Raw genomic sequence first — 72,089 nt, 5'->3', positions numbered from 1 at the left:
TGTGCTTTCGGGGTCGGTTCGGGAAAGTTCCTCGGCTTCATGGTGTCAAATCGGGGAATCGAGATTAATCCCGATAAAATCAAGGCCATCGAAGACATCACCATGGTGGACAACGTAACAGCTGTACAATGGCTAACGGGACGAATCGCAGTCCTAGGCCGATTCATTTCGAGATCATCAGATCGAAGTCACAAATTTTTCTCCCTACTCAAAAAGAAGAACGAGTTTTCTTGGACCACGGAATGCCAACATGCATTGAAGGAACTGAAACAATATCTGTCAAGCCCACCACTACTTCACACTCCAAAAGTAGATGAAAAACTTTGCTTATACTTGGCAGTATCGAAAGTCGCAGTAAGCGGTGTCCTAGCTAGGGAAGAACAAGGTACGCTATTTCCCATTTATTATATAAGTCGAACCATAGGAGAAGCTGAAGCTAGATATCCATACCTAGAAAAATTGGCACTTGCACTGATAAGCGCCTCTAGAAAGTTACGACCGTACTTTCGATGTCACCCCATATGTGTATTAACAACTTACCCACTTCGTAATATTTTGCACAAGCTCGAACTATCAGGACGATTGGCCAAATGGGCCGTCGAACCCAGTGGGTACGATATCGAATATCAACCCCGTACGGCCATCAAGTCTAAAATTTTAGCAGACTTCGTGGTCGATTTCACGCCAGCCCTCGTACCCGAAGTAGAAAAAGAATTCCTGCTGAAATCGGGTACGTCCTCGGGGGTATGGACCCTTTTTACGGATGAGGCCTCGAACGTAAAAGGGTCCGGGTTGGGCATAGTTTTAAAGCCACCCACAGGTAACACTATTAGGCAATCTATTAAAACTACCAGGTTGACTAACAACAAGGCCGAGTATGAGGCCATGATTGCAGGTCTTGAGCTAGCTAAAATCTTGGGAGCAGTCATTGAAGCAAATTTTGACTCTTTGTTGGTGGTAAGTCGAGTAAACAAAACCTTCGAAGTTTGAGAAGATAGAATGCAGCGGTATTTGGACAAACTACATGTCACTTTGCACCATTTCAAACAATGGACTTTACAGCACGTTCCACGAGAGCAAAACCGTGAGGCTAATGCACTTGAGAATTTGGGATCATCGGTCGAGGAAGGTGAATTGAGCTCGGGGACTGTCGTTCAACTCTCGAGATCCGTGATCGAAGAAGGTCACGCCGAGATAAATTCTACAAGCTTAACCTGGGATTATAGAAATAAGTATATTGAATATTTAAAGGACGGAAAACTCCCATCGGACCCTAAAGATTCAAGAGCCCTACGGACTAAAGCTGCTCGATTCACGGTGGCTTCAGATGGAATGCTATATCGAAGTATATTCGATGGACTATTGGAAGTATGCTTGGGTCCGGGAGATACCGATTACATCCTACTCGAAGTGCACGAGGGCACTTGTGGGAATCACCCTGGCGCCGATACATTAGTCCGAAAAATAATCAGAGCAGGGTATTATTGGATCAATATGGGCAAATATGCGAAGGAATTTGTTCGAAAGTGTGACAAATGCCAAAGATTTGCGCCAATGATCATCAACCCGAAGAGCAACTTCACTCAGTCCTATCCCCATGGCCTTTCATTAAATGGGGAATGGATATCATCGGCCCTCTGCCATCGACCCCAGGTAAAGCCAAATTCATTTTATTTATGACTGACTATTTCTCTAAATGGGTTGGAGCGCAGGCGTACGAGAAAATAAGAGAGAGAGAAGTTATAGACTTTATCTGGGATCATATCGTATGCTGATTCGGGATACCCGCCGAAATAGTATGTGACAATGGGAAATAATTCGTTGGCAGCAAAGTGACGAAATTCTTCGAAGATCACAAAATAAGAAGGATATTATCAACACCGTACCACCCCAGTGGGAACGGACAGGCCGAATCAACGAACAAAACTATCATTCTAAGCCTAAAGAAGAGGCTAAACGACGCTAAAGGAAAGTGGAGAGAAATCCTGCCCGAAGTCCTTTGGGCATATCGAACGACGTCAAAATCTAGTACGGGGGCGACCCCATTATCCTTAGTATATGGGTCCGAAGCATTGATACCAGTCGAAGTCGGCGAACCTAGTACCAGATTTCGATACATGACGGAAGAATCAAATAACGAGGCTATGAACATTAGCCTCGAATTATCAGACGAAAGACGAGAAGCTGCTCTCATCTAATTGGCCGCCCAAAAGCAGCGAATCGAAAGATATTATAATCGAAGAACCAAGCTCCGCCATTTCAAGCCCGGGGACTTAGTACTAAGTAAGGTCACCATCAATACCCGAAATTCGAACGAAGAAAAACTAGGACCAAATTGGGAAGGACCATATCAGGTTCTCGAGAACGTCTAAAAGGGATCATACATGCTCGACATTATAAACGATAAACAACTATCAAGCAATTGGAATGTGTCACATATAAAACGACACTACTGCTAAGGTACGACCCTTCCACACTCATTTACTGTGATGACCCAAAATGTCATCTTTAAATTTAATAAGTAATTATGTGTTCTAAGACCTCGAAAAGTACCATTTATCATTCCTCGACTTGCGTGCGCAGCCCGTATAATTTTCCAGAATGTTTCATGTGAAAAATGGATTAAAATGTGAAATAGAGCCTTAAAATTCAACTGAGTTGACTTTGGTCAACATTTTGAGCAAATGGACCCGGATCAGTATTTTGACAGTTTCGGTAGCTCCGTATCGTAATTTGGGACTTGGGCGTATGCCCGAAATTTAATTTGGAGGTCCCTAGCTCAAGTTATGACCATTTAATGGAAACTAGTAATTTAAAGGCTAAAGATTTCCAAGTTTGACCACGAGGTTGACTTTTCGATATCGGAGCCGGAATCCGATTCTGAAAATTTGAACAGCTCCGTTATGTCATTTATGACTTGCGTGCCAAATTTGAAGTCATTCCGGATTCATTTAATGTGTTTTGGCATGAGATTTGCAAATTGAAAGTTTAAAACTCAAAGTTCAAATCGGGGTGTGAATAGTAATTTTAGTTGTTTGACGTGATTTTAAATCCCGAGTCAGTCCGTATTATGTTATGGGACTTGTTGGTATATTCGGACGGGATCCCGGGTACCCCGAGTGTGATTCGAATCGAAATCGGAACAAGAATTGGACTTAGGCAAAATCTGAAATTTTGGGTTCTGGTGTAATCGCACCTGCGGAATTTTGACCGCAGGTGCGAGCTTGCAGAAGCGAGCCTTCCATCGCAGATGCGAGACTGGGCTGGCCTGGGGTCTTCGCACGTGCAGCCTTTTTGCGCAGAAGCGGATGTCGCAGGTGCGACAAGAGTGTCCGCAGATGCAGAACTTTACCTGGCAGCCTGGCATCGCAGATGCGAGCTTTGTCTCGCAAATGCGAGTCCGCAAATGCGGAACTTTTGTCCGCAGATGCAAAAATGACTGGGCAGAGCTCATAAATTCGGAAGTCGCCATTTTTACTCATTTTTGAGTTTCAAGTCTCGGATTTAGGCGATTTTCAGGGGAATTTTCACGACTTTGAATTGGGTAAGTGTTCTTTAACCAAAAGTGATTATATTTCACAAATCCATGTCTATATTCATCATTTATTTTGGATTTAGATGGAAGAAATTGGAATTTTTGTAAAACTTTCCAAAAACGAAAAATTAAGATTTGAAGTTCCATTTGATATCGGAATTGGACAAATTTTGTATGGTTGAACTCGTAATAGAACGGGTGTTCGGATTTAGCGAGAGTTTCCGGGATTTGAGACGTGGGTCCCACTGTCGAATATTTTAATGAATTTCGGATTTTTATCCGAAAAATATGTAAATTCATATGGAATTAATTCCTATGATTAGTATTGAATATGTTGAATTGTTTGTGAATACATTTGAAGCTTTCGGAGGCAAATTTAAAAGGAAAAGCTGTGGTTGAATAATTGATTGGAATTTGCAAAGCGAGGTAAGTGTCGGGGTTAACCTTGACTTGAGGGAATAGAATCCTTAAATTATTTGTTATGTAAATTACATGTGAACGACGTATAGGCGAGGTGACGAGTGTCTATACGTCGTCAAATTAATTGTTTGCCTGCTTACTTGAAAAATCATAAATTATTTTTAATCAAAAATTATTTATTATAATAATTGTTTCTCTCTTATTCTTTGTCAAATATTAATTCTTGAATTCTTGCATTAATTGTTACATGCTATTTGAATTTTGTGTTTTAATTGTTATTTGACATTTAGCATATTAAATATTAAACTGCCTCTTTTCTCCCTGATTTCTATAATAATTTGCTATTTGTCATTGTTTGTTTCATAATTAAATCATAATTATTGTATACTTGTTGTCTTATAATTTTATATTAATTGTTGCATTTATTGGAGAAATTTCTTTTATAAGAATTGATTGAAATAGATATATTGGAGGATCGGGTTGCATGCCGCAACAGACTTATTAAAAGTTAATATTGGAGGATCGGGTTGCACGCCGCAACAGACTTATTAAAAGTTAATATTGGAGGATTGAGTTGCACACCGCAACAGACTTATTAAAAGTTAATATTGGAGGATCGGGTTGCATGTCACTACTTCGTCGAGGTTAGGCTCAGCACTTACCAGTACATGGGGTCGGTTGTACTGATACTACACTCTGCACTTCTTGTGCAGAATTCAGAGTTGGTTCCAGCGGCGTGCCATAGACTTGCTCGGATTTTATCTATTCGAAGGAGACTTGAGGTATAACTGCATGGCGTCCGCAGTTCTGAAGTCCCCGTCTATTTTACTTTAGCTGTGTGTGTATTTCCAGACAGCTTTATTTTATTAAGACTTTTATTTATATTTATTCTAGAAGCTCGTGCACTTGTGATACAAATTCTGGGATGGTATTTAGACACCGTTAGTTTATGGATTATTTCACCATATTTCAAACTTTGCTTCCGCTTTGTTTCCTTGATTATTAATAATTTAAAAATTGGTTAATATTATTCTAACGTTGGCTTGCCTAGCAAGTGAAATGTTAGGCACCATCACGGTATGAAGGAGGAAATTTCGGGGCGTGACAGTTGGTATCAAAGCACTAGGTTACATAGGTCTCACGAGTCACGAGCAAGCTTAATAGAGTCTGAAGGATCGGTACGGAGACGTTTGTACTTATCTCTCAGAGGCTATGAAGTTTAGGAACAATATCACTTCTTTCTTATTCTGTCGTGCGATTTTATTCTATCATCAATGATTGAACCGTTCTACTCTTATTCTCTCGCAGATGGTGAGAACACGTAATACCTCTACCGATGGACAGGGACCAGAACCCCCGGTGGCAACTATGGCCAGGGGTAGAGGTCGAGGCCGAGGTCGTGCTAGAGGCCGAGGTAGAGCCCAGTCTAGAGCTCGAGCAGCTGCACCTGTTGTAGAACCTCAGGTAGACCTTCAGGAGGAGGTCCCAGTTCAGAATGTACCAGTTGGACCAGTTCCGGTCCCGGAAGGATTCATAGCCACTCCAGTTCTTTAGGATGCTCTAGTCCGATTGGTGAGTCTTATGGAGGGTGTGGCCCAGAATGGTACATTTCCAGTGGCACTAGCCGTCTCACAAGCTGTGGGAGGAGCACAAACTCCCACTACTCCTGCTCCGGAGCAGATGGCTCCCTAGACTCAGGCTCCAGCAGCCCCGCCAGTTGGGGTAGTTCAGCCAGTTGTTGCGGCACAGACCAGTGATAGGCCCTCCATGTCTTTTGAGGCCTTATTAAGACTGGATAAGTTTACCAAGCTCTTTCTAGTTCACTTCAGTAGTACACCTTCTGAGGACCCACATGATTATCTTGAACGCTGCCATGAGATACTGCGGAACATGGGTATAGTTGAGACTAATGGGGTTGATTTTGCTGTGTTTCAGATGACGGGTTCCGCCAAGAGGTGGTGGAGAGATTATACATTGACCCGACCAGTCGGATCACCTGCACTTACCTGGAAGCAGTTCTCTCAGCTATTTCTGGAGAAGTTCCTCCCTATCACACTGAGAGAGGAATTCCGCAAGCAATTTGAGCGTTTACACTAGGGCAGTATGATTATTACTCAGTATGAGTCCCGTTTTGTGGATTTGGCCCATCATGCTCTCCTTTTACTACCTACTGAGGGATAGAGAGTGAGGAGGTTTATTGAGGGACTCACTCACCATATCAGGCTTCAAATGGCCAAAGAGATCGGTAGTGAAATTTCTTTTCAAGCGGATGCTAATGTCGCCAGGAGGATCGAGATGGTTCTTGCACAGGAGAGAGGGCAGAGGTCTGATAAGAGGCCTCGTCAGTTCGGTGGTTTTAGTGGTGTCTCGTCTGGAGGCAGGGTAATTTTGGTAGGGGTCATCCTCCCAGACCGTTTCATTCAGCACTTCATGTATCTCCCGGTGTTTCAGGGAGTCACGGTCCTATTATGCCTTACTCTAGACAGCCAGTATTCAGTGCACATTGAGCTCCTATCAGTGCAGCACTACTCCAGAGTTACTACAGTGGTTATCCGGCCCATCTGGGTCAGCTTCAGCATCCACGACATCAGGATGGGCGTTATGAGTGTGGGAACATTGGTCACATCAGGAGGTATTGCCCTAGATTGGCGAGTAACAGATCTCGGCAAGATTCTCGTGCCATAATACCGACACCGGTTGCTTCACCGCCTGCTCAGCCAGCTAAAGGTAGGGGTCAGGCAACTAGAGGTGGAGATTAGACCGTTAGAGGTGGAGGTCAGCCAGTTAGAGGTCGTCCCAGGGACGCAGTTCAGAGTGGTGGGGCCCAGCCCCGATTTTATGCTTTTCCAGCTAGGCCTGAGGCCGAGTCATCTCATGCTGTGATCACATGTATTATTCCAGTTTGCCATAGAGATGCTTCAGTTCTATTTGATCCAGGATCTACTTATTCCTATGTGTCCTCCTATTTTGCTTCATATTTGGTTGTGCCTTGTGATTTTCTGAGTGCTTCTGTATGTGTATCTACACCGGTGGGAGACTCTGTTGTGGTAGATCATGTCTATCGTTCGTGGGTGGTTACTATTGGTAATCATGGGATTAGTGTGGATCTTCTACTTCTTGATATGGTAGATTTTGATATCATCTTGGGTATGGATTGGCTGTCCCCTTATCATGCTATAGTGGATTATCATGCCAAGACAGTGACCCTAGCTATGCCGGGGTTACCTCGGTTAGAGTGGAAAGGAACTCCCGGTCATTGTGCCAGTAGGGTTATTTCTTATTTGAAAGCTCGGCATATGGTAGAGAAAGGGTGTCTAGCCTATTTGGCTTATATTCGCGATCCTAGTGCGGATGTTCCTTCTATTGACTCAGTACCAGTTGTTCGTGAATTTCCAGAAGTATTTCATGCAGATCTGCCGGGGATGCCACCCGACAGAGATATTGATTTCTGTATTGATTTGGCTCTGGGCACTCAGCCCATTTCTATTCCACCGTACCGTATGGCCCCACCGGAGTTGAAAGAATTGAAAGAGCAGTTACAAGATTTGCTTGATCAGGGATTCATTAGACCCAGTGTCTCGCCCTGGGGTGCACCAGTATTATTTGTAAAGAAGAAAGATGGCTCTATGCGGATGTGTATAGACTATCGGCAGTTGAACAAGGCCACTATCAAAAACAAATATCTGCTGCCAAGAATTGACGACTTATTTGATTAGCTTCAGGGTGCCAAGATATTTTCGAATATCGATTTGAGGTCTGGTTACCATCAGTTGAATATTAGGGCATCTGATGTCCCTAAATAGCTTTTCGAACTCGGTATGGGCATTATGAATTCCTAGTGATGTCATTTGGGTTGACAAATGCCCCAGCAGCATTTATGGATTTGATAAATTGGATGTTCAAGCCTTATCTGGACTCTTTTGTGGTTATATTCATTGATGATATCTTAATTTACTCCAGCAGTAGAGAGGAGCATGAGCAACACCTTCGAAGTGTACTTCACACTTTGAAGAATAATCAGTTATATGCCAAGTTTTCAAAATGTGAGTTTTGGTTAGACTCAGTTGCCTTTTTGGGGCATGTTGTATCGGCAGAAGGCATAAAGGTGGATCCCAAGAAGATTGAGGCTGTTCAAAATTGGCCTAGACCTACTTCAGTTACAGAGATCCGGAGTTTCCTGGGTTTAACAGGTTATTATCGTCGGTTCGTGGAAGGTTTTTCATCTATAGCAAGCCCATTGACCAGATTGACCCTGAAAGGTGTCCCATTCAGATGGTCAGACGAGTGTGAGTTGAGCTTTCAGAAGCTCAAGACCGCTTTGACTACGGCGCCAGTGTTGGTATTACCCACAGGTTCAGGATCGTATATGGTATATTGTGACGCATCTCACATTAGGCTTGGTGCAGTATTAATGCAAGATGGCAATGTAATTGCATATGCGTCGCGGCAGTTGAAAGTTCACGAGAAGAATTATCCTGTTCATGATTTAGAATTGGCAGCCATTGTTCATGCGCTAAAGATTTGGAGGTATTACCTCTACGGTGTCTCGTGTGAGGTATTTACTGATCATCGCCGCCTTCAGTATCTGTTCAAATAAAAAGATCTTAATTTGAGGCAGAAGAGATGGTTGGAGTTGTTGAAAGACTAAGATACCACCATTTTGTATCACCCCGGAAAGGCCAATGTGGTGGCCTATGCTTTGAGTAGAAAGACTGTGAGTATGGGCAGTCTTACGTATATTCCGGTTGGTGAGAAGCCACTAGCTACAGATGTTCAGACTTTGGCTAATCAGTTCGTGAGGTTAGATGTTTCAGAACCCAGTCGGGTTCTAGCTTGCACAGTCGCCCGGTCTTCTTTATATGAGCGCATCAAAGAGAGGCAGTATGATGATCCTCATTTACTTCTCCTTAACAACACATCGCGACACGGTGATGCCAAGCAGGTTAATGTAGGGGAATATGGAGTTCTACGAATGCAGGGCTGTATTTGTGTGCCTAATGTGGATGGGCTTCGTGAATTAATTCTTGAATAGGCACACAGTTCTAGGTATTCTATTCATCCAGGTACCGCCAAAATGTATCAAGATTTGCGGCAACATTATTTGTGGAGGAGAATGAAAAAGGATATAGTTGCATATGTAGCTCGGTGTCTAAATTGTCTGCAAGTTAAGTACGAGCATCAGAGACCTGGTGGTTTGCTTCAGAAGTTAGAAATTCCTAAGTGGAAGTGGGAGCATATCACTATGGATTTTGTTGTTGGGCTCCCACGGACTCAAAGAAGATTTGACGCAGTTTAGGTCATTGTGGACAGGTTGACCAAGTCAGCACATTTCATTCCACTGGCAGTTACCTATTCTTCAGAGAGGTTAGCTGAAATTTACATTCATGAGATTGTCCGCTTTCACGGTGTGCCCGTGCCTATTATTTCAGATCAAGGTACGCAGTTTACCTCATATTTTTGGAGGGCTGTACAGCATGAGTTAGGTAGGCGGGTGGAGTTGAGTACGACATTCCATCCACAGACAGATGGATAGTCAAAGCGCACTATTCAGATATTGGAAAATATGCTCCGCGCTTGTGTTATAGACTTTGGAGTTTCTTGGGATCATTTCTTGCCACTTGCGGAGTTTGCTTATAATAATAACTACCACTCGAGCATTCAGATGGCTCCATTTGAGGCATTATACAGAAGGCGATGCCGATCGTCAGTTGGTTGGTTTGAACCGGGAGAGGCTTAGTTGTTAGGTACCGATTTGGTACAGGATGCCTTGGATAAGGTCAAAATTATTCAAGTTCGACTTCGCACAGCTCAGTTTAGACAAACGAGTTATGCCGACCGTAAAGTTCGTGATATTACATTCATGGTTGGAGAAAGAATATTGCTCCGAGTTTCACTTATGAAAGGTGTAATGAGGTTCGGAAAGAAGGGCAAGTTGAGCCCTAGGTATATCGGACCCTTTGAAATTCTTGAAAGGGTAGGGGAAGTAGCCTACAGGCTTGCATTACCACCTATTTTATCAGCAATTCATCCGGTGTTCCATGTGTCTATGCTCCAAAAATATCATGGTGATCCGTCCCATGTGTTATATTTCAGCTCAGTCCAATTGGATAAAGATTTGACTTACGAGGAGGAGCCGGTGGCTATTCTAGGCCGGCAGGTCTGACAGTTGAGGTCTAAGAGTTATCCTTCAGTTCAGGTGCAATGGAGAGGTCAGCCGGTAGAGGCATCTACTTGGGAGTCCGAGTCGGACATGCGGAGTAAATATCCACACCTTTTCTCTAGCTCAGGTACTTTTTCTAACTCCGTTCGAGGACGAACGTTGTTTTAGAGGTGGAGAATGTGATGACCCAAAATGTTATCTTTAAATTTAATAAGTAATTCTGTGTTCTAAGACCTCGAAAAGCACCATTTATCATTTCTCGACTTGCGTGCGCAGTCCGTATAATTTTTCGGAAAGTTTCATGTGAAAAATGGATTAAAATGTGAAATAGAGCCTTAAAACTCAATTGAGTTGACTTTGATCAACATTTTAAGCAAACGGACCGGGATCAGTGTTTTGACAGTTCCAGTAGCTCCGTATCGTGATTTGGGACTTAGGCGTATGCCCGAAATTTAATTTGGAGGTCCCTAGCTCAAGTTATGACCATTTAATGAAAACTAGTAATTTAAAGGCTTAAGATTTCCAAGTTTCACCCCGAGGTTAACTTTTTGATATCGAAGCCGGAATTCGATTATGGAAATTTGAACAGCTCCGTTATATCATTTATGACTTGCGTGCAAAATTTGAAGTCATTCCGGATTCATTTAATATATTTTGGCACGAGATTTGAAAATTGAAAGTTTAAAACTCAAAGTTTGAATCGGGGTGTGAATTGTAATTTCAGTGTTATTTGACGTGGTTTTAGACCCCGAGTCAGTCCGTATTATGTTACGGGACTTGTTGGTATATTCGGACGGGGTCCCGAGTACCCCGAGTGTGATTTGAATTGAAATCGGAACAAGAATTGGACTTAGGCAAAATATGAAATTTTGGGTTCTCTTGTAATCGCACCTGCAGATTTTTGACCGCAGGTGCGAGCTCGTAGAAGCGAGCCTTCCATCGCAGATGCGAGACTGGGCTGGCCTGGGGTCTTCGCAGGTGCGGCCATTTTGCGCAGAAGCGGATGTCGCAGGTGCGACAGGAGTGTCCGCAGATGCAGAACTTTACCTAGCAGCCTGGCATCGCTAATGCGAGCTTTGTCTCGCAAATGCGAGTCCGCAAATGCGGAACTTTTGTCCGCAGATGCCAAAATGACTGGACAGAGCCCATAAATTTGGAAGTCGCAATTTTTACTCATTTTTGAGTTTCAAGTCTCGGATTTGGGCGATTTCAAGGGGGATTTTCACGACTTTGAATTGGGTAAGTGTTCTTTAACCAAAAGTGATTATATTTCACAAATCCATGTCTATATTCATCATTTATTTAGGATTTAGATGGAAGAAATTGAAATTTTTGTAAAACTTTCCAAAAACGAAAAATTAAGATTTGAAGGTCCATTTGATATCGGAATTGGACAAATTTTGTATAGTTGAACTCGTATCGGAACGGGTGTTCGAATTTAGCGAGTTTTTCCGGGATTTGAGACGTGGGCCCCACTGTCGAATATTTTAATGAATTTCGGATTTTTATCCGGAAAATGTGTAAATTCATATGGAATTAATTCCTATGATTAGTATTGAATATATTGAATTGTTTGTGAATAGATTTGAAGCTTTCGGAGGCAAATTTTAAAGTAAAAGTTGTGGTTGAATAATTGATTGGAATTTGCAAAGCGAGGTAAGTGTCGGGGTTAACCTTGACTTGATGAAATAGAACCCTTAAATTATTTGTTATGTGAATTGCATGTGAACGACGCATAGGCGAGGTGACGAGTGTCTATACGCCGTCAAATTAATTGTTTGCCTGATTACTTGAAAAATCATAAATTGTTTTAATCATAAATTATTTATTATAATAATTATTTCTCTCTTATTCTTTGTCAAATATTAATTTTTGAATTCTTGCATTAATTGTTACATGCTATTTGAATTATGTGTTTTAATTGTTATTTGACATTTAACATATTAAATATTAAACTGCCTATTTTCTCCCTGATTTCTATAATACTTTGCTATTTGTCATTGTTTGTTTTCTTAATTAAATCATAATTGTTGTATACTTGTTGTCTTATAATTTTATATTAATTATTGCATTTATTGGCAAAATTTCTTCTATGCGAATTGATTGAAATGGATATATTGAAGGACCGGGTTGCACGCCGCAACAGACTTATTAAAAGTTAATATTGGAGATCGGGTTGCACGCCCAACAGACTTATTAAAAGTTAATATTGGAGGATCGGGTTGCACGCCGCAACAGACTTATTAAAAGTCAATATTGGGGGATCGGATTGCACGCCGCAATAGACTTATTGAAAAGTCAATATTGGGGGATCGGGTTGCACACCGCAACAGACTTATTAAAAGTCAATATTGGGGGATCGGATTGCACGCCGCAATAGACTTATTTAAAAGTCTATATATATACTTGATTGAAATAAATATATGACAGACTTGATTAAAAGGAAAATATTGAGAGAGCGGGTTGCACGCTGCAACAGAATTGAATGTGGATATATTGTGAGAGCGGGTTGCTCGCTGCAATAGAATTGGTTGAAATAATAATGGATTATGACTGCTGGGTTGGCTTCAATTATTATAAATGAGTTATCTGATTTATTTCTATTATTTGTGGTTGTTATTAATATTGCGTACAGGTTAATGTAAGTGAACCGCCTTAGCCTCGTCACTACTTCGTCGAGGTTAGGCTCAGCACTTACCAGTACATGGGGTCGGTTGTATTGATACTACACTCTGCACTTCTTGTGCAGAATTCGGAGCTGGTCTCATCGGCGTGCCATAGACTTGCTCGGATTTCAGCTATTCGAAGGAGACTTGAGGTATAACTGCATGGCGTCCGCAGTTCTGAAGTCCCCGTCTATTTTACTTTAGCTATGTGTGTATTTTCAGACAACTTTATTTTATTCAGACCTTTATTTGTATTTATTCTAGAAGCTCGTGCACTTGTGATACCAATTCTGGGATGGTATTTAGACACTGTTATTTTATGGATTATTTCACCATATTTTAAACTTTGCTTCCGCTTTGTTTTCTTGATTATTAATAATTTAAAAATTTGTTAATATTATTTTAACGTTGGCTTGCCTAGCTAGTGAAATGTTAGGCGCCATCACGGTCCGAAGTAGGAAATTTCGGGGCGTGACATTTACATTTCAAAACTGACCCGTGCAGAAGTCCGAGCAAGAGATAAGATGGATCCTTCGCCATAGATCTTAAAGCACGCGTTGCACTCTTTTTTTCTTAGACCAGTTTTATCCCAATTGGGTTTTTCGACAGGGTTTTTAACGAGGCAACAAAGATATGCTGCACTTACAACAGTATCCGAGGCCTCTTTACAATCGACCTCGAATACTGGGGGGGGGGGGGGGAGGTATTAGCCTTCAAATATATCAAGTTCTGATGCAAGAAAGTTATTTCGCAACAACGGGGTTCCTATAGGAAACGTTGTAAGAGCCAAATGATCAAAACGAACCATGCTCATGTAGTTGGCCCGAACCCAGGCGCGAAACATGAACACATGTATAGTGACTTGCAAAGAAAGTTTTCCTCTTTACCGACATCTTATATCCAAGAAAGATTCCTCTATTTGGAGATTTATTACACAAACAGAGTTAAGATAAATTCGACTGCTAAGCCCACATGCTACTTTATTTCGAGTTCGAGGAAGCATTCACTCGACCATTACGCCTACATGCTACATTACTTCGGGTTTGAATCATTCACTCGACTACTAAGCCTACAGGCTACTTTCATTTCGAGTTCGAGCAAGCACTCACTCGACCATTATACCTACGAGCCACTTTATCCCGAGTTCAAATCATTCACTCGACTACTAAGCCCACATGCTACTTTATTTCTAGTTCGAGCAAGCACTCACTTGACCATTACGCCTACGGGCTACATCACTTCGAGTTCGAATTATTCACTCGACTACTAAGCCCACGGGCTACTTTATTTCGAGTTCGAGAAAGCACTCACTCGACCATTACGCCTACGGGCTACATTACTTCGAGTTCGAATCATTCACTCGACTACTAAGCCTACGGGCTACTTTCATTTCGAGTTCGAGCAAGTACCCACTCGACCATTACCTACGGGCTACATCACTTCGAGTTCGAATCATTCACTCGACTACTAAGCCCACAGGCTACTTTATTTCGAGTTCGAGCAAGCACTCACTGGACCATTACGCCTACGGGCTACATTACTTCAAGTTCGAATCATTCACTCGACTACTAAGCCTACGGGATACTTTCATTTTGAGTTCGAGCAAGCACTCACTCGACCATTATGCCTACGGGCTATATTACTTCGGGTTCGAATCATTCACTCGACTACTAAGCCCACGGGCTATTTTATTTCGAGTTCGAGCAAGCACTCACTCGATCATTATGCCTACGGGCTACATTACTTCGAGTTCGAATCATTCACTCGACTACTAAGCCTGCGGGCTACTTTCATTTCGCGTTCGAGCAAGCACTCACTCGACCATTACGCCTACAGGCTACATTACTTCGAGCTCAAATCATTGACTCGACTTATAAGCCTAAGGACTACATCACTTCAAATCTGAATAAGCACTCACTCGATTATAGACTAAGCTTCCTGCTCATCCTCAGGAGCGGTTTCTTCTCTATCGGAATCCCCCCCGTTCTCGGATCCGCTCTTGCTACCATCATCATCATCGCCATCAGAAGCCAAGGCTTCAGCTTTAGCTTCGAGCTCTTTAGCCTTTTTTATCTCTTCAGCAATGTCGAAACCTCGAGCGTGTATCTCCTCGAGGGTCTCCCTCCGAGACCGACACTTAGCAAGTTCAGCAACCCAATGTGCTCGAGTGTCGGCAGTATCCGCCGCCTCTCGTGCCTCTATCTGAGCAGCCTCGGCATCAGCCCGATACACGGCAATGGACTTGTCCGCCATGACTTTCGACCACTCAACCTCCGCCTTGGCTTCAGCAAGCCGTGTTGCAAGCTCCTCGATCCTCTTAGCCTGAGCCGAACCCTTTTGCTTGACGCTTCGAAACTGAACATCGGCCGATAATAATTTGGCCAAGATGGCTTCTTTTTCCGCAGCCAGGCGGTCGATAGTCTCCTTCCACCGATTACATTCAGCCTTGATTTGATCGACTTCTTCCCGAAGTAACCCGATATTTTCAACCTTTTGCTGCAGCTGAGATAACGAAGGGTTAACTTCCACAGTTGAGTCAAACCCATACTCTAACAGAACGAGGCTCACCTGCTTATCTAGTTCGGCCTCTTCTTCACGAGCCTTAGCCAAATCTGCTTGAAGGTCCTTTATAGCCTCGTCCTTTTGGCTGCAAAGAAGCCGCATGGCATCTCTCTCCCCCGAGACCTTATGAAGCTCGACCTCACACTGGCTGAGGTCGACTCGAAACCTACTAATGGCCTACACAGTAGGGAAAGAACACAAGTCAAGTTTGGAAAAGAACGAAGAAACCAAGCACAGTAAAATCATTACCCGAGAAATGAAACGTTGGGCCTCTTCTAGGAGAAGAGAAGCGTCACCAATGTCGGAGGCATCATCGACTCCAGTAAAGCAATCCCGAAAAGGGTCCCCTACACTAGAGCCTCCGCCCATATCGGGGGTCTTCAATTCTCGAGCTTCCTTTAATGCCTCCTCAGAAAAGGTTGGAAGAGAAGGCAAATAACCCACTGTCATAGTCCCAATCGAATCGCTCGGGACGCTCTGATCGAGACTCGGGGTACCGGAACCGACCCTGACCAGTACATCCGCCATCGGCTTAGAAGCTTTGGCAACCTCGATAGCTTTCACAGATCGGATCACCAAAGCCGAGGCATCATCTTTTTCTTCTTCTTCTTCTCTCAGTCATTGGACCGAGTCCATCGAAAGAGCGATGGCCTTCCTCCTCACCCTTCGAGTTTTGGGCTTGGGGTCCTCTGACCGAGAGACAGCTTTTCGCTTCTTATCTTTCCCCGGTTCCGGGACCGGGGACTTGGTTCCTTTTTCACCACTCGAAGGCCTCAAAACGGCATCCTTGGTTATACCTGCATGAAAGGAAATCGATAACGAATGGAGCATAAAAAATATTTCGAAGAACACGAGAAGTAACCCTTACCATGATTCTTGGCCTCCCATATACCTTTTTCCAAATCACGCCAAGCGCGTTCGGCATAAGAGGAAGTCGAGGCTAACTTCCGAACCCAATCCTCGAGGTCGGGGTGGCATCCAAGGGGCAGCTGTATATCGGAGAAAGACATCAGATAAAATAAAAAAAAAATGTACGAAAAGCAACGACTTATGAGAACCACTTACGGTCAAAATTTCATTTCTCGGGGAACGACATCTTCTCTTCCGGAATGAGGTCACGAGTCCTCACCCGGATATAACGGCCCATCCAACCCCGATCCTTATCTTCGTCGATTCTCGACATCAAAGCCTTCGATGCTCGACGATGAAGCCTGATTAGTCCTAGAAAAATTTGAGGCCGATACAATCATATGAGGTGATTCAGAGAAAAATCCAGCCCCCCGGCCTTGTTAGAGAAGAAGCGAAGTAAAGTTACTATACGCCATAGAGAGGGATGAATTTGACTAGGGTGACCTGATATCTTTTGCAAAAATCAATGATCACCGGGTCGACGGGACCCAACGTGAAGGGGTAAGTGTAAACACTTAAAACCCCCTCCACATGGGTGATGACACTCTCTTCGGGGGATGGAATTTGCAACACAACCTCGGAACCCCAGTTGCAGTTTTTCCTCACAGCCTCGAGATGACCCTCCGTTATCGAGCACATGTACATCGACACATGTTCACATCGACCCGGAACAGATGAAGGATTCTCAACCTTAAAATCGATCTTCAGAGTACACGGGCCGGGAACATACTCACGGGTAGGCGGCTCCACCTGCGCCTTGTCGCCGGACGACAGTGAAGAAGAAGCTTTCTCTTTCTAAGGTACAATTTTCGAAGTTTTGGCCATTGATATGAGAGAAAGAAAGGCAAAGGAAGATGAAAAGTTGATGACACCAAACACTGGTGTAGATGGCTCTGCAAGCGGCGAAATATAGAGAAAGGGTAAGAAAATTTGGAAGAATGAAGACGTAAAAGTGGTAAATGTTAGATGGAGGGGTTATTTATAGGCTTGCATCGTGACGGTTCAATATCAGAGGTGGCCGACCACTGTCTAACATGCATTAAATACCTTGAAAGACTAAATCGATGGGACATCTATCACATACGTCATGATCGAGCCTTGTGAAAATGTCAGCTTATAACCCGATCGAACCGTCGAAAATCATATCGATTCTCACCACATCCTTCCTGAGAAACGAGGGGACTATCTGTATACGACCGAAATAGATTTCGGCCTTCCTACGTTCGATCGAGTTCGAATGGTAAGCAACCGGAGTGGGATATGGGATGAGTTTCGAAGACAATACAAACGAGCCTCGAGTCCGAAGGCTGATCGAGGAGTCGGCTCGATACTTTTATCGAGCCCGTGACCAAATCGATCCGCAAGGCATTGCTTCGAGGTCGGAAATGCGCTACGCCCACCCCAAAAGTCGAACTCAAGCCAAAACCGATGGCTCGACCCAATAACGAGTTCGAGCCAGTATCGAGCTCACAGACAAAAGCCGTTACAACTGCACTAAGGGAGAGAATCTTGGCGGGAATCGAGGAAGAGACAATTCATCATGGGTCCTTCACTATATGCTCTATTTTATTATAAATAAAGTAGGACCCCTCTATTATAAAAGGGAAAAAATCCTTGTAAGCAGAAGGAGATACCGAATACACTGTAACAAAAGATCATTTCTCATATTGAAAGATATCTCCTGGTGCTTGTTTTACTTTATCTTATTCAGTCTTTTTGCTCACTATTCCCATTCTCATAGTCAAGAATACACATATTTCTATCTCTCTATATGATTTGTATTAAAGGGTATCACATATCCTTAGAACCATATACAAATTTAACGTTATCTGATTTATCGGGTAAACAAAGGAGAAGAAGTATTTCAATAGTCGGAATTCTAAGAAATAAACCAAATAAAGAAATAAAAACAAAGAAAAAGTACTTAATCAAAACGAAAGATGGACAAGGAAAGAAGTGTTTTTTTCTCAAAAGTGTTTCTTTCAAAAGTACTTTTGGTGAGAAGCAGTTTGTGTTTGGCTAATTTATTTGAAAAGCACTTCTAAGCAATAATTAGTGTTTGGCCAAGCTTTTAAAAACTGTTTCTAAGTGTATTTTTCTCAAAAGTGCTTTTGGAGAGAAACTACTTTTTTATGTTTCTCCAAAACTGCTTATGCTTCTATTCAAAAGCACTTTTTTCTCTTTAAAAGCTTGGCCAAACACTACAATTTTGAAAAAAAAAAATAGTTATTTTTTTGAATAAAAAGTGCTTTTGGCTTGGAGAAGTTTGGCCGAACAAGCTATAAAATCCTTGACCTCACTTGGTGCACCCTTTAACCATTACACCATATGACTCTTTGAGTTTGGGTGCACACACATATATTTATAGTTTTATATTATTTTAAAGTAATATAATATTATTATACATGATTTAGAGAAGAGAGTATGGGTACACGCGAAAGTTTGAAACTTGGGAAAATAACACTTTTAGTCCCTGTATTATACCTATATTCTTCTTTTAGTCCTTGTGTTATCCATCTTACCACTACTAACCTTCAATTATATCATGTGAGTAGTTTTGATCCTTCAACTAACAGACCTAAAAAATTTTAACGGAGAGTTCACTGCTAAAAAGGGCAATTCAGGTATTTAGAACATTATTGTTTGGAGAAATAAAAACTTCAAGAAAAATCAAACTCTTGTCCTGGACATCACGCACCCTAGTTGAACCCTAGTTCTACAATATTTGGACGCTTAGCATCAAGGGTGTGGCCTAGTGGTCAATGAAGTGGGTGAAAACCATGAGGTCTCAGGTTCAAATTCCAGCGGAGGCAAATACTAGGTGATTTCTTCTCATCTATCCAAGTCTTGGTGGATAGAATTACCCGATACACGTTGCTGGTGGGAGGTGACAGGTATCCCGAAGGTGCGCGCAAATTGGCCCGGACACCACGGTTATCAAAAAATAAATAAATTTGGACGCTTCTTCATTACAAAGAAGTCCTTGATCTATTTGATCCGGAAGCGACGATGGAATTGCGTTCTAAAAGTGGGTTACAATCCACCCCATCATGTGAGTATTCTTTGAGTTAATTAGTTAAAGATTTCATGGGACAATCAAAGCAAAGTATCACAGCATACATACTGAAATACTTGGAATTATTGGCTTGATGATGTGCAAATTATGAACTTAGTTTCAAACACTTTAAGGAACTGTATGCTAACACAAAATGGTATTCAATTTCTATTAGAAATTGAAAAAGTTTCACTAAAACATCTTTGATGCATTGCCAAAAACACCACATATATTCAATGCTCTCAATTGTATCTTAGAATCTGCACATGTCCAGTTTATCTTGAATAATTCGACCTCGATTGCTGCCACTTTCTTTTCAATTCCTCTACCCAAATTGTTTCTCCTTATTATGTTTGTGTGAATGAACAGATTACTGATTTCCAGTTTCTCCTCCTTATTATCAGTGCTCTCTTTTTTAAATGGTCGTTGTGTACAAATGACCATTTCCCTATCTGTCTCTGCAATTTTTTGAGTTGTCTCCTTACCAAACTCATGGTATCTTCATAATTTCCTTCTGGTCCTCTTCTTTTCCATTTTCTGCTAAATTAAAGGGAGATGGAAAATGAGTTTTCCCTAGAGACGTGAACAATAAACTGAAGGTAAATAGAAAGTCTTTAGAAATTTCTTTATTGAAACTACTACTAATCAGAATAATGACATCAAATTATAGGAATTTATTTAATATAAAAAAAGACATGCATGGTGCCTACCAGGTGAACTAATAGATTCTCATTTTCTAAAATTTACATTTACTTTATTTTAATGAAACCAATATATTTCTTTTTAAAATCTCTTTGCAGATGAAGGTGAAGATCATGATATGTACACAATTAAGCTGCACTATATGGTTTGGTGGATATTTGAGCCTGAGATGGATTATGTTGGTGGACAAATAGATTATTATGACTACTGTAAGAGAGATAAAAACTCTATTATCCAGATGAGACAATGTACGAAGAAGTTGCATGTTGATGATAGAAAAGTAAAATTTTTGTTCAAGTTTGGACCTCATTTCGAGACAAGTATAAGATTGTTAAAAAATAATTCAGATATATATAACCTTGTATGCGAAATACCTGTGAATAGAGAGGTTGAGATATTTGTTGAGCGCACAAATGAGGACCAATGGAGCTATGATGTGACTGATTTAGAGGGCAACTTCATGACGAAGAAGGCTTCGTAGATGTGAATATAGTAGAGGGAGATAACGATAGTGATGCTACAAGTGAAGATTGTGAGTCATTCCATGACTCTGACTATCCTGAAGAAGAAGATGACATGATTTTAGATAAAACCAATAATTCTATTACAGAGTTAGCTAGTGTCAAAGGATAAAACAAAGATAAACAGATTTGTGGAACTGGGAAATATATTGAGTCTGGGTTTGTCTCAAATATGCTAGCAGAGTTTCCTAGTCAGACTCAAGAAGAAGATTGTGTTCTATCAGACAATGAATTAATGAGTTTGCATGGAGATTCATATAATGATAACCCTAAAAGATCCATTGTTTTGAATCCAAGCAAGGACTTAGAGGATATGAGAGGATGTTTTAGATTAGAATAACAGCACTATAATCAACACATTCTTAAAATTGAAAGGCTAGTTAACTTGTTTACGAAAACCATAATACACAGAGAAGTTATTTGAATTTCCATCGAAATTATGTATCACAAATTGGGATAGAGAGTATGAAGAAGTAGCTCAATGTCATACAATGACTGCAATCATAATTTGGTCTGTTGAGCACTTTAACACCAAGTTTATTGCTTACTGCCATAAGGACCATTGAGAGGGTACCTTTACAAGCACCAGAGTAAAGGTATAACTAAAATGAAGAACAATAAGAGAAGTAAAAGTGCAACTCAAGTAGAATTGAATGTAGTGAATTATTCACATATTTACCAAATCATAAACTTTGGGGAAACCGACAGGGTGAAGTAGACTTAAGTTGGAAGTAGATGTAACTATATATTTTTTCATAAAAACATACTACTGTAAGCCATAAACTTTTGATTCTTCATAATCAAAAAGGACAAATATTCTCAATCAAATAACAGAATAGCTGCCTGTCAATTTGGCAGCATGACGTTTTGTGCCCTGAGCGTATGCCAATCACATAGCTTGAATGGCGAAAAGTCGCCTCTAGTTCGGATATGTGCTATTCAAGTTTGCCAGTCCTCTAATTAAAACAAGGTCGCTCCCAACCAGTTATCAAACCTAGATATCCAGTCATTTCAGATGAACTGCATAGTGTAGCTAGTGCCCCCAATGTTCTTGTTTACATATGACCTATAAGAATGTAAATTCACCAGTTATATGTACCCTCTGAAAATAAGGAAGTCAATAATACTAGATGATGTCACATACACCACAAGAGAAGAGGAAACAAAAGACTTACGGAAAATTAATGACAATGATACAAGATGTTAACACAGAGCAGAAGAAGAGATATGCAACGAAATGCAAGTACCTCATCTGTTATTAGTGGCTACACCAACGAGAACATGAAATTGGGATTCCAAATTATCAGAAACAATAGACAAATATTTTTCCAAGACACGTGATGAGAAAGCAGTACACAAAGAAAGAATCAACAAATATTTCCTTTTTCTTTTTCTATTGTTTCAGAAGTTCAACCTGGATTTGTCATAGGGCTGCACCAAGATTTGTATAGCTAGTTCAACCTGGATATGTCATGGTCACATTCAATTTTATTAACTATTGATATAGACTTATGTTTTCTATCAAACTAACTTTTCAACCATCACAGTAATGTTTTCTCCTACTACTAGTAATATAATACATGAGTTGAATGTACATATTTAAACTCTGCACCCAATCAAACGTGTGTCAAATAAAATACGAACGGAGGGAGTACATGTTTCTAGGGCATTCTGCCTTTCGCTAAGTTGTAAAGTTTAAGGAGCCGACAATGATAAGATTCATGCTCATTTACAAGTAAATAAGATTCATACCTTGGCTCTACAATATTCTGCATTGATTAAATTTTACCAAATCACTCATGGGAACAAACCCTGCCCGCCCTTAACTTAATCTAATAGTATGTTGGTATTATTACGCCCATACTCAAGTAAATGCAAACACAAAATTAAAAGGTAAAATCATGCAAGACCAAGTGATGTAAGATCAAAAGAGTAAACTGTAGATATAAATCAAGAGTGACCATAAGGATGTTCTTTGTCGTTGGGAACCCTTGCAGCTTTAAACGACATCATTGCCACTCCACTCAGAACCTGCAAAGACCAGAACCGAACATTAGACATTAATGTTTACAAAGTTGATTCAACATCACTATAACCTCCAGGGGAAGATGCAAGTGTTAGGTAGCAGGTCCATCCGAACCCACTAGATTCAACTCGACTTCTAAATACACACACAGTTACACAGTTAATATTTTGTTTAAAATAGCAGGTCTCTCCAGCTACTGCTTCTGTATCTTACTTTCACGGCTAGCACTACTTTCATTTCTAATCTTCATTAATCAAGCCATACCCCTATTTTCTAACGAATTTCAGTCTTGTTCCAAAATTTTATTCTAGAAATCATTAGAATCTAAAGTTCTAAAAAACATGAGAAAGCCAAGAAAGAGGAAAATATATCTAGGTAGCAGCTTAGATTTTGCAAACTAAATGATGTTGAGACCAAGAGAGTAGTGCATTCAGCCTATTAAAGGGGATGGCCACACCCAACCCAGCTCAAAATTGTGAAAAATCGAGAAGAGAAACATACGCGGAATCACGAGTACACTATGAAATCTTCGCAAGAACCAGGTGGATTTTGTTCCAATGTAGCTCAGATGAGCTCGCGCTCGTCGGACAGAGAGAGAGAGAGAGAGCATGTAGATATAGAAATAGAAAAAGTAGCACATTTGGTAGGCATAAGATCTTAGCTCGGATGAGTTTTGTTCTTCAAAGAGAGAGAAAGATAGAGATAGAGAGATGAAGGGAGAGAGAGAGACGCGCTAGTAGAGGCTAGAAGCAAACCAAAAGTGTAACACCAGATTTATCCAGTAGAGTGGGCGTTTGTACAAAAGAATTGTAAAATTGGAAATTTTTTTTAAAGTGAAAATGATATTTAAAATTTGGATTTGTGTTTGGATATGGATATAATTTTGGATTGTTTTTGAAGTTTTGTGAGTGATTTGAGTGAAAATTTTGAAAATCAGCTTTTTGGAGTTTTTTAAATTTTCGAAATTTTTTAAAATGCATATTTATGAACAAACGCTGATTTCGAAAAAAGTACACCCTCCGTTTCAATTTATGTGAACCCATTTGACTGGACACGGAATTTAAGTAAAAAGAGAAGACTTTTGAACTTGTGGTGTAAAATGAAGTACATATATTTTATGCGGCTATAAATTATTACATAAAGGTAAATTGTTTCCAAATAAAGAAAGATGTCATTCTTTTTGGCACAGATTAAAAAGGAAATAAGTTCACATAAATTGAAACGGAGGGAGTAATATTTTTTTTTAAAAACAAGGAAAAATCGGTTCAAAGTGATCTACGTCAAATTTTTTTTAGGTCTGTTAGTTGAACAATCAAAACCACTCACATTATATAATTGAAGGTCAGTAGTGGTAAGTTGGATAATACAAGGACTAAAAGCAGAATATAGATATAACACAGGGACTAAAAGTACTATTTTCCCTTGAAACTTCAAACCTACGATTTCAACTTCAAGTTGATTTTTGAGACAACTAAAACATAGATATAACACAGGGACTAAAAGTGCTATTTTCCCTTGAAACTTCAAACCCACGATTTCAACTTCAAGTTAAATTTTAAGAACTTTATAAATTTCGGCTATTAATTAAATTTAAAAATGATCCTAAAGTGCACTTCGCCTGATACGGGAAAGAACCCGATATCCGACCCGACCCGCTCCCTATATGACTGGCAGTTGGAACAAAGCAAAGGCAACCAAAGTGAAGTCAATACCAAGAACATAAAAACCCACAAAAAACTCGTCGATCGCGAATTTCCCCCCTCGAAATCGATCAAAAAACGCTATGATCCCTAACGGAGTTGAAGATGAAGAGAAATTTCTAGCAGCTGGAATCGCCGGCCTTCAACAGAATGCTTTCTACATGCATCGCGCTCTTGTAATTTTCACAAAACCTCCCCAAATTTCTTCATAGCTTTATGTACATATGAAATTACAATTTTATTTGGTTTACATAAGCCCTAATTTTGAGTTTTTTACGGTTAACGAATTGTAGGATTCGAATAATTTGAAAGATGCACTCAAATATTCAGCTCAGATGCTATCGGAGCTCCGAACTTCAAGGCTTTCCCCTCACAAATACTACGAGCTATGTGTGTACTTTTCACTGATCTGATCTTAATTATTGATTTATTAATAAATTGAAACTTAATTTCAAAATTTAATGTTGTAGCTCTTTAACCTCAGTATTAAAACTGTGTCGCTGTTGTTTGCTTGTTTTTTAAATAACTTCAAATGCACGTTGCTGTTATGCTGAAATTTTAAATTCCAGCATTTGATTAGAAGCTCCTTAATCTCATTATTAGAACATTGTTGTGTCTTTTCTTTTCCTTGTTTTTTTTTAAATTTTAATTTCTTTTAAAATTTTGAATGCGCATTGCTTTGTTAGATATGCGGGCATTTGATGAATTGAGAAAGCTAGAAATTTTCTTTAAGGAGGAGACGAAGCGGGGTTGCTCGATTGTTGAGTTGTATGAACTCGTTCAGCATGCTGGCAACATTTTGCCTAGACTGTAAGTTGTAGTGATGATCCAGCTGTATCTTCTTCTTTTGCTCGATTTCTTAAAAGCTTTATCTTGTAGTTCTTCAGCAACTGATCTTATGTTTGCGAATTGGCTTAAAGGTTGTACTGTGTAACTATTTCATATGTCTCCAAAGAGAGGTACTTTTGGCTTAGATTGTCAGAAATAATGTTTTGTAGGAAAGTCATGTGATTAAAGACTCAAATGAATCATATAGAAAACGCTATCAATGATGGCCGAACAGTCAGGAGGAGAATACTATACTCCTTGGGTTAGAACGTTAGAAACCTACACCCAAGAAAGCATGACCGAAACAGTAGAGAAAATCAGAGATGGGTTTAGCGAGAATAAGTTTTTAGCTTACATGTAACTTTGATGAAAGCAGTTACAAGTTTAGGTAGAAAGAGCAGCTAGTGTCAGAGAGACACATGAAGCGAAGTATTTGAGTCTCGTTCTGTTTGGCCTTTGCTGTGTTTCTTTTAAGTTCTGTTGCCATGCTAATCTTACTGTTACCCTTCGCTCAAACTGCTTACATACATCTCTCTACCTTTCTTTAGCATAGGTTGGATGTACCTTTACAACTCACATGGACACAAGTGTTGCTGCTTTAACAGTTTGGTTACTGGGAATCAAGCTAGAGCAGTATTTTGGATAGCGTGCGGCGGCAAATAGCGACGAGGGTCCGCTTCACTGAGGCGAGAGGCGTGCAGCGAAGCGCTCGCCTTTTTGATGTGAAGCGACAATTTATACAAAAACATAAAATATTATATATATTAATAAATATATCAATTCAAAAGTTAAACTCAACAGATAGTCATAGTAGATTCATAAACTAAAGTCTAAAGTGTAAAACACGCAACATCTATTCTTCTTCAAGATTTTCAAATTCTAGAACTTCATGAATGTTAGCATTATATTGGCTATCATCTTCTTCATCCTCGGAGTCTTCATCATTTAGGGACCGGCTTGAACTTGCTACTCCTTTTCCCTTGTAATTTGAACTTGAAGAACTCCCTCTAAGACCATAGATATTCTCCTCAACACCAGCCGCCATAGAAACAGTACCCCAATCAAGATCATCTCCTACATATACTTGTTCTTCTTCATGATTTTGTGGGGCTCCAGTTAACCATTCATTTGCCTCGTCAATGTTATCCAACAAAATTGGATCAATGGTATCGCGAGCTTCATAACGTCGCCTCAATGTTCTATTGTATTTAATATACACTAGATCATTGAGACGCGATAACTCAAGCCTATTCCTTTTCTTGGAGTGAATCTGCGCATAAATTGTTTAGATTAATTAATAGATACTAATAATAATACAATATAGAATATTTTAATATAATAAGTCTGTTTCTTACATGCTCAAATACGCTCCAATTTCTCTCGCATCCGGATGCACTACAAGTTAGGCTTAGTATTTTGATGGCAAACTTTTGCAAGTTTGGAGTTTGATGTCCAAATTGCATCCACCATTCAACTATAGAAAAATATTTTAAAAGTTAATAAGTATAAATCAAATAAATTAAATTAAAGCTATAAGGATATCTATATTAAAGTTAGTTACCTGGCGACCTTATTTCTCTGGCTCTAATGGCCGCCTGTAAACTAAAAAGGCCATCTGCTTGTGAGTACCTACCAAACTCCTCCCCTATTTGATCTACCATCGCTGAATCAGGGACCAACTTCTCAAGACATTGATGGTATCCAACCCAAACCTCTGAATCCAAAGTGTCATCTCTAGTGTTCTTGTAAAATAATCCTGGGTTCAGAAGATGGCCTGCTGCATGCAAAGGTCGATGGAGTTGATTCGACCACCTGCTATCAATAATCTCAAAAACTTTCTCATATTTCCTAACATCTCCCTTAAATGACGCTTCAATAGTCTCTTTGGCTCTATCCATAGCTTCATAAAGATAGCCCATTGGTGGTTTTCTCTCCCCATCCACCATACGAAGCACCCTAATCAAAGGACCACCAACTTTAAGAGCCCGAACAACGTCATTCCAGAATGATGGAGAAATAAGAACTTTGGCAACTTCTTTCCCCGCAGCTTCCTTTGCATATCTATTATCTTTCCATTCATTTGAAAGAACTAGCTTTCTCAAGTTTTTCTTTTGCAAGTAAAAACTATGCAAAGTTAAGAAAGCCGTTGCAAATCTAGTCTTGGCCGGTCTCACCAAATTTCTTTCATTTGTGAATTTCCTCATCAAATTCAACAACAACGGCTTCTGACTGATGTAAGAATATATCTTGACGGCCTTAGTGAAAACTATAAAAGTAACAATAACAATTTTATAGTTAATACTTAATAGGACATAAGTATAAAACTATAAATAAAGTTAAAGCTTTAAAGATAACTATATTAAAGTTACCTGAAGCATATGGGTTTTCCTTGAATATGTCACCAAACATCAAGTTGATATAATGGGCAGCACATGGAGTCCAATAAATGTGTGGATACATAGCTTCCATCATCTTACCCGCACTAACATTCTCACTAGCATTATCGGTAACAACCTGTACAACATTTTCCTTTCCAATTTTATCAATAGTCTTTCTAAACAAGTTGTACATTTTGCTTCCATCCGTAGAAGAGTTGCTAGCATCGTAAGATTCAAGAAAAACACTCCCTTTTGGAGAGTTCACCAACACATTTATGATCATTTTCCCATTCCGCGCTGTCCATTTATCCATCATAATGGAACATCCAAACTTGTTCCATTCCACTTTATGCTCCTCAATAATTTTGTCTATCTTCTTCACCTCTTTTTTCAGATGAGTTACTCTAACTTCATGATAGCTAGGAGGCTTCATTCCTGGGCCATATTGTCCTACGGCCTCAATGAATTTATCAAAAGTTTTGTAGTTAACACAGTTGAAAGGAAGCCCTGCATCGTACATCCATGCTGCAAAGGCACTTACGGCGCGATCCCTCAAAATCTTCTTGGCTTCTAAACCTGAACTAGAATCATCTTTTCCCTTTTCTTGTTGTTTTGCCGAGAAATAAAGATTGAGAGGACCTTTTGTCACAGTACGTGTCGTGGATGACCCACTAGAACTATTAGAAGATATCTTTTGAGTTTTTTGGAGGGGAGGTCCCATTTGATCATCTTAATCCATTTCATCATCTTCATCAATTAGATTCACCGATGCTTCAAAATTCATTTGAGTTTTTGTCACATTTTTCTTATCAACAAATGCTTTTACTTCCTCCCTAACCTCGGGCGGACAAAGAGGACATTGTACTACATTTTTAAATCCACCTATCAAATGTTGCTTGTGACGAGTTATTCCACCATGATATGTTTTTTCACAAAATACACATTTAATTGCGGATCTTGATGAGCCTTTTATAGCATAATTCCAAGCTATATCATTTCGTTTATTACTATCGGATGACGCCATTTCAATGCTGTTTTATAGAAAAAAAATTATCACGTCAGTATGCAATTAATTCTATTCTATAAGACTATAAGTTTATAATTGAAAAAACATAGCAAAAAAAAAACAGAGCCTAAAAAGAGACTACTGCTACTGCCTCTGCTGTCGAAAAACAAACCCAAAAAAAAAATAAGAGAAGAAGAAAGAGGAAGGGAAGAAAGAGGAAGGGAAGAAAGAAAGAAAGAGCCCCTGCTCTGCTCTGCTCTGCCTCTGCTCGAAAAACAGAGCACCAAAAATAAGACAAGAAGAAGAAGAAGAAGAAGAAGAAGAAGAAGAAGAAGAAGAAGAAGGAAGAAAGAAAGAAAGAAGAAGGAGTTGATCGCTGAACTGAAGAAAGAAGAAGAAGAAAAAGAAAAAGAAAAATCGAAGTGTTGACTGTCGAAGTCGAAGTCGAAGAAGAAGAGAAGAAGAAGAAGAAGAAGAAAGGAGAAGAAGGAGATCGCTGAACTGAAGAAAGAAGAAAGAAGAAGAAAAAGAAAAAGAAAAAAGAAGATGACAGCAATGGTCGAATCCAAGTGTCGACTGTCGAAGTCGAAGAAGAAGAAGAAGAAGAAGAAGAAGAAGAAAGGAGAAGAAAGTAACATACCTGGTTTACTGTGCTGATGTTTGATTATGGAGAAGATGAATCCCAAGCCCTAATCTTTGAAGTTGCTTAGTTGTATTCGCTGAAGGAGAAGAAGTTAAAACCCAAGCCCTAATATTTGTATTTTACACTGTCGCTGCCTTTTTCTTCTTTTTCTCTAAATAGCGTCGCTACGCTACGCCTCTCGCCTCGCAGCGCCTCTCGCTACACAGGCAGAGGCGTACGCTTTTTCAGAATCGCACCGCAACAGCCCAAAATAGCGCTACTGCCTCGCGCCGCGTCGCCACACGCTATTAGCGACGTAGCGCTCGCTATTTACAACATGGAGCTAGAGTTTGCATACAGTTTATTAAAACTGGAAAATAAACTGGAATCAAGCTAGAGTTTGCATACAGTTTATTTGTGTCTCGTTCTGTTTGGCCTTTGCTGTGTTTCTTTTAAGTTCCGTTGCCATGCTAATCTTACTGTTGTCCTTCGCTCAAAATGCTTACATACATCTCTCTACCTTTCTTTAGCATAGGTTGGATGTACCTTTACAACTCACATGGACACCAGTGTTGCTGCTTTAACAGTTTGGTTACTGGGAATCAAGCTAGAGTTTGCATACATTTTATTAAAACTGGAAAAATTTCCAATAAGTTATTTGAATATTTTGGGAGAGGACTGCTGTTTGGGGTAGTTAACAGTAGCCTTTCAGATTAGCAATAAATTTTTGGACTGGTTTTTGCTTAAGCAAACTGTAAGAGTAGATGGATATTTTTCCTTGTTTTTTTCTTTCTTTATGGTAAATGGAAATTATGCTCCTTTTTTAATCGGTTAGAATGGGTAGGTGGGAGAGGAGGTCAGGTAGTTAGAAGGATAGCTGAACAAAATCAGACGCAATTTCTTATGTGAAGGAACTAGGAAGCTAAAAAGTAGCATTTGATAAAGTAGGATAAAGTCATGTTATGCAAGGAAAGGGGAAGTTTAGGTGTCAGGGATCTTGGCCTCCACAATAAAAGCTTGCTCTTTCCTCAGTCAGATTCTCTGTCCTGGTTAATGGTAGCCCGTGTGGTTTCTTTGGCAGCTCCAGGGGTCTCAGGCAAGGTGACCCTCTATCCCGCATGCTATTCATTCTAGTGATGGATGCTCTGAGCAAAATGGTGGATCGTGCGGCGGGTGGAGGCTTCTTGAGAGGATTCTCAGCTCCGATCGGGATGCTCAGTGCCCGAAGAGTCTCTCATTTGCTTTTTGCGGACGACACCCTGATTTTCTGTGATGCCGATATGGACCAGTTGACCTGCCTGAGGCAGGTCCTGCAGTGGTTCTAGATAGTATCGGGACTCAAAATCAACCTCGGCAAGTGTGAGATTTTCCCGGTGGGTGAGGTCGCTAACATTGATGCTTTGTCTCATGTTCTCAGATGTAAGTTGGGCTCTCTTCCCACTACTTACCTTGGTCTACCACTGGGCGCTTTGCATAAGGATACTACGGTTTGGAATCCAGTCATTGAAAGGGTTGAAAAAAGATTAGCAGGCTGGCCGAAACGGTACTTGTCAAAAGGCGGTAAGGAAGTGCTTATCAAAAGCACTTTGTTGAGTATCCCTACCTACTACTTGTCCCTGTTGAAAGCTCTTGTGAGCATCACAGAAAAATTGGAACGGCTTCAAAGGATTTTTCTTTGGGATGCGGCAGATGGAACTAGAAAGTTTCATCTAGTGAATTGGCAGACAGTCACTTCCCCAAAGAAGTGAGGTGGACTTGGCAGGGTATTCAACAGAGCTTTGCTGGGGAAATGGCTGTGGAGATTCGAGGTAGAAGAGCATGCTCTATGGAGGGAGGTCATAGTAGAAAAGTACGATTCCACGGGAGGGGGTTGGAGGAGCAAGGCAATCACAACACCGTTCGGGTGTGGCATGTGGAGGAGCATCATGAAGAACTGCGAAGCTTTCTATGGCAACATCACTTACAGGGTGAGAGATGGAAGGAGAATCAGCTTTTGGAATCACAGGTGGTGTGGAGAGGATACCTTGAGGGTCTCTTTTCCCCACGTCTTCAAAGTTTCAAACTAGAAGAAATGGATGGTCCAACAGATTCGCAAGGAGCATGAAGGGGGTAGTATGAGACCTCTCTTTTAGAAGGAACATGCAAGATTGGGAGATTGCAGAGCTCCAAAATTTGCTGGCACTACTATACGGGCAAGACAGGCCCCATCCATCTTGCGATTCTTGGAGATGGAGGTTGCATGGCGATGGTTTGTTCACCGTAAAGTCCTTTTACTAGAGTATGTTGGTGAGAGAGGAGGCTACTTTTCCATACTCCTCGATCTGGATTTCTAAGGCGCCCACGAAGGTGTGCTTTTTTGCATGGCTAGCGGCGAGGGGAGTGATCTTGACAGCTAAAAATCTGCGACAGAGAGGAGTTACACTTGTTAGTTGGTTTTACATTGTGTAAAAGCTCAGGGGAAAAAGTTGATCATCTTTTGTTGCATTGCCCTGTGTCCTCGGGTTTGTGGAGGGCAATCCTGAATCTTTTTGGTGTTCAATGGGTGATGTCAAACACTGTAAAGGAAATGCTATATAGCTGGGCCGGTTTCCGTAGAAGAAGCAAGCAAAAGGCGTGGAAGTTCGCTCCGTTAGCTCTCATGTGGACAGTTTGGGGAGAGAGAAATAAGAGAGTTTTTAAGGGGATTGAGTGTCCTTTTTCACATCTTAAGAATAGTCTTTTATCTTTGATCGCTTTTTGGTGCACCCATATAGCCCCTACTTGTGTAGAAGATTAGGCGTCTTTTGTAGAGAATCATGTTCTAATGTAAATTCTCTTACTTTTTGGTATACTTCTTGTATACGGGAGTTTTTTCTCCCTTTTGATTAATACAATTTTCTTTATAAAAAAAAAATAAAAGCTTGCTCTTTAAGTGGTTGTGAAGATGGAATAATACTGGGAAGGAACTATGTAAAGAGTTAAAGGTTAAATACAGACTACAGAAGTATATTGCTCCCTCTTGTGCCAATTTATGTGATGCTCTTTCCTTTTTAGTCAGTCCCAAAAAGAATGACACATTTCTTTATTTAGTAATAACTTAACTCTAAACTCCCCATTTTACCCTTAATGAGATGATTTATAGCCACAATTTTTTTGGCTTGTTTTAAACCATAAGTTTTGAAAATCTTTCTTTCTTTCTTAAACTCCGTGCTAAGTCAAACACCATCACATAAATTGGAATGGAAGGAGTAATAGTTGGTGGGATGAGTTCCAAGAGCATACCAGACTAAAAATTGGAGATGGAGGAAGAATTAATTTCTGGCAAGAGAAATGGTTTAGAGAGGATATTTCAGCTGCCTTATTCTCGGAGCTGTATAGTATGGTGCTGAACGGAAACTGTGTCATTGCTGATTGTTGGGACGGCATGCCTGGTCTTCTCAGGAGATATTTTTTAACGGTTGGGAGTTGTAGAGTTTCAACAAGCTACTGGAAATTACTGAGAGCATATTACCGATAAGCTTCCAGAATGATTTCTTCTGTTGGGGGATGGGCAAGAGTGATGGTATTTTCAGTAAAGTCGAGCTATCAGTTAATGGTTAAGAACAGGGCTGAAAACAGTGCAGATTGGTCATGGAAATTGCTGTGGAAAACTAAAGCCCCAACCGAAGTTGCTTGTTTCGTTTGGGTAGCAGCACCTGAGGTTTTCTTTAAACAGGAAGAGTTACAGAAAATAAGCTTTAATTTATGTTGGTGCTATTTATGCGGAGGGTGGTGAATCAATGAATCACTTACAGCTAAGCAAATACGTATGGTGCATGTTCCTCAATTTTTATGGTGTTCAATGGGTCATGCAATGCAAGCAAATGTAAGACTAGTTCTGTATAGCTGGCAGAGACAAAAAGTGGGAAAGGAGAAAAAAGGGAAGACCTGGAAGACCACTCATTTATGCATAATGTGGAATATTTGGCTTGAGAGAAACAGAAGATGCTTCGAGGGGAAGGAAGAGAACATCCTGCTTTTGAAAAATAGATGTATACAAAGTCTAAGGTGCTTCACTTCTTTTGAGCTGAGGGTCTTTGGGAAACAACCTCTCTACCTTCGTTAGGTAGGGGTAAGGTCTGCGTACACTTCACCCTCCCCAGACCCCACTTGTGGGATTTCACTGGGCTTGTTGTTGCTGTTGTTGTTGTAAAGTCTAAGGTGCAATGCTGATTTTGCTATTAATATTGATGCAATGCTGGAGTCTTGGATTCCTTACAGCTTCAGAGGATTCCTTTTCCAGAAATTTTTTGTACTTTATTCTTTAATAAAATTTTACCTTTATTGATCAAAAGAAAAGATTTTCACTAGTACTAATTTCGTTCAAGATCATGATTAAAGGTGGAATGGTTATAATCCTGCTTCGCTGCATTGTTTCCTTTCTTCTTTAGTTGTTTAACCTATGTCAAAGAGGATGCGCTCATTTTATCATCTGGTTGCTTTTAAGCCAGTCTTAAATCTTGTTTTCTATTATTTGCTCATCAGGATTTCTACAGTTCATACCTTGATTTTTGTTTCTCAGGTATCTCCTATGCACAGTGGGGTCTGTGTACATCAAATCCAAGGAGGCGCCTGCCAAGGATATTCTTAAAGATCTGGTTGAAATGTGCCGTGGTATACAACATCCTTTGCGTGGGCTCTTCCTGAGGAGTTATCTTTCTCAAGTCAGCAAGGATAAATTACCTGATATAGGTTCTGAGTATGAAGGGTAAGGATGTTACTCAACTCCACAATGGTTTACCATCAATTTAGTTACAAGAATCATGTGTCAATTTCCAGTTTTATGGATTTCGTTTACAATGTTCTAGCAGCGAGGTATAAGTGCTTGAGAGAGAAAAATACTATGCTGAAGTGTCAACCTGAAGACACAAACACTGACATGACCAAGCTAATTGGCAGTGCCTGCAGTGTAACCGTGTGTTAAGTTGAAATTATTTGAATAAAGATGCTAATAAAAAACGTTGTTCATGGTAACCGGTTGTTGTTGTCTTATTGCCAAATTGATTAATTGAAGATTTCCTCAACTATGTTAACATAGTATGATCTTAACTCAGAAGAAAGAAAAATGAAAAAGAAAATAAACTATCTTACCTTCATTTTAAGCTTCTTTTATACTATGTAATTTCACCTGTATTATGAATATTGTTGTTGGATGCACTAATGTCTTGTTCCCTCCCACAGGGATGCTGAAACTGTTGTGGATGCTGTAGAGTTTGTTCTCCAAAATTTCACGGAAATGAACAAACTCTGGGTTAGAATGCAACATCAGGTTGGTTGAAACATCTGTGGATGCTATAACATGCTCTCATGCTTTGACATGCATAGTACCACAATGCTTGCATGTCATGAAGGTAAATGTAAATCATGAGGGCAGAATTCGTGGTCATGCAGGTGTTTTAATGCTTGTGAATGATTCATACTCTTTGCTGATCATGAGTTGAGGCTAGCATCGGGCTTTCTCATCTGCAGGGACCTGCTCGTGAAAAGGAGAAACGAGAAAAAGAAAGGAGCGAGCTTCGTGATCTCGTATGAGCTGTTACTTCATCATGTTTACTGGCACCCAAATAAGCAATGGAAGTGCACACTCATGCGAGGATTTTCCTTTTTGCTTTTACTTTTGGTAGGTTGGGAAGAACCTGCATGTTCTCAGTCAAATAGAAGGAATCGACCTGGAGATGTACAAAGAGACCGTGCTTCCAAGAATTTTAGAGCAGGTGATTGGTCTAGGAATGTAGTGGCCTTTCAATAACTTTCACAGTTTGTTTAAGCCATAATGTGAACTATTTACTGACTCAAAATGCGTACCTCATGGTTGTGTTTAGGTTGTCAATTGTAAAGATGAGATTGCACAGGGATATTTGATGGATTGCATAATTCAAGTCTTCCCTGATGAATATCACTTACAAACTCTTGAAACATTATTGGGTGCTTGTCCCCAGCTTCAGGTGTGTTATTTTTTTGTTTCGTATCACAAGCTTTTCGTTAAATAGACCAGAAGTGTAGAAGGAAAAATGTCATGCCTGGTAGGATCCGAGGAGTGTGGGATTGGTTTACTATCCGCAACAATGTAATGTATTATGTTGGCTATATCAGATGAAAGATTTGTTGTGAAAGTTTATAAAGTGTATTGTTTGTTTACAGCGTTTCCATCTTATACTGAAGTTCATTATCTTTTCTTATTGGCTTCTGATAAAATCTTTGATAATTTTGTCACCATTAATAAAGTCACACTGGTGACATAAATTTGTGTCGTCATTTTCCTTGAACTGTCTGTGACAGTTCTAAGTATCCGCCATTAATTGCTTAACCTCTATTAGAATTTAAACTTCTAAACACCATTTCCTATGTCATTATTTCAGCCATCTGTTGATATCAAGATGGTGCTTGCTCGGCTGATGGAAAGGCTCTCAAACTATGCTGCTTTAAGTACAGATGTAAGTAATACATTATAAACTTTCTGGAATCGGATTTTTTACATGTAGTGTCTAAATGATTCCTTACTGCAGGTCTTACCAGAGTTTTTCCAAGTGGAAGCTTTTGCAAAACTAAATAATGCCATAGGGAAGGTAAACGAGATAACTACCCTTGACTAAAATGCAATTCTTGTTTATGAAGGTGTGGAGTACTTAAAGAAAATATTCCCAGGTGTGGATTTTCTACCTCCAACATGTGAATATTAAGTGGAACTCACTGAACTTTAAAAGCTAGAATCAATTATTTGACTAATTCAAAAATTAATAAGCCAAGAAATAGAAATTGACCATAGATCTGTGGATGTCACTGGAAAGTTAATTCATGGAGACCGTGCTCGTCACAACTGTAGAGTGGTAATCTTTTGATTTATGCATGCATAGATTCTGATTTTCTTCCAAGTTTTGCCTCCCCAAACTTATGCTCTTTCCATGAAGAGGCCACCAAACCTTCCGTGACATTCTTTCAACTTATTTCCTGTTTTCTGACTGGAGGGATTATGCATACATTTTTTTTCCAATATCAATGGTGGCTTTGACTTTTCAAGTAGTTCGGATATCATGCCCGTCTCTCTGTTGTGCAGGTGATAGAAGCACAAGAAGACATGCCTATTGCTGGAGTTGTGACTTTATATTCATCTCTTCTAACTTTTACTCTTCATGTCCACCCTGATCGTCTTGATTATGTGGATCAGATCTTGGTAGGTCAACTCTTATTCTTTCCCTTTTTCTTTTTATCTATATATATTAAAATACTTTTGATAAGGTTGTTTATGTCATTTATGTTCTGTATTCCAGAATGAAGATTGCATGTGAAACAATTTAACCAAAAAAAAAGGGAAGAAACTAATAGAAACGACATAAGGTTGACTAGAAGCTGTATGCATTTAGATAACTTGCTTGCCTGCCTTGTGCATATGAAACCTGTAACTTACTAATGACCACTCTATTATTCTCTTCAGGGTGCATGTGTTAAGAAACTTTCTGGTAAAGGAAAGCTCAAAGACAGTAAAGCAACAAAACAGACTGTGGCCCTTTTAAGTGCTCCACTGGAGAAGTATAAGGATATTGATACTGCATTAAAGCTGTCAAATTATCCTCATGTTATGGAGTACCTTGATGATGCAACTAGTAAAGAGATGGCTAATGTTTTAGTTCAAACTATTTTAAAAAGTAAGACTTGCATCTCGACAGCTGAAAAGGTTAGTTCCTTTTAATTTAGTTCTTTAAATTTTTCTTTATGTGTAATAATATAGCCTCTTTATTACTTCAAAATTAATGGTCTGTCAGGTAGAGGCACTTTTTGAACTAATGAAAGGACTTATCAGAGATTTGGATGAGAATATTCATGATGAGGTGAGCGGGGACTTCTCTGCTTATGCAATTAGTTTCCTCATATCTCTCCACCTTCTTTTTGCTGTGTTCTTAGCGGTTAGGCTTTCTGAAGGTTATTTTGCTTAAATCAGTATGCAATTAGGCCTAAGTTTCTTTAACCTCCCATTTTCAGCTTGACGAAGAAGATTTCAAGGAAGAGCAGAACTCTGTTGCACGGCTTATTCAAATGCTTCACAATGACGACCCTGAAGAGATGCTGAAGGTAACGAGTGTAGAGTGATACCTGTTTCTAGATTCTTTGCATATTCCTCTGAATGATAGCCTCTCTACTTGTTATAGCTGGAAAAGTTTGTCATATCATGTACTTCTTATAGTTTGGGATTGAGTGTGATCAACTGTGTTTTTTGAATCAAAATTTTTGTGGTGCATGTACTCTATTTCATTTTGGTCAGCTTCCTTAACAGCTATTATATGATTAATGAGATGGCACAACAAAGATGCCTAGAACTTTTTGCTTAGATCAGTACCACTAATATGTCTAAGAGTATTTTTGCTCTGATCAGTACCACAAAGATGTCTAGAATTATTTTTCTCTGTTCCAAAGTTGAATGCCCTGGTTTCATTGGCATGACGTTGATTGAGAAAACTTTTTTCTTTTGTTGTTTTGGGGACTATGTAAACGTAGGTTTCATATATCTTTCCAATTTCCAAAATTTTGAATAATTAAACAGTAATTTACAAATGAAAAACATAGTGTCTTCTTCAGGACAATGGCTGATCCCTTTTTGGGACATCACAAAGTATAACCAGGACACTGCATTTGGGATAAAGTACCTTTTGTTGTGTCTGTTTCATCTCTTCTTTCTATGACATGCTCTCTCCAATATATATACCCAACTCGTGCTCACCCGCTACCAACAAGAGCATAACAAAAAAAAACTAGATTTGCAATATGTATGCTCAGATCTAGGACTTGAAGTGCCACCAAGCGGTAGAGAAATTAACACAACCATGGAGATAGAGGGAAAAGAACTAAGACTCAAACAGATTAGAAACAAATGGAACTGCCAAAGAAAGGAGTTTATAAAGACAAAACTGCTTTGAAGTGGGACCACATAGAGCAGTTGTTTTATGGGGAGATGGTCTCTCAAAATATCTCCTTGCTCTTTGTAGTTAATAAGGGAAATATGAAAAAAGAAATTGGGAATGATGTCAGTTAAATGAAGCAGTAGCTGTAGAGATTGATATGACATGATTGACGTACCAATATAGAATAAAAATTCCAGGATAAATTAAATCATATAAGCTTTACCGTTTGTAAATTCAATTCAAGATTGACATAAAAATTCTCGTTAAATTGAGAATGAAGTTTTCATTCCTCTAGCAAGTAAAAAAGTGTGATGTTCTTATTTTCTTTGATAAGTTTGTTAGTGCGAAATAAAATGCTTCAATCCAGTGTTACATATATATGTACCATAAGGTTTATTCTGGCTATAGCTGTTGGTTTCTTGCTTTTCAGATTTTTTACTAATTTGCTGATTTGCAGATAATTTCTACTGTGAAGAAGCATATTCTGACAGGAGGACCGAAGAGGCTTCCCTTTACTGCCCCTCCCCTTATTTTCAATTCTCTTAAGGTATGAATTCACCACTCAAGGACTACAAGAGGGGTGAAGTGATGAATGTCCCATGCTTTTTATTCTTCAAAAGAAATGATTTAAGTTACGGAAGTTTTGAATGTGCATTTTAAGATGATCCTTTCCCGATGCAACTGCTTGTTCAAAGGTTTAAATAACAGAAAAAGGAAATCAACCCCCTTCCCCTTTTCTCAGGGAGAGAGTTTCCAGTGTCGTACAGAACTGAATTCTCTGTTGAGCTACTGATGTTGTAAATTTCCTTCTTTTCCAGTTGGTTAGGCGACTGCAGAACCAAGATGAAAATGCTCCAGAGGAAGAGGCATCTGCTATGCCTAAGAAAATTTTTCAGATTTTAAATCAGGTAATATAGCTGAATGGGGTTGTATGAGCTATTTGGTCAATGTGTTACATTGCATTTCAAGCTCTCAACTAAAGCTATTATGATTCTCAGTCAAAAGACCAAAAAAAAGATTAAAAAAAATCAGCTTTACGTCTCTTGTATCCCTTTTCTTTATTTAGTTAGCTTCTCTTCCTTCATTTGCATCTGTTCTGTGATACTTATGATTGTGCTGAGGCAATTGTTATTACTTATAAATTGCATGCACCGTATTCCAGATAATTGAGGCTCTCTCAAGTGTTCCAGTACCTGAACTAGCATTGAGGTTGTACTTGGAGTGTGCTGAGGTACATGAATTTATCCTTGGATTTGTGTAAGATTGTGGAATCACAAATTCTAAAAAATATGGGTTTACTGACATGTAGTTGTGTTGCTCAGGCTGCCAATGACGCTGACCTAGAGCCTGTTGCCTACGAATTTTTCACCCAAGCTTATATACTATACGAAGAAGAAATTTCGGTAGTATTTGCTCATTTTATCATTACTTTATCATGATTTCTATTTTCTTGACTTCCTGGTATTTCGATATATTTACATTTATTGTGCATTTCATGCATTGCTTGATTTTTCTAATTCCAGTTGAATGGTTTGATAGGACTCCAAAGCTCAGGTGACTGCAATACACTTAATAATAGGGACTCTTCAGAGAATGCATGTCTTTGGTGTTGAGAACAGGGACACTTTAACGCACAAGGCCACAGGGGTAACTATTTTACCACCTCTTATTTTCTTATTCCTTATTTCAGCTTCGTCATTCTATGGTTGTAACCGTTTCCCCCTTCTTTTCTTGATATCCTCCAGTACTCGGCAAAACTCCTGAAGAAGCCTGATCAGTGCAAAGCTGTGTACTCCTGTTCGCATCTTTTCTGGGTTGATGATCAGGACAGCATCAAGGATGGAGAGAGGTTCGTAACTCTACCATGCACACAAGGGATGAAATGTACCTTTGGCACTCTGCATACTTACCGTGCCTCTCTTATTATGAACATTTATTAGCCTGGGTTTATACCAGCATGAGATGTGGTTTATGTATTTGTGGGTCTTCCCTGACTGAGTTTTCCCCCTTTGAGTTCTGCTCGATTTCAAGTTTTTTTGTAGCCTTTCCTGTTCTTATGTGGTTGTTTCTTTTTCATTCATCCAGGGTTTTGCTTTGCTTAAAACGGGCTTTAAGAATTGCGAATGCTGCTCAACAAATGTCCAACGCAACCCGAGGCAGCAGTGGATCAGTCTTGCTCTTTATAGAAATTCTAAACAAGTAAAACAACACTATACATCCTTGTTTGTTTACCTTTCTTGGGGCCGGTCTCTGTTTTGCAGGTCCTTAACGATAGAAACACTTATCATTTGTATGATGTCAGGTATTTATATTTCTTTGAGAAGGGGGTGACACAGATCACAGTTGCATCCATCCAGAGCCTGATTGAGCTAATAACAACTGAAATGCAAAGTGAAAACACAACTTCGGATCCTGCTGCAGATGATTTCCTTGCAAGCACATTACGATATATCCAGTTCCAGAAGGATAAAGGTGGAGCAGTTGGTGAGAAATATGAATCCATCAAGTCTTAGTTAAAAAGACAATTTCTTGCAAGGAGTTTGCATTCTTGATGTTACAGAAGCAGATTATTTTGTTTTCCAGTACAAATTCATTTTGGCTTTTTGATTTGTCTGTTAGTGGAGATTCTGCATTTTACAGCAGGTTAGCGGAAGAAGTTACAAATATCTGTATATCCTAACCATACTTGTCATGATTTTGATTGTTGTAACAATTTTTTCTTGTAGAGATCTGAGTAAATTAGAGGCTACATAATCCAGATCAAACTTGTGATTGTGATAATAACTGGAATAAGTTTGTTTTGGAGTTGCATAGTCACGTACTCACATGTTGCCTCTCGCTGATATGTAGAAATTCATTACTATTAGTGCTTATAACTTAAATCCTTCATTTCTTTGGATAATCAACAATATATTAGTGAGATTCAAACTCGTTAAACTCCTTATCATAGAGAGCTCAAGCTCTAATGCAAAGTAAATGCGGCACAATTTCGATATGTTGGCAAATGTTTGAAGCCTAAATAGCTTTAAAAGAAAAACAAATTTTGAAAAGACGATTTTGGAGACTTTAACATTTAAATGATGTGTTTTTTCAGCTTTGCTCCAGAAATTTTGAGGAAACTTTTTGACATTGAAGCAGGCAGTAGATATGAATAGTCTTTTTCATTGCTTTCTAATTATTCGAAGTTGGTGTGTCGGCAATAACATGAAAATGAAAGTCAAAAAATGCAATTTCCAAAGAAATTTCTTAGGCATTTTGATAATATTTGGTTGAAGTTTGATATATATGTTTGCAGCTAAAGTTACACAAACTTTTACAACTACCCAGTTCATAGCATACTTTTGGACTTTGCACATAGAGTCATGGACTGCTAATCAAAAAGTCTTGTTTATTGAACCAACTCATCATAGAAAAAAACAGAACATTCAAATATAAGACTCCTCTACCAGAGTAGATTTACATGGTACCAAAAAAAGTAGAAAAGAAATTAAAAAAAAATGTCATCTTTAATTCTTATATACGTTGAAAGCGTTCAATAGTTCTTCAATTCTGTTGTGATAATCAACATCTTGCGTCTTGAGAAATAACCTTACAAGCTTTTGAACCAATCGCTAATACTCCAACTCCGCCATCTTTTGAGAATTCAAACTGTAAACCTTCACAAGACACTTGAAGATCTCGACATGTTAATTATGTGAGAAGGTGTTGTATGATTGCTAATTTGAATCTTTCCATTTAGGCTTACAGAAAATTTTGTGGTCCGACCAGAAGCAAGATCACGAATAGCAGATGTACCAATCCAATATTCATATGGCTCGGGTAAAGCTGCAAAGGTTGAATCAATTGACGTTTTAGCTTTTCCATCTTGATTGAATTTACCTAACAAATTAGCGCTCCAAATAAGGGTATTGTCGTAGGATATACTATCTCCATTTGATTTCTCAATTTGGTGGAATCAATAGTTGTAGTTTTCGAATTGTCTGATTTCTCCATTTGATCACAAGAGGATCTTGACCAAAATCTTGAAAAGAATGTAATGAAAGTAGAAGGTTGTATTGAGTACTATGACTAACAAGAGAGCAAACTTTGTTATACTTTTTAGAGTTAAGGTATGGCCTATGTGAAAATGGATTATGTGTGAATGGTAACTTTTTTTATCCTTAATATATTTGGTTTTGGAAAGGCGTAAATTGTTTGCTTTATGGAAACTAAAGAAACGTTTTTCATTAATCAAATGGAGAAATCTATGAGTACCTAATTTTTGATTATGCTTGAATTTTTTTCCATCCATCTCACAAATACTTTACTTCTCACTCCATCTTTCCCGCTCCCATCTTCACACACGTGTCCCCACTCCACTTTCCCACGTCCCCACTCCTTGTCCCCCATGCTTGTCCCCCCACTCACAACCCATCTTCTACTCACTCACGTTTTCACCATGGGAATCACCTGGAAACTCCAGCTCAAAAACGCAACAAAACAACGCCAAAAGACCCGATAAAACACCTAAAAATCCATTCCAAAGGGGGAAAAAATCAGCCGCGAAAATAGTCCAAAAAGCAACGAAAAATCCAGCAAAAACGCCCCCTTTCCAAAATCGACTTCGCACAACACCACAAAACAACCCGTAACAACAGCATTTTCGGGTTGAGGTTAATGTGAGAGGTCGTTGAAGTTCCGATTGAAGTTCCCGGTCAGAGGTTTAGTTCACGTTCCAGCTTTGGACGTCATTTTCTTCATTGTAGACTATTTTGATGCTCTAACCCATTGAAGCAGTCGTTTTACTAAAGGTCATATATTAACTCTATTCTTCTTTCAATTTCTAGATCTTGTGCCATGGATGATTGAATTGTTTGTTTGATTTTTCTCTTATTTTTGTTTACTTCTTACGTGATGATGTTGTGAGCATTTTTGTGGTAGCTTTTCTTGCCTCGTTCTTAATGGAGTATAAGTCTTGGTATTCTCTTCTCTCATGCACATGTGAATCTTAAATGGATTTAGTCAGTCTCAAGTCTCAACAAGTATGCCATAGATTTCGACTTTTTTGATGAGATGCTCATTTTGTTCATTTATGTATTAACATGTTAAAAATATGAATTTCCATTTAATATATTTTTGAAGTTTGTAGTAACTTGAAAATTTTGATAATATGCTCAACTTCATTAATCTGGTAACTTACTGCAAAGTTTCGGCATAAGAACTTAAAAAAAAAAGAAGAACAGTAACAAAAGTCTTTTATTTCTATACCCTTGATATTCTCATTGTACCAGCAAGACCATGAGTTTATTTTTATGTGGAGTTTGAGTCCTTAAATGATTTCTTCCTTTAGTCGACATTTGGTGCTTTAGTTCTTCTTTGGTTAGATCAATAACATGCTTCATATGGCTAGAAAATCGGTGGGTTATGTGTTTTGTTTTGGTAAAAATAGAAGGTTTGGACTTTTGTTTTATGACAAATTTGGCCGGGGATTTCTCTTAGATATGGATTTTAAGATTAATGGACCATTGTTTATAATCTAACCCGGATAGAGCCTACTTTTCCATAACTTATGCCTCACAATAATTTCAAAGTTTAGGAAGAATAATGAACACGGTTAGAGTGCTTTAGGCACACTTTTAATTAGTTTATCGCGATTACGTATACGTTCGCGTGGCATGATTATGATTTCCAAAATTAAAATCGAAGTATGTGTTCACGTAACTTTGGCCAAAACAATCTTAATATAATAAAAATGCTATTAATTGTGTACACTTACGCGTGACACAATTTTGGCACAATAAACAAAACGAATTCACACACGTGATTCGTTTTAAAGAAAATTCTATATTTTAAAAGCGGATAGATAAAACATGGAAACCAATAAATCACAGTTTATCCAAAATTAATTCAAGCCAAGTTGTAGTCAATAAAGTGACCGTGCTAGAACTACGGGACTCGGGGAATGCCTTACACCTTCTCCCGGTCAACAAAGTTCCTTATCCGGACTTTATTTTCGCATACCAATAATAAAAGAGTCAAATCCTTTGAATAGAGATTTAAATAAAAGGTGACTTGGAACACCCAAAAATCAAATTCTAAGTGGCGACTCTGAATAATCAAATAATCCCTAATTCAAAAATCACTTCAAATAGAAAAACTCTTTTAACCCACAACAATCTGCTTGATATTGAAGAATTCGAGCTAGGGTGTGACAGCTCTAGCGACTATGCTGGGGAATTCAAGAATTCGAGCTTATACATTGAATTTATTTGGTTTTATTAATTTTTGTATATATTGTGATTTATTTGGGCCTAATGTGCTACTTGTCCAATTTTTACCGCTTTGATATTGTTGAATTGTATATATAAACTGTCTTTTCACGCACTCCCTCTGAGTCTTCTGAATATAACCTTGGGAATCACGTATACGCGCCCCATTCTTCTTTGAGATAAAGCCAGTGGGCCTGGGCTCCCGGTGAAGGATTATTAGTCACCCATGTTTAAAAATGGGGAGGTTCTAGTAGTTAAGCCGGAGAAGTAGTTCTCCCGATACGCTACCCCTTCCCAACTCGAGTTGTCTGCTCATTTTATGGCCAGTCTAGATACACCTTATCACTTAGGATTTTTAAAACCTAGAAGAACAAGTCACATGCTTGGTTATTCCTAGTAGGATCGCTTTGTTGTATCATGTGCATTTGACTTAGCGAAACTCGGCATAGGGGCCGGGTCCGTATAAGACAGGTATCCTTTTGCGACCATCATGTACACTTATGTGCTACTTGATGCATTTTTTTGGGAAGGCTTGCTTGTATTGTTGACTGGCATTAGAAAATTAGTTAAGCGAAATTGAAAAAAAATAAAAAAAATCTTTCCCCCTGTTTTGTACAAATAATCTTTTTTTTTTACTATAAAAAAATAAAAAACAAAAAAAAGAAGAATAAAAATGGTCAAAATCTATCAAGTCTTGGACCGAACTATGTGAGTCTGATTCTCATCGGATGTGAGATACGTAGGCAAACCTCATCGGTTCCGGCCCCAATTTTCAAAAATAAAAATTCAAAAATATTTTTCCTTTCATTGATTCCCTCTTTAGAACTCTTTCCTTAGAAAATTCAAATAAATAAATAAATTAAATCCAAAAATATTTTTCTTCTTTTTCGAAGTCTTTCATTCGAAAAAAAAGAACAAAAACAAAAATTCAAATCGAAATCCAAAATATTTTCTCCTTTAGAATTCCTTTTTTAAAAAAAAACAAATTCAAAATTCCATAAAAAGAAAAACAATGGGTCAGTTTATTCCCGATCTCCCTGAACTACTTAATGATCTAATTCATGCGGCGACATGATACGTAGGCAACCCAAAAAAGGTTCGATCAAAATATTTTTCAACGATTCTAAGATGATGGATCAAAATGAGGCGTGAGTGACAAAGAAAAAAAATGGTGATAATGTTAGGAGCGTGTCATATTACGTGTGATTCATATCTATAAAATGCCTAACCCTAACACGTTTGCTGTCTCTTATATAGTAAGCTTAAGGAGGTTGGTTTGTGGTGAAACTGACAACACATCATTACTTTACCAAATCAAAGGAAACGGTAGTAATGGATAACAGTGATAAAATCGAGTTAGTTAGTGACAATCCCTAAGGTTCGTCAGTTGAGCAAGAGTCGGAGGAAATAAGAAAATTGAGACAACAACTGTCTGATGTATATCAAGCTTGGGTTTTCGGTCAGCCTCCACTCCATGGTCCCTCAGAGGGAACTTCCACCGTACCCCAGGCTACTCAACCACCGCTCTATGCAGTGAGCGATCACATTCTACCACCAGGGTATGTGCCAAACTACAGCCTTCATGCTGCCCCTAGTACCTCTAATATGCGACTTCCAGTCGCACCAGTCAGGAACACCCCTCTCGTCATGTCTGGCGCGCCGGTATATACAATCCCTCCACCACCTCCTATGATGAGGCCAAACAACGAGCCACCATCGCATGCTTATGATGGCCAATACTACTCTCCAAATATGGCTTTTAGGGTCTCGACTTCATACAATCAGACTCCTCAGTACGAGTCACCAGTGAAAAATGAAAAGCCTGCCAAGACGGTTGAGCCGGATGAGATGGCCAGGAAAATGAAAAGTCTTGAACAAAACATAAAGAACATACAGGGACTAGGTGGCCACAAAAGTATTTCATTCAGTGATCTATGCATGTTCCCTCATATCCATTTTCCACCAGGGTTCAAGACCCCAAAATTTGAGAAATATGATGGACACGACGACCCTATCGCCCATTTGAAAAGGTACTGCAACCAACTGAGGGGTGCAGGTGGAAAAGAAGAATTACTGATGGCTTATTTTGGGGAAAGTCTTGTGGGGGTAGCCTCCGAATGGTTCATTGACCAAGATATCTCTCACTGGTATGTCTGGGATGACATGGCCCAGGCCTTCGTCAAATAGTTTTAATACAACATTGATATTGCGCCGGATCCCAATTCCCTATCCAATATGAAGAAATGCCGACGAAAAGCTTTAGGGAGTATGCCATCAAGTGGTGGGAGCAAACGGCTAGAGTTAAGCTACCTATGGATAATCATGAGTTGATCACTATTTTTCTAGAGGCTCAAGAGCCTGATTATTTTCAGAACATGATGTCTGCTATGGGTAGACCATTCGCCGAGGCTATCAAAATTGGGGAGATGGTCGAAATCAAACTTTCAAGCAAGCAAATAATTCTCTATACTGGTGTCTCTCCCCCCCGACACCGTGTTGTTTTTCTGTAATAGCTTTCATTCAATGCAATCAAGCTTTCTTTCATTCTCAATTTTCTTTTCTGCTCTCTCTTTCAATTGATCATGACATTGGTTTTCCCGTACGACACTGACAATCTAGTCTAGCATACGGAGGGGACCTCAGTTGGCGGACAACAATCGCACTGACATCAGTTGCTTAGCCTTACGTCGCCCTTCCAAGGAACTTCAGGAAGGCGCCGCGTAACAGTTGGTATCAGAGCCTAGGCTTTACATCGGATGAGGGATTACATTGCAATTACCACCATTTCTGACTATGGTGAATTATGGGGATCGCATCGCGACCCTTGAGGGAACGGTTGATGCATTACGGTCCATCGTGAAAATGGTGCCTGACCTAAAGACCAGCCTAGTGCAAAGGTTGGACGACCTGGACCGCAGACTGATCCAGGCCGAAGTTGACATAGAAAACATCAGTTGCGACTCTGAAGGAGACCGACAAACGACAACCACAGAGGCAGCCGAAATTTTTGGTAAATTTGAGGTCCTCCAACAGGAGCACGCCAAGGATTTAGCCAACAGGGCACAAGAGGCAGATAGGGTGACTGCCATGCAACAAACTATAGACAACTTGTAAACGGGCCGAATCTTGAGTCGAGCTGATTTTAAGGCCGCATCACAGCCCGTTCAGAATAGTTCAGCGGGTTTGATGAATAGAAATGGGAGAGAAAAGAGAGCCATGATGGCTTCTAGCTGGAGGGGGCCACGCGGGGTATTCAACCAATCATATATGCTTCCTGAGGTCCCACAATACTATTATCCCCATCAAGATGCTCCTTATGTCATGGCACCGCCTCCCTATGCAGTGATGAACGCGCAATCTCACACGCGGCCACAACATTATACACTAGACCAAGCTCCACCTCCCAAAAATGCCCGTCCCTACCAAGCTCCATATAATACCCGACCAAATATTTCCCAGTACAATCCTCGCCCAAGAGAGCCCCTCAGAAGGAATCAGTTCATCCCTATTGGTGAATCATACTCTAGCTTGTTCCAAAAGCTAGTCAGGCTAGGTCTGTTACAGCCAATGGCCCCGAACCGGCCAAACCCCGGGTCCCCCTCGCACCGGGCTGATACTAGATGTGAATACCACTCTGGAGTAGTGGGACATGATACTGAAGATTATTGGACTCTCAAAAGAGTAGTGGAAGACCTCATCAAAGTCAAGGCAATAGTTCTTCAAGACGAGGAGGCTCATGATGTGACAAACAATCCCTTGCCTGCTCACAACACTGGGCCAATAGTCGGAATGATTTGTGAAGATGAGGAATTTGATCCTGCACTGAAGGTTATTGCAGCCATTGCCGAGACAAAATAAAAGCCAAAAAACGGTCGTCAAACCTGAAAATTCCCTATCAGACGAGAGTCTCGATAGCCGGTCTTGCTATCCTTTTCGCTTTCGGATTATTTCAGGGTGTGATCCAGATGTTTAACTTTGTTGTTTTACTTTCCGATGTAAACCCTTCTATCTTTAAAATTTAACCAAAAAAAAATGAAATAAAATTAATATTTCATTATCTAGAAATGTCTCTTTTCTTAATCTTGTCACTTTTCTTATTCTCTTTTCGGTTCTGTTAAATGCAGATTTTGATGATTTGACATGCTTGCGGGCTTCATGCCCAGATCCTAAAACGCTGTCAGACTTTGAAATAATGAATCAAAAATCAGAATGCAATGAAGATAATTTTAAATAAAATAAAGAATCGAAAATGTCAAAAGGTCCATACATTGTAACGAAAGTACTGCCAAAAAAGAGTGTTGTATTTGGGAAATATCGAAGGAAATATCCCCGAAATAACTGTCAATGCAGGTGCAGTCAAAAGGTATTATGTTTGATCCTCTATATAACATTAATGTTCCCGGTTAGGATGAAGAAGGCTTTCTTTCTCACTATCCAAGTACTATCAACCTTTTGCAAACCCTTTGAGTCGGTTCCCTTTTCTTTGATTACCTTCTTTGGAACTTGGAAGTTATTATTGAAAAATAAATGAATGAAAATCTAAAAAAAAAAAGGAAAAAGAAATATAAAACAAAACAAAAAACAAAAAAAAAGTAGTTACATTGAACTACGTTTGACTTGATTCCAAAAGGATACGTAGGCTGCCTCTCTCTGGGGTTCAGTCACACTAAAATAAAAATTCAAATTCCCCCCAAAGTGAAACTGGGGCAGATGTTATAATGGTTCGGTGATGGTTTCGCCTGAAAGGTTCAAAAGTTATAATTCAATCCAAATTCTTTTTACCCCAAATCATGTTCAAGTCTTTCCGATCAATCGGCAAAGAGGTTCAAAATAGGAGATACAATTACTTGGATCCGATGCAATCAAATGAGAGAAATAAAATGAGAGTCTTATTGGTGAAAACCCTCACGGGCACCGTAAGGCGATGGTAAGCAGAGAAATTAAAATGAGAATCTTGTTAGTGACAACTCGTAAAGAGCACTATAAGACGATGGTGAGAAGAGAAATGAGAGAGGTCAGTTGGTGAAAACCCGCAAAAGGTGCCACTGATCGAAAATGAGGATTCTCACAGTTACTGGCATTGACACAGTCTTGGGCAAGGTTTCCCGATTTTGAGGCAAAGATTTGATGAATTTCTGAGAGTCGAACGGTTTACACAGATCAAACATCCAGTCCAAAAGGCATGTCATGTTCATTGAAGTCCGCATGTACTCCAGATAAGTCCTTCTTTCCTTTCCCCGAAAGGGATACCTATTTTTCTAAATTCATTTGTTCATTCCATTGTTTGTTTTTCTTTGAATCCCTTTTGGTTTAACTCTGTTCCGAAACTAAGACAAAGAAGGGATGGTAAGACTGATTTACAAGGTTCTCATTTGATATAAGCTAATATGCAAAAGGCACCCAGCTTCGGCAGAGGCAGTAAGTCGACTCCGACTGGCAATGATGGTTGAAGCCTCGAAGTCAAAGACTCTTGAAATAAGAAAAGCAAAGTCAAATTCCCACAAAGGTAAAATAAAATTGAAAAGGTTAAGTCCCACGTGGCTAACCGTCTTGGCAAAGTTTGAACAGCCAAAGGTTCCCCAACGCTCTGAAGTTAAATTTAGAGGAAAGAAGTGAAAAGCCTACAAAGGCAAAATAAACCTGAAAAAGGTTAAGTCCCACGCGACCAATGGTAAAGTTTTAGAAAAGCCAAGGGTTCTCCGGGGCCAGAAATGAAGTCGGTGTTCAGGGAACAACCACTTGCAGTTGAAAGTACCATAAAAGAAGACGGGCCTAGATCAAGTGACTGAAGCACTCAAGGCCGCAAAACCAACCACCGTTTCAAACTGACAAATTGTTCTTTGTTTGAACCACAGGAAACAGGTGTAATCCAAAGCAATCTTGCAAGAAGCAGGTGCAACCAAAAAGAAAATCACGCGGAGACTGAAATAGCTCTACAACAACAACCACTCCCAAAAAAGGAAAGTCTTCTCAAAATTCTTTCCCGCATTTTACTCATTCTCTTTTAAATAGGAAAAAATTATGATGAAAAGAAATAAAAGAAAGAAAATTCAAAATCATGGTAGTATAGGGTCTCCACTCCCTAATATGCTTTTCCAACATAGGGTCTCCACTCCCTAGTTAATTTTTTTAGACATAGGGTCTCCACTCCCTAGTTGATATTTTTAGACATATGGTCTCCACTCCCTAGTCTTCTTTTCCAACATAGGGTCTCCACTCCCGAGTCTTCTTTTCCAACATAGGGTCTCCACTCCCTAGTTTCTTTTCCAACATAGAGTCTCCATTCCCTAGTTTCTTTTCCAACATAGGGTCTCTACTCCCTAATTTATTTTTATTTTTAGACATAGGGTCCCCACTCCCTAGTTTCCTTTTCATTAATACAGGGCACCAACCCCTGGTTACATTTCCTTTTCAGTAATATAGGGCGTCAACCCCTGGTTACATTTCCTTTTCAGTAATACATGGCGCCAACCCCTGGTTACATTTCATTTTCAGTAATACATGCTGCCAACCCCTGGTTATATTTTCTTTTCCAGTAATACAGGGCACCAACCCATTGTTATATTTCCTTTTCAGTAATACATGGCACTAACCCCTGGTTACATTTCCTTTTCAGTAATATAGGGCACCAACCCCAAGTTACATTTTCTTTTCAGTAATACAGGGCGCCAACCCCTGGTTACATTTGATATCAGTAATACAAGGCGCCAACCCCTGGTTACATTTCCTTTTTAGTAATATAGGACGCCAACCTCTAGTTACATTTCCTTACCAATATAAGGGTACACCAATCCCTAGTTGTATTTTCCGACATAGGGTCACCACTCCCTAGTTTCCTTACCAATATAGTGTACACCACTCCGTAGCTATATTTCCAACATAGGGTCTCCACTCCCTAGTTGATGTAAGCTTAAATAGAGGGTACACCACTCCCTGATTTCCTTACCAGTATAGGGTACACCAATCCCTAGCTGTATTTTCCAACATAGGGTACATCACTCCCTAGTTGATTTGATCTTAAATGCAGGGTACACCACTCCCTGATATCATTGCCAATATAGGGTATACCATTCCCTGGCCATATTTTCCCCACATAAGGTACACCAATCTTTAGTTGAGACATCTTTTTGACAATAAAGGAACACCATAATAAATCGTCATGATCTTTTCAGGGTACACCATTCCTATTTTTTTTATTATTTTTAATAATGAAGTAGTATATAGTTTTGTTACAAATAACTCACGAAATTATTTTAGTAAAAACTAGGGCAGAACAATTTCGTTTGTTTGTTTGTTTTGATGTCTGAGCAGGTTTTACCTCGAGGCACATGGTTCGAGATGACCAAAAGAAGAATTCTCAATCTAGAATAAAGAAAAGAAAAGGAAAAAAAGTGAATCCAAATGCATAAGAAGATGGAATGGATATAGACTACTCAAGACTTGACTGAAGTTACGAGTTTTGCATTTCCCGTTTTGATTAGAAGAAGCCGTAGAAGAATGAACTAGCACCTGCAGCTAGCGAATATCAAGGTTCAAATCAAAAGTGTGCATGATTCTCCATTCAATATTCAAGATCAAGATTCAGAAGACTTATAGATAGGAATCTTGTAACTCATATCTGATAGGTTTGTTTAGTTTTTTTTGATTTTGATGTAATAACAGAACTACAGACCGGAGCCTCGAGGGAATCTTACTCGACTCCCCAACTCATCATTCCATCACTCTTCTTGAACTACACGCGACTTGATTCCCTTATACCCGGGATATGTAGACTGTCCAAACCAAGACTCGGTCGCACTCTTTTCTCTTGTCTCTTCCCTTTTGAATAATGGTATGGCAAAAAATTAGTCATATCGCTCATCTTTTCTTTGTCTAAAAACTCTTCATGTTTCCAAGCAAAGAGGGGCATGCTGTGTGCACCTAAATTTTGACCATGCTTAAATTTTTTCCCACTCATCTCACCAATATCTCAATTCTCACTCCATCTTTCCCGCTCCCATCTTCCCATGCGTGTCCCCACTCCACTTTCCTTTGCTCCCCACTCCACTTTCCCTTGTCCCCCACTCCTTGTCTCCCATGCTTGTCCCCCCACTCACAACCCATCTTCTACTCACTCACGTTTTTACCATGGGAACCAGTTGGAAACTCCAGCTCAAAAACACAACAAAACAACCCCAAAAGACCCGATAAAACACCTAAAAATCCATCCCAAAGGGGAAAAAAATCAGTTGCGAAAGTAGTCCAAAAAGCAATGAAAAATCCAGCAAAAACGCCCCCCTTCCAAAATCGGCTTCGCACAATACCACAAAACAACCCGTAACAACAGCATTTTCGGGTTGAGGTTAATGTGAGAGGTCGTCGAAGTTCCGATTGAAGTTCCCGGTCAGAGGTTTAGTTCACGTTCCAGATTTGGACGTCATTTTCTTCATTGTAGACTATTCTAATGCTCTAACCCATTGAAGCAGTCGTTTTACTAAAGGTCATATATTAACTCTATTCTTCTTTCAATTTCTAGATCTTGTGTCATGGATGTTTGAATTTTTTGTTTGATTTTTCTCTTATTTTTGTTTACTTCTTACGTGATGATGGTGTGAGCATTTCTGTGGTAGCTTTTCTTGCCTCATTCTTAATGGAGTAGATAAGTCTTGGTATTCTCTTCTCTCATGCACATGTGAATCTTAAAGGGATTAAGTTAGTCTCAACAAGTGTCACGGCCCAAAATCCATACCACAGGCGTCGTAATGGCACCTAATCTCTAAGACTAGGTAATTCGATTTAAATTATATTTTTGGAGCCATTATTTTTTAATTAAATAAGTAACCAAAACTAACAGCGGAACAAATATGAATGTACAACCTCCCAAGACTGGTAGTACTGAGTCACGAACTCTAACTGAATACATGAAATGATCACGAGGACCGAATATACAATACTGTTTGATTAAAACTTAACAGTACAATGAAATGAAAAGACTCCAAGGGACTGCGACGACCAAGCAGCTCTACCTTGAACCCTTACGATCCTGCTTTAACTCTTCTCAAGTCCAATAACTCCAATACCTGACTTTACACAAAAATATGCAGAAGTATAGTATGAATATGCCACGGTCGGTACCCAGTAACTATCAAAACTAACCTCAGTGGAGTAGAGACGAGGTACAGTCAAGACACTCACTAGTGTAATAGCCTGTGCAATATAATGTATAAAATAATAGGAAGCAGATAACAATAAGGGCAACATAAAATAACCAGTAATATACACAACAGACAATAAAAATACCATTAATATCGCTCAACAATTAATAAATACAATTACACATAATAAATCAAATCCGTCAAATAAATATCTTTCACACATAATTCTTTCAAATAACTCTCTTTCAAATGTAATTTTCTCAAACAATTACCTTTCAAATATAATTCTTTCATATAATACCTTCTACGTAACAATCCTTTCAAATAAATATTTTGAATATAATTCTTTCAATTAAAAAGTCACCATGTGATACCTCGTTTCATAATCATAAAAATACGGGTCTCACCCCATTTCCATATTTTTCGTAAACACGGGTCTCAATCCATTTTTCATATTTTCACGATACCTCGTGCCCATAATAAAATCATCATATTTTTCCGGCACCTCGTGCCCGTATTTCATAACACAACTGCATGGACAATTCACGTGCCAAATATCATTATCATTTAATCACAACACCTCGTGCTCATAATTCATATCACAACTGCACGGACAATTCACGTGCCAATATCCTCATTATTTACTCACAATACCTCGTGCCCATATTTTATTTTATAATCCGCCTGGCAATAGCCACAGTCTCTCACTTTCATCATAAATCAGATTGTCATCAATTTACCAACAACAAAAAAAATTATACAAGGTATAAAAATAAATATAAAAATATCACAATATCACATAAAAATCATCAACCCCACAACCCCACATCATCACATTAAATGGTTTCTTCCTTTAGTCGACATTTGGTGCTTTAATTCTTCTTTGGTTTGATCAATAACATGCTGCACATGGCTAGAAAATAGGTGGGTTATGTGTTTTATTTTGATAAAAATAGAAGGTTTGGACTTTTGTTTTATGACAAATTTGGCCGGGGATTGATTTTAGATATGGATTTTAAGATTAATGGACCATTATTTATAATCTAACCCGGATAGAGCCTACTTTTTCATAACTTATGCCTCACAATAATTTCAAAGTATAGGAAGAATAATGAACATTATTAGAGTGCTTTAGGCATACTTTTAATTAGTTTATCGCGATTATGTATACGTTCGCGTGGCATGATTGTGATTTTCAAAATTAAAATCGAAGTATGTGTTCACGCAACTTTGGCCAAAACAATCTTAATATAATAAAAATGCTATTAATTGTGTACACATACGCGTGACACGATTTTGGCACAATAAACAAAACGAATTCACACACGTGATTCGTTTCAAAGAAAATTTCATATTTTAAAAATGGATAGATAAAACATGGAAACCAATAAATCACAGTTTATCCAAAATTAATTCAAGCTAAGTTGTAGTCAATAAAGCGACCGTGCTAGAACCACGGGACTCGGGGAATGCCTTACACCTTCTCCCCGGTCAACAGAATTCTTATCCCGGACTTTATTTTCGCAGACCAATAATAAAAGAGTCAAATCTTCCTTTGAATAAGGATTCAAATAAAAGGTGACTTGGAACACCTAAAAATCAAATTCCAAATGGCGACTCTGAATAATAAAATAATCCCTAATTTAAAAATATCACTTCAAATGGAAAAACTCTTTTAACCCACAACAATCCATAACACATTCTTGTGTGTGTGTGTGTGTGTTTGGGGGTGGGGGGTGGGGGTGGGGTAAAAGGGGTGTGACACTAGTTGTCCTCTACTTAATTAGGTTTAATGTTTGGGAAGCTAATCAAATCAATATTAGTCGTTCAATCTTTTTGAAAATCTTTTTCGCATGGTGAATATATTAACTAAAATATTTAAATCAAAATGCATATATGAGGTTCGTGTATAATTACAATCCAAGATGACTTGTTAAATTAGTAGTATGAATTTACTGAAAATAGGACATAGTACTATACCAGTAGTTTCTTTGTTCCCATTTAGTTGTCATGTCCACAAAAAAATGATTATTCAAGTAGGTTTACCATATTGAGCTTTTAATTAATAGTCTTTTGGCCATTTAGCTTCTTGAAATCTAAAAATACTTCCTTAAAATCAATTTTATTGGAGATTTATCTCAAATCATTCCAAACAATTTTTATTCAAGTCAAAGAAGTATGCCAAAAAAGGAGTTACCTAATCAAAGAAATTCCATCCATAACATCTCCTATTGTTTAGTAAGAAAGATAAAAAAAAGCCCATATATTAAAACCAATTTTCCATAGTTAAATATATCAAGTGTGACAAATTCTCGTTTCACAAGTATTATAGTTTTGTGCATTTATTACATGCCTGCGGAGGAGGAAATCATTAATCTTTTGTTACAAAATATAGCACACGAGCTTTTCTTGAGATAAAACAACTCAATTCATAGCAAACTTTTGGGTCCAATTACGAGCCATTGATTCATACTTCTTCCTATCAGATTTGTACATATGAGCAATTTCTGGAACCAGTGGATCATCTGGATTTGGATCTGTTAATAGTGAACATATGGAAAGTAAAACCTGCACGTAGAAAGAGGTTAATTCATCAATGTATACTCTATGTATATCGACTAGAAAACCTGCACGTGGCTATTTGTACACAAAATTCATACTTATTACGATATGCAAGTCTAATACTCGTATATGTGAAAAAGGAGTTAGTGTTTGAGAAGAAAAAAGAAGGCAAGTTGTTACGTATTCATACGTATAAAATACAAAAAGAAAAGAGTGTTTTTAGAGAACCTGTGTTTTTAGTACACTAGAAATAAAATTAGAAGAATTAACCTAAATAAGAGGCTATCTAACTGCTTAAACTAAATATGTATAATATATGTATAATTCACGTAATATTATGTGTATAACCTTGTATAGGTAGTGTATAATCTATATATATTGACTATACTAATTAGGAAAAGCAAACAGTGAATCTGACTGGCTATTTATGTAAAGACCTCGTAAGATTATAGGAGGGAAATTTTGGCCTTGGGCCTAAAGAGTATCCCAAAACGAAATATTTTATTTTTATAATCTTTTCATTTAAACATTTTTATTAGTTTAAATAGTATTGAATTTTAATCTAATTAGGGAGATTTTCACGGTTCGATTTGGTCAGTTTTTTTATTAAAACCAAAACTAAACCAATTTAATCGGTTTTTAAAATTTTAAAACCAAAACCAAACCAAATTAAATACAAACCATCGGTTTGGTTGTTGTTGGTTTGGTTCGGGTTTTCGGTTCTTAATAAGCTAATGATAAGTCGATAATAGTAAAACGACACTATACAACAATATTAAATACTACTAGAGCATAAATTCAAATACATACATTGATAGTTCTTTTAACTATTTACATTTAAAACTGTAACATATAATATAAAGCAGAGTATTAAAATTGTAGCAATAATATAAGATAGAAAACTGTACCGGGTGAACTAAGTTGCAGTACATGATAGAATCAAAAGAACAAGCCAAAATAAAGGTTCCAAAGTACAAACAACTTTGTCCATTTAAAAGTAAAAATTATGTATTTAAACTAAAAAAAGAACGATAGAATCCACACTATCATATTCAATTTTAGTAGCTTTTTTTGACTTTTGTGATAGATTTTTTTTGTAACTCTTCTGTTAGGCAAAAGTAGATATTAGAGAATTTGAGTCTCTTAAGGAAAAGAAATTGGCCTATTCCTATTACTTTGGGCTTGGGCAATATTTTAAGATATAAGTAGTATAAACCAAAATCTATATATAATAATTAAAATACAGAAAATATTTAAAATTATTTACAAAAAGATATGATACTTTATATAAATAGTTATTAAATTTTATATATAATTTATCGGTTTGGTTCGGTTTATTTTTCGGTTTTTTATAATAGAATTAAAACCAAACCAAATATTATCGGTTTTTAAAATTTAAAACCAAAACCAATCCAAATCAAAAAAAATATCGGTTTACTTAATCGGTTTAGTTCGATTTTCGATTTGGATTGGTTTTTTGTCAAACCATGAACAACCCTAAATCTAATGATTGTCATATATAAATTGTCAAGTCTGTTTTTGACAAACATGTGTTGACAGACATCTAAAACATTATAAATACTTATTTATACCTCCAAAATAATATATATAATCATTATTTTCCTTATCTTCGAAATAATTACTTTGTGTTCGTGTAAAATTGTTAGTTTTTGCTACAATTAAATTTGGCTGGCTTTGTAAATTCTGAAGAAGTTCTGCCATACGCTCAGAACCCTCATATTGAGGGCATAAGTTCCATAATTACACTAACAAAACCTCAATTTTCTGTTCTCACAAATTTATTTTCTAACTTACGTTTCTTGAGCCGAGGATCTATCTGAAACAATCTCTCTAACCTTTACAAAGTAGGGATAAAATCTGCGTATACACTATCCCAAAGGCGACTCAATACTACAGGGGGCCTAAAGCCAAAATTTAAAAAGAGACCTTAAAATTATTTAATAAAATTATATATATATATATATAAACACACTCAGCCAAACGGCCCTCTCTCTAACATAGCCCTCCCTCTCTCTAAGAATCCTCTTGTAAATCTCTCCCTGTAATATTTTATTTTGAAAATAAAAAATCAAAAAGGTCACTTGGCCACAATCCGGCGGTCTCAGGTATTTCATCTGTTCTTATAGTTAATATACTATAGATATTCATTTAGCCTAAATGATAGGCTAAATACTTAAGTGTTAAACTTAGTCATACTAGTCTACATTGTTGGCATGTTTTGTTGTTAAAAGTTTACTATATCACCCCGATGGTACTCTAGGTTAAGAACTATATAGTCCAGACAGTTATTAATTTTGACAGTAAACCCTGGTTATGGAGACATAACCGGTGGTCCATATATATATATATATATATATATATATATATATATATATATATATATATAATGTTAAGTTTCTTAAAGTGCAAGGTAATTAATAAATTTTGATAATAAATTATTGGTTAAGATTGACAACAAATGATTTAAAAACTCCATTTATCATTAATAATAAATACATAGTTATTTATATTATATATATAATTTGAGTAAATTTGAGGCTTTAATTTTTTGGGGGCTTAAAGCCAATGCTTTAGTGGCTTTAGGGTTAAGCCGCCCCTGCACTACCCTCAGACCCTATTTACGGGACCACATTGGATATGTTATTGTTGTTGTGTCAAAATCCCCGGACATGCTAAACTTGTAAAAAAAAACTAGTTACTAGTATATTGGAAAAAAAAAACTTTTTGTCTTTTAGGTTGTCGAAGAAATAATTAATTTTGCACCATGTCAGAAAATTCGTGAATCAGTAGATTATTAGTAGTAATTACTAAATAGGGAGAGGAAAGTAAGAGGCATAAAAAGAGTAATAAGAACCTTGGATATAGTGAGGGCAGGACTCCATTGATCCTTGAGAATGTCCAAGCAAATATTTCCATTATTATTTATATTTGGATGGAAAACTTTGGTCTTGAAAGCCACCTGCCAATATGAATATTATTTATAATAATTAACAAATAATAATACATATTAAAATTCACTGATAGTATCAGTTTAAATAACTTTTAAAAAAAATACCTTGGGAGGTTTGAAAGGGTAATCAGGAGGAAAATGGATGGCCACTTGGAAAACACCACCTGCATAAGGGCTGTCATTTGGACCAATAATGGTTGCTTGCCAATGGAACATATCCTGTGCCACAGGACCTGAAAATAAACAACTATTACTACTAAAAAAAATAATTAGCGATGGACAAATTCTGCAGTTAGATAAAATAATTTGTCACTAATTTTATTTAGCAATAGATTAGCAAAAGATTATCAAAAAATTATATTAGCTACGAGCAATTTAGTGACAAATTAGTGACGAAGTTGTAACTAATTTCAAGATTTTTTTAGTATTTAGAATTGGTGTTTTTGACAAGATTAAAAGACTCATAACAAATGTGGATCTAAAATAAACGTATTAACGTGATTAAGATTTAAACCCGATTAATTGGTATCATTTATATATAGATTTTTTTCTTCCACTGCCATACTTTTCGTTAGGTTTACATGAATATCAAGAAATTATAGGTCTTTGAAGATAATTTTCTTACATTTAATTTTACGTCTCTCGTCCCCTTTTGACACATTCACTTATAATATGGTTTAACACCTAGTTAGACCAGATGTGTTACTTGCACCTGCTGCTTAACGAGATCATTTTTGACCTTGGGGCATGGGGGAGGGCCTTCCTAACACATATGTCCCTGAAATACGGGATTGGTTGATCGGAAAGCTTAGGCAGTAGTAGAATATTTCATACAAATCTTTCCGATCCGCTAGCTGGTAAATAAGAGGAAACAATAAGTCTTTACCTGCACTGCATGAAGTAGGAGGGTCTCTTTGCAACTCCCTTAGTTCCTTGTGAATTCTCCTAGATGCCATTAATCCTACTCAATTCTTGGATGGAATTAAAAAGGGAAAAAATTCCCAATAATAAGAATTTACAACTTATGAATAGAAAGAGCTCAACTTGTTAAAAATTTTCAGTATTGCAAATATATATATAGGGGTCTAGGAGAAGAGAATCATTTCTTTATCAGTAATTATTCAGTGGTCACTCATTGGTATTAGATTCTATGGGAGAAAGCATTTGTAAAAGAAACATGCACTTCAAAAATGGACGATAGATGATCTTTCAAACTTGTGAAGAACACACAAACAAAGATTATATTCTACTGCTTAGCTTTTCTCAACTTCCCAAAATAAAGATTTTCAATTTGAAAAGAATAAACTATGCAACAATTTCCGGTTCTTTCATTCTGTTTGATCGAATTTCATCTTATTTGTATAGATTCTTAATGTATATGTTCATGGTATTTTCCCGAGTGAGGCGGACCCAAGATCTGAAGGTGGCGGCGCACATGAGAGAACTACTCAACCAGTGTCTTATTTAACTTTTGAGCTTAAGGATTCCGCATAAAATATATAATATTTTCAACATAGATACACATATATATCTAAAATTTTAGTCGAAGTTAATAGAGTCTAATGACCCCTCTACTTTGAACATAGGTCAGCCTCTGCTACGAGTGGCTATTAGAATGATATTCCCATCGTAATATTCATGAATTAGTCTTTTGGTTGGATACTTAAATCTTGTTTTATGAATGATTTAGACCAAATTTAAACTACACATTAGTAATAAACAATTATAATGCAAAGAATATTTATGCGGTGAATGATGAGTATGTATTTTAGAACATTTTTGGCTTTACTTACTCCACATGTTGCAAAAACACATATTCTTATTCCATATTTTAATCCTTTTGTCACACCCCTTTTTACCCCCAAAAAAATATATATTATTATATGGGTTAAAGAGTTTTTTCAACTTAAAGTGAAGAATTTGAGTAAGGATTATTTTATTTACAGAGTCGCCACTTGGAATTGATTTTTGGGTGTTTTAAGTCACCTTTTATTTGAATCCCTAGTCAAAGGAAAGATGACTCTATTTATTATTGGTCTGCGAAAATAAAGTCCGGGTAAGAAATTTTGTTGACTGGGGAGAAGGTATAAGGCATTCCCCGAGTCCCATGGTTCTAGCACGGTCGCTTTATTGACTACAACTTGGCTTGAATTAATTTTGGATAAACTGTGATTGATTAATTTTCATATTTTATCTATCTGCTTTTAATCATTAAAATATGAGATTATCCTTGAAACGAATCACGTGTGTGAATCCGTTTTATTTATTGTGCCAAAATCATATCACGCGTATGTGTAACAATTAATAACATTTTATTATACTAAGATTATTTTGCCCAAAGTTGTGCGAACGCGTACTTCAATTTTAATTTTGAAAATTATAACTATGTTACACGAATGTGTACATAATCATGATAATTTATTTATTAATATGCGCCTAAAGCATACTAGCGATTATTAAGAATTTTTTTTTCTAAACTAATTTTGAGATTATTGCAAGGTCATTGATTATGGATAAATAATTATTGTGGAAGACGTTATGTACTCTAGTTATTAAGCTAATGGACCAGTGAATATTTCAAAGGAAATTAAAGCTCAAATGCACCTTTTTAAAGAAATCTACTGGGTCCAATTAGTCCTAACCGCTCATACACTCTAATTATTATCATGACAAATGTTAGCTCAATACCAACCCTTTAACAACATATCCAACAATTCCAATAGCCCAATGATCTTGTCTAACAACCCACTTGCCGGCTATAAAATCTTCATTATTCAGTCTTTCTAAGAAGATTAAATCTTACTACAATTTATAAAAAATGTTATCTAAGTAATTTATCAATCAATTGCCTTGAATCAGAAAAAAAAAAAAACTAAAGTATGAAAAATTACATAAATAATATAATAACTCGTGGCATGGAAACACATATCATTCGCATAGAAGAACTAAACAAGAGCTTAAAATATTTATTTAGACAGAAAATGAAGGATGTAGCGAACCTTTGGTGGAGTAAAACTTTCTTCATTGTATTAATAAAAAATTTCAAGCATTGAATTACAGAGAGAACTCACCAACCAATCTTGAAGGCAGAAAACTACGAACAAATACCTCTGACCGGAAACCTCGATGACGACCTCAACAACAACCTCCTATTGGTGGTGTTTGGGGTAAGTTTCAGCTGCTATTTTGTGGATTTCGCGATTGTTTTTAGGAAGTTTGGCGGTCGTTTTGTAGCTGGTTTTTCAGCTGATTTTCTCTACTCTTTTTGGCTGTTTTAACAGCTGATTTTGCTATAATTTTTGGGGTGGGTTTTAGGTGCTGATTTTGGAGAAGCTAAGGCCGCTCATCTTTTTTTTTTTTGAGAAGGAACTATCCTGTTTTCTTTTTTTCCGCTGCTTTAAGAAGAAGAAAAAAGGGTTGCTAAGTTTTTTTTTAATGAGAAGTAGTGCTCTTTTTATTCTCTCTTTCTTCCTCTTTTTACTTCCATTTTTTCGTATTGTCCCCCTCTTTCCTCTTCCCCTTTTTGACTTTCCTCCTTCATTTTTTGACTTTTTGTTGTATGTGTTTGGGATGGAGATGAAACTCCTTTTTTTTTGTGAGTGTCCGTGTGTGTTGGTGGAGGGATTATGTGAGGAAAGTGCATGGGAAAAGTGAAAGTGTGAGTGAAAAAAGTGGAAAATGAGGTATTGGTGAGATGAGTAGAAAAGAAATTCACGCATAGTAAAAAATTAGGTACTCACAACATGCCCCTCTTTGCTTAGAAACATGAGGAGTTTTCAAGCAAAAACAAGGTGAGCCATGTGACTAAATTTTTGACCAAATTATTATTTAAAAAGGAAAAATAAATAAAAGAAAAGGGTGTAACCAAGTCCTGGTTTTGGACAGCCTACATATCCCTGGTTATAAGGGAATTAAGCTATGTGTAGTTCAAGGAGGAAGAATGGAATGGTGGAATGATAAGTAGGAGAGTCGAGTGAGGTTTTGTCGAGGCTCTGGTCCGCGATCTTGTTATTACATCAAGATCAAAAGAAACTAAACAAGCCTATCAGCTATCAGTTACAAGATTCCTATCTATAAGTCTTCTAAAATTTGATCTTGAGTCTTGACTGGTTCTTCACGCAGACTCTGATCTGAACCTTGATGCTATCTAGCTGGATGTGGTAGTTCATTCTTCTACGGCTTCTTCTGATCAAAACGGGAAATGTAAAGCTCGTAACTTTAGTCATGTCTTGAATAGTCCATATCCTTTTCAGCTGCTTCTGCATTTGGATTCACTTCTTTTTCTTTTCTTTTCTTTATTCTGGATTGAGAATTCTTCTTTCGTCATCTTGAACCCTGTGACTCGAGGTAAAACCTGCTCAAACAAACGAACAAAATTTTTCTACCCTAGTTTTCACTAGAAAAATTTTGTGAGTTATTGTAATAAAATTCTAAACTACTTCATTATTAAATACACTAAAGTGTCGTGAATGGTGTACCCTGTGAAAACATGATAATGGTGGTTGTTTTGGAATGGTGTACCCTTCTTGTCAAAATGATGTCTCAACTAAGGATTGGTGTACCTTATATTGGGAAAATCCGACTAGGGAATGGTGTACCCTATATTAACAAAGATATTAGGGAGTGGTGTATCCTGCATTTAATCTCAAATCAACTAGGAAGTGGCGTACCCTATGTTACTAAAAGAAAATATAACCAGGGGTTGGTGCCTTGTATTACTGAAAAGAAATGTAACCGGGGGTTGGCGCCCTGTATTACTGAAAAGAAAATGTAACCAAGAGTTGTCACCCTGAATTACTGAAAAGGAAATGTAACCAGGGGTCGTACTCTGTATTACTGAAAATGGAACGTAACTAGGGATTGGCGCCCTATATTACTGAAAAAGAAACGTAACCAGGGGCTGAAACCATGTATTACTGAGAAGGAATTGTAACTAGAGGTTTGCGCCCTGCATTACTGAAAAGGGAACGTAATCAGGGGTTGGAACCTTGTATTACTGAAAAAAGAACGTAACTAGGGGTTGGAAGCCTGTATTACTGAGAAGGAATGTAACCAGGGGTTTGCGCCCTGTATTACTGAGAAAGAAAGTAACCAGGGTTTGATACCCTGTATTACTGAGAAAGAAAGTAACTAGGGGTTGGCACCCTATATTATGGAGAAGGAATTGTATCCAGAGGTTGGCACCCTATATTACGGAGAAGAAAAATGTAACCAGGGGTTGGTGCCCTGTATTACTTAAAAGACAATGTAACTAGGGGTTGGTACCCTGTATTACTGACAAAATGCTGAATCCCTTTGGCGAAAAAGTTCTACCTGGGTTAAACTACGAAAGTAAGCCTGGGCGAAGAGTACTTCTACCCGAAAATATGAGCTGGATCCCCCTAGGAAAAAAGGTTCTACCTAGGTTAAGCTACGAAAAGCAAGCCTGGGCGAAGAATACTTCTACCCGAAAATATGAGCTGGATCCCCCTAGGTGAAAAGATTCTACCTTGGTTAAGCTACGAAAAGCAAGCCTGGGCGAAGAGTATTTCTACCCGGAAATATGAGCTGGATCCCCCTAGGCGAAAAAGGTTCTACCTGGGTTAAGCTACGTAAAATAGGCCTGGGTGAAGAGTACTTCTACCCGGAAATATGAGCTGGATCCCCCTAGGCGAAAAAAGTTCTACCCAGATTAAGCTACAAAAAGCAAGCTTGGGCGAAGAGTACTTCTACCCGAAAATATGAGATGGATCCCCCTAGGCGAAAAGGTTCTACCTGGGTTAAGCTAAGTAAAACAGGCCTGGGTGAAGATTACTTCTACCCGAAAATATGAGTTGGATCCCCCAAGGCGAAAAAGGTTCTACCTGGGTTAAGCTACGTAAAACAGGCCTGGGTGAAGAGTACTTCTACCCGAAAATATGAGCTGGATCCCCCTAGGCGAAAAAGGTTCTACCTGGGTTAAGCTACGTAAAACAACCTAGGTGAAGAGTAAGTACTTCTACCCGAAAATATGAGTTGAATCCCCCTAGGAGAAAAAAGGTTCTACCTGGGTTAAGCTACGAAAATGGTCTGTATGAACAGTAGTGAATAAATGAAAATGGAGATTTTGCGGAACTTACCTTTGGTGACATTCGTTTTTTGAGAATCTTCATGCTGCACTGCTTTGTTCCTGCTTCAAACAAAGGAAGTTTGTGAGTTTTCAATATGGTGGTCGGTTTCTGGATTTGTTGCCCTGAGTGGATTGAATTTACGGCCACTATTGTCGAAGATCCGATTCTGTCAATGTGGTACCGAGATGCTCAGACACTCTATGTCGCTTTCTGGAGACCTCGGTTTTCCGACGTTTCCCCTGATTGTTTCATACCCGGATGTCCATGGTGCCTCTAATCCTTGTCCCTAAAGCAAGGAAATTTTCCTTTAAAATTGAACTTAGTTGTCTTGCACCCAGTACCAGTTTGTGTCTGTAGTGCTTATCAACTTTTCCCATGAAGCAAGTCTTGCTTATGCGACCTTTTTGGTTTCTTTGAGACACTTTGTTCGACTTATCAAAAGAGATCACAAATGGATTCGTGCCTTTGTCGATACCGTATGTGTCCCAAATTATGCTCGGTAGTAAGGGAAAACTATAACCAGTTTTGCAACCATTTCCTTGCTTCGCTTTTGATGCAAGATTAGACCAAAAGGGACTCAAAGAAAAATTATGGAAAAAACATAAGAGCAATTGAAAGTAAAAAAGGAATTGTGTTTAAACCAAAGGTGTCCCTTTCGGGGAGAGAAATAGAGAGACTTATCTGTAGGTGTGTAACGACTTCAATGAATCATGAAATGCATTTTGGACTAGACGCCTGGTTCGTCTGAGATGTCTAATTCTCAAAATCCATCGCAAATGTTCATCTTGAAACTGTCTTGGTTGTGCACATGCCGGAGTATCGAAGACCCTCATTTGGTTAGTAGCGCCCTTTGCGGGTTTTCTCTAACTAACCTCTCTCATTTCTCTACTCACCGTCGCCTTATGGTGCCCCTCTGGGTTTTCACCAATAAGACTCTCTCATTTCTCTGTTCACTGTCGCCTTACTGTGCCTTTACGGGTTTTCACCGATAAGACTCTCTCATTTTTTTTGACTAAGATACTACATGCGGAAGGTTGCCAAATGCCCTTGGCACGGGGACTTCAAACATTCTCAAAGATCAATCAGAAGTTCCTAATAGGGAAAGGGCGAAAAGAACCTTGAACTGAATTACACTTTTGGAACCATTTTTACAGAAGAAAAAACGTAAAATAAAACAAACTTCTGCCCCAATTTTGGAGTATTGGGAATATGGATTTTTTGTTGTGATGGGACCGAACCCAGGGTAAGGCTGCCTACGTATCCTTTCGGAATCAGGTCGGACGTAGTTCACTAACTCAGAAGATTTTATTTTTTTACAAGTACAAAGGTTCTAAAAAGAGGGGAAACAAAGAAGACAAATACGACTTAAAAGGGTGACACCTATTTGGGATAGTTAGCAATTATAGCCTTTGTTATCTCGATCTGATAAAATCATGCGTGAAAGTTCCGCAATGGGTATATATCTAACATAATATCTTTTGACTGCATTTGCGTTAATAGTCATGTCTAGCACTCGTCCTTCTTCATCTACCAAGTGCGAGGCCCCTTTTGGTAACACTTTCTTGATGATGTAGGCTCCTTGCCAGTTCGAGGCGAACTTTCCTTTAGCTTCTACCTGGTGTGGAATGATGCGTTTCAAAACGAGCTGGCCTACCTCAAAGTGCCTTGGGCACACTTTCTTATTATAAGCGCGTGCCATTCTTTGCTGGTATAGATGGCCAAAACACACTACTGCTAGTCGTTTTTCATCAATTAGCATTAGCTGTTCTAATCGGGTCTTGACCCACTCAGTGTCTTCAATCTCCGATTCCACAATGATTCGGAGAGAGTAATTTTCGACTTCATCAGGTATTACAGCTTCAGTTCTATATACCAGCAAATAAGGAGTTGCACCCACTGATGTGCGAGCAGTCGTGCGGTATCCCAAAAGAGCAAAAGGAAAATTTTCATGCCATTGCCTAGACCCTTGGATCGTCTTCCTAAAAATCTTCTTGATGTTCTTGTTAGCCGCTTCAATGGCTCCATTGGCTTTTGGCCGGTAAGGGGTAGAATGGCGGTGCACAATTTTAAATTGCACGTATACCTCATTCATCAGATGACTATTTAGACTGGTTGCATTGTCAGTGATAATGGTCTTTGGGATACCAAAGCGACACATGATGTTGGAATGAACAAAGTCTACCACTGCTTTCTTGGTGACTGCTTTGAAAGTAACTATCTCCACCCATTTGATGAAGTAATCAATGGCAACCAAAATGAATCTATGCCCATGTGAAGCTTTTGGCTCGATTGGCCCAATAACATCCATTCCCCAAGCAAAGAAAGGCCAAGGAGAGGACATGGGATGCAATTCCGACGGAGGCAAGTGAATCAGGTCATCATGAATTTGTCATTGGTGACACTTGCGAATAAAACTGAAGCAATCTCGCTCCATAGTAAGTCAATAATACCTTGTCCATAGAATCTTCTTTGCCAAAACATATCCATTCATGTGAGGCCCACATACCCTCAAATGCACTTTATTCATGATCCGTTCAGCTTCTGTGGAATCTATGCATCTCAACAAGTTTAAATCTGGGGTCCTTTTGTACAAAATTTCCCCATTCAGGAAGAAACTACCAGCGAGCCGTCATATAGTTCTTTTTTGATCTCCCTTGGCATACTATGGGTATTCCATTGTTTTCAGGAATCGTTTTATGTCATGATACCATGGTTCACCATATGGTTCTGCCTCAATTGTATTGTAGTAACCGTGTTGATTCCGAACTTGGATTTCTAATGGATCAATATAAATATTGGTTGGATAAGGAAGCATCGATGCTAAGGTAGCCAAGGTGTCAGCTAGCTCGTTGTGAAACCTGGGAATGTACCTGAACTCGACGGATTTAAATCTTTTGCTCAGGTCTTGCACACATTGTCTGTATGGAATAAGCTTGATGTCTCGAGTCTTCCATTCGCCTTGGGCTTGCCGGATAAGCAAGTCAGAATCTTCCATAACCAATAGTTCATGTACATCTAGATCGAGGGCCATTTTCAGACCTATGATACAAGCCTCGTATTCTGCCGTATTATTGGTACAGAAGAATCAAAGTATGTGCTTAGTGACTCATAGTCATCATCGACTGGATTCTCTGCCAAATGATCAGCCAAAGCTTGTGCTTTCATTGCGGTGCGAGTGATATAGACGACGTCGAACTCTGTGAGCAGAATTTGCCACTTTGCGAGCCTGCCAGTGGGCATTGGCTTTTGGAAGATGTACTTCAAGGGATCCATTCTGGATATGAGGTAAGTAGTGTAGGCCAAAAGATAATACCTCAGCTTCTGAGCGACCCAAGTCAAGGCACAACAAGTCCTTTCTAAAAGGGTATACTTAACCTCATAATTGGTGAACTTCTTGCTCAAATAATAGACTGCATGTTCCTTATTGCCCGTCGCATCATGTTTCCCAAGTACGCATCCAAAGAAAATATCCATCATCAATAGATATTAAAACAAAGGCTTACCCGGTTCAGGTGAGACCAGTACAGGGGGTTTCGACAGATAGTCCTTGATCCTGTCGAATTATTTTTGGAAGTCGCTTGTCCATTTAACAACAACATCCTTTTTTAACAACTTAAAGACGGGCTCGCACGTGGTTGTGAGTTGAGAAATGAACCTACTGATATAGTTCAACCTCCCGAGCACACTCATGACTTCAGTTTTGTTCTTCGGGGGCGACAGATATCGAATGGACTTTATCTTAGATGGATCCAATTCGATGCTTCTCCGACTGACTATAAAACCGAGGAGTTTCCTAGACGGAACCCCAAATGCACACTTGGCTGGATTGATCTTAAGATCATACCTTCATAGTCGTTCGAAGAACTTTTTCAAATCACGCACGTGATCAACCCGTGTCTTTGATTTTATGATGACATCATCGACATATACTTCAATATCCTTGTGCATCATATCGTGGAAAATGGTAGTCATGGCCCTCATGTACGTTGCCCCTGCATTCTTCAAACCGAATGGTATGACCCTGTAGTAATAAGTACCCCATGGAGTGGTGAAAACAGTCTTTTCTGCATCATCCTCATCCATTAGAATCTGGTGATACCCAACATAGCAATCCACAAATGATTGTATCTCATGCTTTGCGCAATTATCTACAAGAATGTGGATGTTTGTTAAAGGAAAATTATCCTTTGGAATTGCTTTGTTCAGGTCTCTGTAGTTAACACAAATTCTGGTTTTTCCATCTTTCTTTGGCACAGACACAACATTTGCCACCCAGGTGGTGTATCGGACAGCTCTGATCACATTGGCACTCAGTTGCTTCATTATTTCCTCTTTTATTTTGTCACTCATATCTGTTTTAAATTTTCATTGCTTTTGTTGGACTTGTGGAAAATCAAGATACGTGGGAAGCTTATGAACCACTAGATCAGCACTTAAACCCGTCATATCATCATAAGACTAAGCAAACAAATCGCAGTATTCAAATAAAAGTTGAATCAAGGCATCTCTGGTTAATTGTTCAGTGTGAATGATTATCTTTGTTTCTCTAACTTCTTCATGACTTTCGATATTAATTGGCTCAGTTTCATTGAGGTTGAGCTTGGGCTTGTTTTCAAATTGTTCCAACTCTCTTTTTATTTCCTTAACAACCTCATTTTCATCATATTCAACCTCTTGATGCATTATTTCAAAATTAGACAGCTTTTTAAGATCTGGGCGTGAATTTCGCATGCATGTCATGTTATTAAAGCCGACATTAACAAAACTGAAATGGATACAAAATGAGAAGAATTAGGAAAAGGAAAAGATACAAAATTTAATACGAAACTGAACTGCATTTCATTGAATTTGAAAGGATAGAAGGGTTAACATCAAAACAAAACAATCATACTAAGATGTTTGGATTACAACCCTGAAAGTAACCCAAAGTACAAAAAAGAAGCTGCAAAAGTAAACTACCAAGACTCTTTCCTTGTGGGGAGAGGAGTTGCTTCCAGGTTTTGAGCATGGTGTCTGGGCCAATTAGTTGCATATCGGCATGACTAGTGCCTTCACCATCCTGGATCATATCCACTTCAGAAAACATCTGGCTGAGGCCATGGCAAATTTCATCAATGTTTGTGTGCGCCGAGGAATTTTGACCCTCTTGGAGTCGTGGCTTAACAAAAGTGTAGAAAATATGAGGGATATATTGCTGCAAGACCCACCCATGCTTTTTGCGGTGCTTGGATTTGTCTTCGTCTGCTTGCGTTGGCCTGAAGCCTAAGCCAAAAGTACCTTTGTTACTAAATGGAGAGAGGGGTTCTGGAATTCCTTGCAATGATGCCCCAAGCCTTTTCCTGGATCATAATCCTATCTCAGCATAAGTGCAGCCACTATTACAGATATGGCGGAAAGACGGGTATGCATAATGGGCTTTCCTTCCTCAATATGGTCCACAACAACCACTTCAAAAGTCTGATAGATAATGGACTCGCACCCTTCCTTGGCCTCAATACAAAAGATTAATGGGTCTTTATAAATGGATGAATCGTCTTCTCCGTGAACAATAATTTCTTGCTTGTCATGTTCGAACTTGAGCATCTGATGCAAGGTGGATGGCACAGCTCAAGCCATATGGGATCCATGGCCTTTCAAGAAGAAAATTATAAGAAGTTTCTATGTCCACTACTTGGAAGATAATTTCAAAATCGACCGGTCCAATTGTCATGGTGAGGCACATCTCCCCAATGGTTTCTCTTGCCGAGCTATCAAAGGCCTGAATACGGACATTGCTGGGTCGGATTCTATCTGTATTGATCTTCATGCTTTGCAAGGTGGAGAGAGGTCATACATCTATGCTTGAGCCTCCATCACCATGACTCGCTTTACGTAATGCCCCTCATATTTGACAACCAGGTGTAAAGCCCTATTGTGCCCGGCTCCTTCTTCGGGGAGTTCATTATTAGTAAAGGTGATTCTGTTCACCTTAAAAAATCTGTTAGCCATCTTCTCTAACTGATTCACTGTGGTCTTCAATGAGACATGTGCCTCATTCAAGATCTTGATTAGTACACGGGCATGCTCTTTTGAATGTATGAGCAAAGATAGTAGAGATATTTGGGCATGATTCTTTCTCAGCTGGTCAATGATTGAATAATCTTGTACTTTCATCTTTTTCAAAAACTCTTCCGCCTCTTCTTCAGTGACTAGTTTCTTTATTGGCATTTGGCCTTCTCTGATTTGCTTGGCCTTCCTCAACTCTTCTGGAGAGTAACACCTCCCCGATCGAGTCAAACCTCCAAGTTCCCCCACTTCTTCTATGATTTCCTTGCCTTTGTAGGTCATCACAATTTTGTTGTAGTTCCAAGGAATGGTTTTCGTGTTTGTCACACGGGGTTGTATGGCAGACTTGATTATGATCGGCTCTGTTATACCCTTCGTACTGCCATGCTTCTGCCTTGTGATGGGGTGGCCCCTAAGTACATACAACTTTGGGCTTGGAACATTGGAGCAAATTTCCAACCTCGATATTTTTGGAACAAATAAAGTTTCCTTCTCTGAGCTCTGGGAGACTTTCACAATCAACGACACATCTCGGCTTGGGCTTACTTCCCGTCCTGCTCTTTCTTGAATCATTCCCACTGTCATTTATGCTCGACCAACCGTCTTGTATTTTTGATCTCGGCCAATCATTACCACAAAATGAATATCATTATGTGCTGGCAATGGGTTGTTTGTCACATTAGGGGTGTCTTCTCCATTCATTCCCACAATCAACTTTTCACCGATGAGTCTTTCTATGGCTCTTTTCAGAGTCCAATAGTCATCGGTGCTATGCCCCGGGGCACCTGAATGATATTCACATCTAGCATTTGCGTGAAATCCATGTGACTTGGGATGCATATGATGGGGAGCGATGGGTCCAATCATGCCTATCTGCTTCAACTTCTGGAACAGACTAGAGTATGATCCAGCTAAGGAGTGATCTTTTCCACCGGCCTCTACTCTCGACCATAATCCTACCTGGGACGAGCATTGTAGGGTGCCCAAAAATTTTGCTGGTGAGGTCGGGGGATACATGGAGCTGGTGCCCGTACCTAT

General features: G+C 38.7%; 3 protein-coding genes and 2 long non-coding RNA genes across 8 annotated transcripts; 2 read left to right on the top strand and 3 right to left on the bottom strand.

The window, feature by feature from the left end:
• Positions 1-19,201: 19,201 nt before the first annotated feature.
• Positions 19,202-20,499, top strand: LOC108942948 (uncharacterized). The gene is made up of 2 exons (XR_011411025.1): positions 19,202-19,304; positions 20,108-20,499. It is a non-coding gene; the product is annotated as an uncharacterized lncRNA (long non-coding RNA).
• On the bottom strand, positions 19,374-23,321 carry LOC104121012 (uncharacterized). 4 transcript variants are annotated; one of them, XR_691780.2, is made up of 4 exons: positions 23,058-23,321; positions 21,021-22,561; positions 20,384-20,568; positions 19,374-19,844 (listed from the first exon to the last, which is right to left on the bottom strand). It is a non-coding gene; the product is annotated as an uncharacterized lncRNA (long non-coding RNA). The 4 variants fall into 4 exon arrangements; XR_691781.2 differs by having other exon boundaries at positions 20,384-21,596; positions 22,492-22,561; XR_691779.3 differs by having other exon boundaries at positions 19,374-19,847; positions 20,384-22,561.
• A 916-nt stretch (positions 23,322-24,237) lies between these two features.
• Positions 24,238-40,727, top strand: LOC104111612 (vacuolar protein sorting-associated protein 35A-like). The gene is made up of 22 exons (XM_070185767.1): positions 24,238-24,432; positions 24,550-24,646; positions 24,943-25,066; positions 33,631-33,816; positions 34,290-34,377; positions 34,578-34,634; positions 34,733-34,822; positions 34,931-35,053; positions 35,468-35,542; positions 35,615-35,674; positions 36,163-36,279; positions 36,541-36,780; positions 36,869-36,934; positions 37,086-37,175; positions 38,460-38,549; positions 38,821-38,910; positions 39,165-39,233; positions 39,325-39,405; positions 39,542-39,649; positions 39,748-39,851; positions 40,088-40,201; positions 40,305-40,727. Exons 1-22 carry the CDS (start codon positions 24,340-24,342, stop codon positions 40,513-40,515), a joined length of 2,373 nt encoding a protein of 790 aa, XP_070041868.1. The 5' UTR covers positions 24,238-24,339; the 3' UTR covers positions 40,516-40,727.
• On the bottom strand, positions 26,496-27,586 carry LOC138899422 (uncharacterized). The gene is made up of 2 exons (XM_070185768.1): positions 27,454-27,586; positions 26,496-27,350 (listed from the first exon to the last, which is right to left on the bottom strand). Exons 1-2 carry the CDS (start codon positions 27,554-27,556, stop codon positions 26,638-26,640), a joined length of 816 nt encoding a protein of 271 aa, XP_070041869.1. The 5' UTR covers positions 27,557-27,586; the 3' UTR covers positions 26,496-26,637.
• A 14,921-nt stretch (positions 40,728-55,648) lies between the features above and the next one.
• LOC104086392 (ubiquitin-conjugating enzyme E2 5B-like) lies at positions 55,649-59,974 on the bottom strand. Its single transcript, XM_009590634.4, has 4 exons — positions 59,804-59,974; positions 59,023-59,150; positions 58,822-58,926; positions 55,649-55,952 (listed from the first exon to the last, which is right to left on the bottom strand). The coding sequence occupies exons 1-4, from the start codon at positions 59,871-59,873 to the stop codon at positions 55,809-55,811; spliced, it is 447 nt and encodes a 148-aa protein (XP_009588929.1). The 5' UTR covers positions 59,874-59,974; the 3' UTR covers positions 55,649-55,808.
• Positions 59,975-72,089: the final 12,115 nt, after the last annotated feature.

This window comes from Nicotiana tomentosiformis, chromosome 9 (assembly GCF_000390325.3).
Source record: "Nicotiana tomentosiformis chromosome 9, ASM39032v3, whole genome shotgun sequence".
Lineage (NCBI taxonomy): Eukaryota > Viridiplantae > Streptophyta > Magnoliopsida > Solanales > Solanaceae > Nicotiana > Nicotiana tomentosiformis.
Note: the sequence above shows the minus strand (reverse complement) of the source record. Positions and strands in the feature narration are given on the sequence as shown.

Bases quoted from the DNA above. Each gene is read 5' to 3' on its own strand.
- LOC138899422 (XM_070185768.1), bottom strand. From the start codon at position 27,556: ATGATGGAAGCTATGTATCCACACATTTATTGGACTCCATGTGCTGCC. The intron at 27,351-27,453 runs GTAACTTTAATA...TTACTTTTATAG, and splicing joins GGAAAACCCATATGCTTCAG to TTTTCACTAAGGCCGTCAAG.
- LOC104086392 (XM_009590634.4), bottom strand. From the start codon at position 59,873: ATGGCATCTAGGAGAATTCACAAGGAACTAAGGGAGTTGCAAAGAGAC. The intron at 59,151-59,803 runs GTAAAGACTTAT...GTTTATTTTCAG, and splicing joins TCCTACTTCATGCAGTGCAG to GTCCTGTGGCACAGGATATG. The intron at 55,953-58,821 runs GTTCTTATTACT...TTCTACGTGCAG, and splicing joins CTGCCCTCACTATATCCAAG to GTTTTACTTTCCATATGTTC.
- LOC104111612 (XM_070185767.1), top strand. From the start codon at position 24,340: ATGATCCCTAACGGAGTTGAAGATGAAGAGAAATTTCTAGCAGCTGGA. The intron at 34,378-34,577 runs GTTGGTTGAAAC...TCTCATCTGCAG, and splicing joins GGGTTAGAATGCAACATCAG to GGACCTGCTCGTGAAAAGGA. The intron at 37,176-38,459 runs GTAACGAGTGTA...GCTGATTTGCAG, and splicing joins ACCCTGAAGAGATGCTGAAG to ATAATTTCTACTGTGAAGAA.